Raw genomic sequence first — 72,089 nt, 5'->3', positions numbered from 1 at the left:
TTGAGATCCAATGATAAAACCGACTTTGGCATACAGTAAGAGGAATGCATGCCCCTTATACATTTCATCGCTGTACCCTGCACTGTGACCAGGGAAGCATAAGAGTGAGCTCAGGGGAAATAAAAGGATGGGGGGTAGGGAAGTTTTAGGAGGGGGAAAAAAAATGAGTGTGCATATCTTTAAATACCCAGGGCTGAATCTGACACCGCAGCGTCAGTGAAATCCTGCTCGTTCTTCGGACGGCTGGCAGCAGGTGACACCTGTTCCAGGAAAAACACAGATAGAAAAAAAAACCTTTGCCCAACATTCATGTTCAGTTTTGCAGAGCTGGATTAAATTAAAGGGCAGAGGGGCACCCCTTCTGTATCGACACTGCCAGCCCTTTCCCCTTCAGCATTCAGCATGGCGCCTGCTATAAAGATGGTTTATAGTCCAATGGGTTCCATGGATTGGTTGGCTCATGCATTGTGCAGCGGTGAGATAGCGTGTCCTTATGCCGAGTGTCCTGTGTGACTGTCACTCCACTTCTTTAGATCCATTTCTATGCGCCACCAAGTTTGAATTTACTTACACTATGGGGCAGATTTATTAAGGGTTGAATCGAAAATTCAAAATCCAATTTACATTTTTTTATGGTCAAAATTGTCAAATTCAACTAGGGAGTAATTCAAATTCGATTCGAGTTTTTTTTTTTTTTAAAAAAAAAAAATTCTAGGGATGCACCGAATCCAGGATTCGCTTCGTATGATTCGGATTCGGCCCAATCCTTCTGCTTGGCCAAACCGAATCCGAATCCTAATTTGCATATGCAAATTAGTAACGGGAAGGGAAATTGAGAGGCTTTTTGTCACAAACAAGGAAGTAAAAAATGTTTTCCTCTTCCCAGCCCTAATTTGCATATGCAAATTAGGATTAGGATTCGGTATTCAGCCGAATCTTTTCCTAAGGGTTCGGGGGTTCAGCTGAATCCAAAATAGTGGATTTGGAGCATCCCTAAAAAATTTGAATTCGATTTTTGAGATTTAGCATACTCTGGCCCTTTAAGAATTTGAATTCACTATTCGCCGCATAAAACCTGCTTAATTGATGTTTAAGTCAATGCAAGGCCCGGGCCTTGGGCGGCAAGATTTTAGGGGGGTGGCATGCGGCCCAACCACACCCACATTGGTTCAGAAACACTGGGGATGCACAGGAAATATGAACGTTTTTTTAAATTTCCCGTGCACCAATACCCATTGCTCCTGTCCCAATGACAAAAATGTACCCAAATAAAGGGGAGGAGGGCGACAAACGGCAGTGGGCCTAGGGGTGCCCGTTTTGTAAATCCAGGCCTGAGTCAATGGGAGAGGTCCAGGGATCAATTTGGAGATGTTTGCAGCCTTTCTGACACTCAAGTTTTTAAGGAGAAAAAACTCAAATCGAGTTTGATTGCACTCGATTCGAGTTTTCGTGTCGTTTAAATTCGTCCGAGTTGAAAAAAATCGTTTTTAATAATAATAAATCTCGACTAGTCGAATTTGAATTTATGGAAGTCACATGAATTCGAAATTTGACCCTTTATAAATGTGCCTCCCAGTGTGCTATCTCATGTCTGCATGCAAACAAAATCACATATCCCAATGATTAACAAACATTAGGGTCTTACTGGGCCAACGGGACACCGGGAAAAACCAGGTGGGTCATGGCCCTCAGGGGCCCCCATCAGCCCAGACCTGCTCCCCTATCAGCTGCCCCATCGGTGGCCATCAGTGCATGCACGTCTTTCACGAGTTTGCACGTCTTTCTCGTGTTTGCACATGTGCGGGGACAGGAGTCTGGGGTTGAAAGTGGGTCCCGGTGACTGTTAGGAGGGCCTTTTGCTTTGCAGTCACAGTGGGTCCCCAATACGCCAATCTGACCCTGACAAGCACCTTGGAATCAAAAAGACTACATAAGACAGAATGTTGTCCAATTTTACCCTGTATGATATAGCTTGCTGTTGTGAAGAGAAGGCATGTAACAAATATTACAAGAGCTTTCTGGTTCTGGAGAGTCCCTGTACCTAAAGAGCATACCCTATAATTGATAAGTACTTCCTTCTGGGAATACTGTTTTGTCTAAAGCCAACACTGAGCTTCTGAGGAGAAGACGAATCTGCCTGCAATGGAATCAATGAGCAGCCAGAGAGAACCAGGACCTGGCCACCAATGAGCAGCTACTATTTACCAGTTACATGTAACCAACCTGAATGATTTCTTTAGTTTTTTACTCCTGTTAAAAACTTATTCACTTTTGGGGTTGATTTATAGCTTTATAAGAGAGCCAATGTTTCCCAAGCCTAATGGCAAGATTTTATTCTATATCTGAGGCCAGAACCTAAAAAATATTGTTTGGTTTATAGATCCCGAGGGCAGAAGGGCTAAACACAGTAGCGTCACTAGAGGGGGCGGGCCCTGGTGCGTGACGCGCAGCCGGGCCCTGCCCCCTCCATACGGCCGCATTTGTCAGTGGCGCGTGAGCTGCCGGGGGCCCTTAGGGGGTACGGGCCCTAGCCCGCTTGCGCCCCTGCTCCCCCGGTAGTTCTGCCACTGGCTAAACAGGACCGAGAATCCCACTACTTATTAGGGAAAATATGTGCAATAGATTCATTTCAGTACCAGTAACAAAATATCAGTGCGCCATCAGCCTTAACATAAAGATAAATATTTTCCCACATTGCCATAATTGGTTCTTTAAGCAGTTTTGGTGGTAATGGTACACAAGGCATTCTGATGCTGCCATCCAGCAGAAGAAAGATTTGGACAAAACACAGCAACATTCAAATTGGAACATCAATACTCACTTTCTTCAAGTTAAAAATGCCTTTATAACATTATTCTCCGGGCGTTTCAGCTACGTTTTGGCCACTCCTTGGCCCTTTATCAAGCAATGACCGAAACGTAGCTGCAATGCCCGGAGAATAAGAAATGCCGACAGTACCTGTACTGAGACTAATCCAATAAAGGCATTTTAAATTAAAGAAAAACACAGCAACAGGCATACATAACTTGAAAATGCACAGATATGGCACAGTCACATTCACTTTGGATGAGGAAGAGATTTGTAGCTTATGGGAAGAGGCTAGAAATTCCAATCGCTCACAGTTCCAGTTCTAATGTGCAAAGCCTTTACAATGCATGTGCCAATCAGGAAGGCTAGGGGGTGGCGGCCATTGGTGCCTAGGGCAGTGCTAAAAAATAAGAGGGACCAAATTGGTGGATGAAATATGCAACAGTGTCTTAAACTGGCTTCATCGTTCTTATTGGCATAACCAATACCATGGCCTGTTCTGAAATGAGGTGATTTGGTTAAGAAACAACAACAATGTGTTGTTTTCTGTACAAATAAAAGCTACTGATGAGGGGGTGACATATAAGCACCCCACTTTATCCACGACCCATCTGAATGACTATGTTAGAGAGAACTACATTATGGCAGATGGTAAGAACAGGATTGCATCATGCCCGCTGTCCTGGTCAGGTCTGGACTGAGATTCAAAATAGGCCCTGGAATTTTGGGTAGACAGAGACCCATACAGCCCACACAGCTCCCCCCAGCCCAATAAATAGTAACTGTCTATGTCAACTTACAGCAGCCCCTCTGGCATTTGCCAAAACCCACAGATTGCCAGTCTGGGTCTGGTCCCGGTGCCACAGGTTGTAGAGCACAGCATGAGCATGGACACAAGCGCTTCTTGAAAGAACACTAAGGTGCATCATTTTGTGCCATTACTGGTCTAATATAAATCTGGGGGCCAGCCCCAAGGCCCTTGATGTTTCCTATTGCCACCAATGGGAAGTAACTCCTCCCCAAAAGTGCAGGTAGTTGGCTATAAGTTGAGAATAGTGACGAGCGAAACTTTTCTCCAAATGATGCCCACAAACTCCATTTTGGTGAATTTTCGCCATTTCGCGAATTTTCAGGGAAGCGAAACTTCACCGATTCAGCCATCACTATTTGGGAATGATAACTTCCTTATTCCAATTAAAGTGATACTGAAATGTTTCAGCTCTATATAGGAATGTGGCAGTTTTAACTTATAACCCTTTGTAAGACTATTCTAGATAACTAAAATGAAAATCTTGCCAACCCTCAGACCATCTGCCCCTGTGCCAAACTCTGATATCTCTGCGGCAGTGACGAACACTGTGACTCCAGCAAAAGCCAAAGTTTATTTATGGGGTATGGCTCATCTGTTCTTTTATTCACATTTTAAGTTTCCAAAAACGATACAGTATATACAAGGTACTAGAAGGAGTTGTTTGTTTAGCACAGGCAGACATAGACATGTTAAGCAGATTTGCGAGTAGCAGGTTTACAGAGTTTGAAGTGCAAAGAATCCGACACGTCATTGGCATAGAAAGGGCAGCAGTAATATTTAGCAGTTTGCTACAATAGGTGGCTGGGGCTGTTTCACACTGAGAAGCATTTGACAAAATAAGTCCAGCTGCCTAATCTCATTAATGGTGTCGGGTGTTCTGCATCTTCCCCGTGGTCACTGAGGCACCATCAGCTGAGATCTGCTTTTGTCTGATATCCATGTAACTTGTGCATTTAAACCATAAGCAGATGGCACATGAGACCATTAATAATTGATCAGCTGTCATAGGCACGGCATAGGAAAGCCTTCTATTATGGCATTTTAATGTTTTATGGCTGCTAAAGGGAAACTAAAGGCCCTTTTTCACCCTGCCCTGCATCTAGAACATGACCCCACCTTTTTTTCTCCTTTTTATTGCAATGGCACTCAATGAAAATATCTGCAAGTGCAAGGAGCAGGTTTAGACGCAAGTCCCTTTAATAAAGGGCATCACCATACACAACAAGTGTTGCCATTATTGCATGACTGCAATTAAGGCTGAATTAATAATGAACCCATAGTTCTGCTAAGGGCTATTACACGCGGGCGGTTTTACCTGCGCTCCCCTGCGTTGCGCTTTCTTCCGTTCAGCCGCAGGGGAGCGCAGGAGTAGACGCACTCAATTATTGTAAAGAGACTGTACTCACACAGACGCATATAAGCGGCAAATGCAGGTAGGACGCAGCATGTTGCATTTCACCTGCGTTCAGCACAACCATGCGTCTATGTGAGTACAGCCCCCTTCACAATAATTTAGAGTGTCTACTCTTGCGCTCCCCTGCGGCTGAACGGAAGAAAGTGCAACGCAAGGAAGCACAGATAAAACGGCCGTGTATAAGAGCCCTAAATGTATCAATTTAGAACAGTTAGGGCTCTTACAGATGAGCGTTGTTAGCTGTGCTCCCCTGCATTCCTGTTTCATACATTCAGCCGCAGGGGAGCCCAGGAGTAGACGTGCTGAATTCTTTTCAATGGAGCTGTACTCACACAGACGCATGTAAGCGACGAACGCAGGAAAAATGCAACATGCTGCGTCCCAACCTGCGTTCAGCTTACATGCGTCTGTGTGAGTACAGCTCCATTGAAAAGAATTCAGTGCCTCTACTCCTGCACAGGCCCGGATTTTTAGCGAGGCCACAAAGGCCCGGGCCTAGGGATGGCATGCCGCTCTGCCGCATCCTAAGGAGCACTGGGTACTCCGGTATTTAAGAGAGCAAGAGCGCACAGGAGCCATTGCTAGGTCTGTGCAGCCGGTGCTAGGGCCGCACAGCCACAGTAGGGGGCATGGGCGGGAAGCCTCCACGCTGGCCTAGGGGTGCCACTTGATAAATCCGGCCCTGCTCTTGCTAAAAACGCTTGTCTGTAAGAGCCCTTATAGCGTCAGAGACCCCCCCATACCAGAGCTGTTATATTAGAAAAAAAGGGTCAGATAGAAAATAATTGGAAAAATTACTGTCTGAAACCAACGGAAGTGGAAAACGTGTTTGGAGGGGAACAGCCCCTATATGTATAGTATATACAGTATATATATATATATATATGTCTAGTTGAATCAGTATGCTCAGATTCACAGCAAGGAGAACTCATATGTTGCATGTGTGGCATTGTGAGGGGCTATTCAAAGGCAACACACTGACATAACTAAGTCTGGGGGTGCACACAATGTATAGTGGGAGCATGCAATAAAAACTTGGAACTATATGAATGCAGAAAGCGCTGGATCCTGATTCATTAGTTGGGGGATGGAAGTGAATGGACTTTTTATTTTGGCACATAACTGCTAATGATTTAGTATTTATCTGACCACTCCATACAGAAGGGGAAATAGCAACTGGCCTTCAGGCTATATGTCTCTTACTGTGCTTTTGTTAATGAATGTGTCGCCCTTTATTCCTGTTGCTGGCCCACCTGCTGGCACACTTCCCATTCAGCCCCAGACTGTGTGTCTGCAACAGCTGGACTCTTCCCTGCCCTTGTTCCAACTCACTAGCCTACTTGTGACATCATCTGTTTCCTCTATCGCTGATTGGACAAATCGCTGGCACAGGAACAACAGGTGTGTTGTTAGGTAAAGAGCGGGTGAGGATACAGAGACAGTGTGAGGGACACTCAGCATATGTTACAGCCTTTCAGAGTCTTGGGGAGGGTGTCTGCTGTAACCTAGTTCCAAAGGTCTCACAATCTAATAGAGATGTAACCGCTATTGAAAAAGTCTCATTTATATAGGGTTTCAAATAATAACTGGGACAGAATGACAGAAAGAAATAAGTCATGGACAGATACAAAGAAGTACATGGGTACCGTTGTTTTTTAGTTGGGAAAGTAAAACTGGGCAATGCAAGTTAATGGAATCATATACAGTTCTTGCATCGATCACCACCTCTATATGGACGGTTAACCTTGATGCATGTATGAATGACCTGGCTGGAGATAAGGATATTTCCTTGAAATAAAACCCTTCTGTTTGGACATGAATCTTGAGAGATATTATTCCCCTTGATGGCTATGCAACCCTTCTAATTGCTAGTGCAATCTATACCCAGCATTTCCAGAAACTCCTATTCATACTAAATGGTTGCACTACAGGGGCTCCTTGTGAGGATTTGCTTTCTGCTGTAAGGGCTCTTATACACGGGAGTTTTTTCCTGCGCTCCCCTGCATTGCGCTGTCAGGGCTCAGCAGAACAGCTCCGGGTTGAGCTGACGTCACCACGCGAATCGGCCGGCGTCTCTACACCAGCGCCTGTTGCTGACGGGGGCGCGTGTTCTGATGCGCGCGTTCTAACACCTGCGCACGTTCTGACGCACGCGCACGTTCTGACGCAGGCGCGCGTCCTGATGCAAGCATGCGTCCTGAGGTTAAAAGGACGCTCAGGCCTAGGCTCAATGCGAGGAGATCGTCTCTACTGACACTAAGGGGTAAATTTATCAAAGAGTGAAGTTCCGCCACTAGAGTGAAATTCCGCAGCTCTCAATTAATTTCTATTGGATTTTGAAAGGCATATTTATCAATGGGTGAAAGTGAAAGTTCACCCTTTGATAAATACGCCTATAAAAATCCCATAGTAATGAGTGGAGAGTGGCGGAATTTCACTCTAGTGGCGGAACTTCACTATTAACTTCACTCTTTGATAAATATACCCCTAATCGTTTTGACTTTGATGATTCTTCTGATTACGACTACGGCTTGTTACTGACTATTCTTCTGATTATCCCTGGATTTCTGTGATTGATACTTCTGATTTCGACCTTGGCTTCTCCTGACTACTCTGCTCGTTTATTCCCAAATCGGCTCCAGCTTCCTGATTGTCTCACGTGTATGACCCGGCTTGTTCCTGACTTCGTCTCTTCAATTGCAGATAAGTGCTGAGTCCTTATTCACAAACTGTTATTTCTGCGGGCTCAATCGGCACTCCTGCTATTCCTTATCTGGGACCGTCCTGTACCAACCCTGAGGGCGCAGCTCAGTGGGAAGCGTGGGGGAGGCTTATACATATATATCAGATTCGCCTTCATACCTGCGTTCGGCGCATACATGCATCTGTGTGAGTACAGCCTACTTGACAATAATTGAGTGCATCTACTCCTGTGCTCCCCTGTGGCTGAACAGAAGAAAGCGAAACGCAGGGGAGCGCAGGAAAAACCGCCCATGTGTGAGAGTCCTTATAGAATTGCTACAGGACCCTGCACTCTGTTTAGGAGCATAAGGGATCTTACACACAGGCGTTTTTCTCCCCTGTGTTTAACATGCGTTTAAGTTTTGAGTGCAAATAAACACATTTGCTAATTGATTCCATTCTACTCTGCCTGGCTGTACTCATGAGCGTTTTGAGTTGCGTTTTACTCCATTTGCATTTCAGTGCATTTGTTTAGATGCTCAATGCTGCGTCTTCTTGCGCTTGATGCACATCCATCTATCAATAGAATAGAGGGTTGCGGTTGGAATGGGGAAAAAAACACATCAAAATATGCATTTATTTCTAAATTAAGAATTTTTTTTTTTTCATTAAGCAGCTTTATTTTTTGGGTTTATATCCCCTTTAAAGAAATGTATTAAATGGGCTGTTCAAACTTTTTTCAGTTCAGGTTTTTTTTTTTTTCAGATTGTTCACTGAAAATTAAGACTTTTTTTTTTTCAATTGCTTTCCATTTTTTATATTTTACTGTTTTTCCAAAGTCGAAGTTTCAGTTTGGCAGCTCAGTGATCCAGGAGCAGATTCTGAACTGTTACAATTTGCTCCATTAGTTGATACATTTCTCAGCAGCATCTGTGCAATATCAGCAACTATTCTATCAATTCTAACATCTGCCTGTAATGAAACTCAAGGATTCAGCTCAGCAGGAACAAAGAGAAGAAGAAATGTATGTTTTTATTATTATTAACATGAATTTATATAGCGCCAACATATTGCGTAGCACTGTACATGTATGTATATAACTAAATGCATCGATTTAGTTGCAGAGTCGGTGACCCCCCCACCATAGCTGCTTCAGAAAGGTATAAGAAGATAAAAAATATAACTTCAAGCTTTAATATTAGAAAAATGGTCACACATTGAAAGTAATTGAAAAAAGGTTTTATTTCTGGTGACCTGAAAACAATTAATCAAAGTGTTGGAAGGTGAACAACCCTTTTAATTCTCAGGAAAAAAAATCTTTTTTTTCTTTGTTTTGTTTCATGAAAATGCCAAATTTTACAATAGAGGTGTTTGTGCTGTTGCAGTATGTGCTCTATAGTAAGGGTAGGACCAATATTCTAAATTTGAGTTGCTTCGGTTGTTATAAAATAGCTTTTGATTGCGCCTATATTTTTACTTTAACTATGCAGAAGCCAGAGCAAGTGCTGAATCATGTGCGCATACAAAATGTGCCTTTGAGCTCAGCAATATGTTGTGTGTGTGTGTCAGAATGAGCAGTGGCAGTCAGACTTTTTTGGTTAAAGTGCCCTGAGGAGATTCAAACTTTGTTCAGACTTACTCCTCATTGGTGCATCAGATACATCCAAGATACATCTAGGGGAACAAATACGCAACCCCAAATCTTAAGGTGGCCATACACGGGCCGATTAAACAGACCAAGTCGGCAGCTCATTGGCCCGTGTATGAGGCCCCCCGATGGGCTTCCCCGATCGAGATCTGGCCGAAAGTTGGCCAGATCTCGATCGGTTGGGACTAAAAATCCCGTCGGATCGCAGCCACATCTGTTCGTTGATGCGGCCCCGCGATCCGACGCCCGTTACCATTCGTTAGGGCCCACGATCGGATCAGCCCGATATTGCCCACCTCAAGGTGGGCATATCGGAGAGAGATCCGCTCGTTTGGCGACATCGCCAAACGAGCAGATCTCTCCATGTATGGCCACCTTTAAACTAACTGATCTTGAGTTTTTTAGGGGTATCTGGAAGAGCAAATGGGCTTCATCTTCAAATATCCCCCTAAACAAACTTTGGGCTGAATTCCCCCAGCATCTGCTCCAGGCCCCATAGTTTGGGAACCACAGGATTAAAGGGAACACTGGATAGGGCAGATTATACCCTTCCCTAAAAATTCTTGCTGAAAACTCCATTTGATGTGTTGCTTTCTCCCCTGGGGCCCAAGACTGGAATATATATTGTGCAGGGCACAGCACCTGCAATCATGGCCTCAGGAAATATCAAGCAAGGGCATCCTAAAGCGTTCATCAGAATACAAGCTGTGCCCCTCTAGCTTCAAGAGTTAAGAGTCAAGTCAAGAGTGAGTTTATTGTCATTTCATCTATATACGTTTGTACAGTACACAGTGAAATGAAACAACGTTCCTCTAGGACCATGGTGCTACACAACACAACATAGATGTACCGGACAACAGACAAAAAGTGCAAGTGCAAAAATATGCAACTCCTGCAAGACAGGTAAGCACAGTGCAGGGACAGGACAATACAGGGCACACTCAGCAGATTGCAGGAATCATTGGCAGATCCTCTGAGACCCTCTGAGCAGTCTGGAAGCTAACAGGTAAAATACATGGGGAACTAAAGGAAAAGCATTTTAAGGAAAAAATCTTCAATAAATTGCAAAATTTCTCCCATAAAGTAGAATTTGAGGACATCGATATTTGATATTTGAGTGAAATGACTACTCAGAAAGTACCTTCTCTATATATAATTGTTCATTGTACAGTGCTGTTGGTACTTTATAATAAATACATCATTATAATAATATTGTATTCTCAGATAATTCCTTTTCCAGATTTTGTACAAAACCATGTGATCTTAGAGCATGTGATCATAGATCAGGACCATTCATTTAAGCAGTGTGGGTAGTGCTACATTGCATGCAGTAGGGAATCCTTCAAACATTTACTTTGAGCCTTCATACTTATTTACCCTTTATTATATTAATAGGAGTGAAATTGTCACTAAGACCCATGGTGGGTTCATTTGGTGCTTTGTTTGCAAGACAGTTGCTGGTGGCTATGAGTGTGGCCCCTCTAGCTGCCATTTATTCAGGACAGAAGCAAGTGGAAAAACATTGCAGCTGCTGCAGAACCTCCTGGGAACAGTTGTCAGTTGCTGCTCCTCGCTGAGCTGCTGGTCTAAATGCTGTAATGGAAACAGAAAGTTGGCTGGTGATTGATTCTGGGTAAGTCCTGTATCTTACAAATTGTCCTCTATCAGTGGCTTGTGGCTCTCCTGGTCACTACGTATGTACCAAGGGCTTCATTTAAGGGCCAATATTATGAATTTTCTCTGTGTATGGAAAGTTCCTTCTGCCGTGCCTCTGCTCCCTTACTGACACATTCCTCATACCAGACTGAGGGACCAAGGCCAAGCTCAGTGTCAGGATACAATCACTCTGACATATGAAGATTCCTCTTTAAGCAACTGACTTCGTGCATATTATCATACTCTCATGTATATGCTCATACTCTCCATGTATACTCTCCATGCATACTCTCATATATACTCTCCGTGCATAGTCTCATATATACTCTCTATGCATACTCTCATATTTACTCTCCATGCATACTCTCATGTAAACTCTCCATGCTTACTCGCATGTATACTCTCCATGCATACACTCATGTATATGCTCCATGTATGTGCTCACACTCTCCATGCCTACTCTCCATGCATACTCTCCATACATACTCTCGTGTATACTCTCCATGCATACTCTCATGTACACTCTCCATGCATACTCTCATGTATATGCTCCATGTATACTCTCATACTCTCCATGCCTACTCTCCATGTACACTCTCATACTCTCCATGCCTGTTCTCCATGTATAATCTCCATGTATACTCTCATACACTCTATGCATACTCTCAAATTTACTCTCAATGTGCACTTTCCATGTATACCCTCCTTCAGGTACACTTGTTATTTGCAGAGCAAATGGACAGGCACTCAAATGGAACGATCCTCCACAAAGTTGTATAAATGAAATAAGTTTATCCGGTAGCCATGGCACAGCCATACGCATTTCGTATCAACGCTGATACTTAATCGTAGGCACCTATGATTAAGTATCAGTGTTGATATGAAATGCATAAGGCTGTGCCATGGATATCAAATAAACTTATTTTATTTATACAACTGTGTGGAGGATCATTCCATTTGAGTGCCTGTCCATTTGGCCTATGGTCTGGATCTGCTCCCTTAGCTGAAGGACTTCCTCATACACTGGGTAAGTTCACTGTGACCCTTGCTCTCATTGTTATATATACTTGTTATTTGGTTACTGGATGGGGGAAGCTCCAGGACTTTATAAGTGCAAATTTAATATATAAAATGTAAAACAGCAAACACCATACAATGTTGCCTTCCTATCTTAACTATTGCTTTTAGGTTGCTATATATCTGCCTTTTGGAGCATTTTTTTTTTGACTTAACCAAAAGTGGCTCAATGGTTGTATTTAATGAGCAATGGTGTAAAGGGTTGTCACCCACTGCAGCCAGAAACTGACAAAAGCAGCTCCATTTAACAGTCTGATGGCATCACCAAACATTCTATTATAAGGATAGAATTTACAGGATATTTGTGGCTCCTGTGTATTAGATATTTTACTGTATACATGAGATATGCAACCTAGGGTTGCCACCTTTTCTGGAAAAACAAAAAAATACCTTCCTGAAGACGGCATGAGTGTTGTTGCCGAAACGTTGAATACATTTTTTTTATTTTTTCACTAAATAAGACCTAGGAGTGCGGCTTTTTGTATCTATTACATGCGTTTTTTGACCAGCACCCAGGCTGTTGCCATTGGGTTGAGAGTGCACCTGATTGGGGATTTATATATATATATATATATATATATATATATATATATATATATATATATATATATATATATATATATATATATATATATATCTTTTTTTCCATATTAATAACATAGGGATCAACCATCATTTGGCCACCGGCCAGGTGGCAACCATACCTGTGCCCCTCCAACCAACAGCAAGTTTGGCAACTTTCATTTATGTTTTTTCCCCTGAGATTAGTGCCTTCCTTTGATCCTCATGGAATGACACATCCTTGCAATTCTGTTCCGTCCTTTGGCTCTCAATGGAGGCTGGGAGTTGTAGTATTATGACAGCCAGGTTGTAATTCCCATTCTAAACATTTTAAGATCTTTACAGAGCAAAAGGCTTGCAAGATTTTTCTCCTGCCCCAACAATATATATATAAATATGATGTTTACAATGAACTATCTGCCATGTGAACTGCCTCCACTATCTCCACTGGCAAAGTGCAATCTGTTAGCACTTTATATAAATGTCATCAGGCGCAAGTAGATTTCTTGGCAGCGGCATGTCCTACCTTCCTCTTTCCATTAAGCCTAAAAATGCATGAAATGTGCCTGGTGGAACATAGATTTTGTGCAGCCAAGCAGGAAAGCCAGTGAATGTGTCGGTATATAGAGTGACGGGGGGGGGGGTGGCTAGGGCAGGGGATTGTAGGAGAGAAGAGGAGAGCCCTGCTGATGCAGCACTGCATGTCTGCCATAGGATTGCGGGTGTCAAGTGACAATAGCAGATGGCATTTTATCACACGTGGAAGGGACAGTCGGACACAGGGGGTGGGAAGGAGATTGGTAGCTGTGAGAGAGGAGCTGCTGTGTGTGTCAGAGACCTAGCACACATAGAGACACACATAGAGAGAGAGAGACAGAAAGAGAGGGGATTTATCACCTGATGAGCAAATCTCATGCATTTCTTATCATCTGGGACTGTCTCTCCCCTCTACAGCCCACCAACCCCTTCTCACTGCTCCCCCAGGTCACAAAGGCTCCTTCAACCCAGAAAACCAGTGAGCAGCCAGTGACGCCTCTGAACCTGCAGTGAAAGCCTCTTGCCAGCATCACTCACACTCACAGAACCACAAACATAAGGAACACAGCAGGAAAAATAATTGTACCAAAGCAAGAGAGTCCCAACCTATCAAGCCAGGGGCGTTAGAGGCCGTTTTTTTAAGGCCCAGTCTATACCTGCTCAAGTCAGATATTTATTTTTTATATTTGACTTTTTTTTTTACTTTCCATCCTTGGATATCTTTTTTTCTGCAGTGCATTTTTTTTTACAAAACAGGAACCATTACGTCCGTCACTGTGCCTCTCCCTCAGTCCTTTGGGACCTCGGGAATTCCACCATCAAAGATGACCCTGCTGGCCTCAGAGCGCTCGATGCTCATCAGGAGCAAGTTCCGCTCAGGTAAGAATCACCTTTATTCTTCAACTCTAGCTAAATGCAATTGGGCAGTCTCTGTTGCTCCTGGCTTCCTATTGTTAGGCTACTACCGCCCGAACTAAGATACATCCTTCTGCTCACTCAGCTCGGCCTCTGAATGTCATTTTGCAAATGGATGAAAGCTTTTTTTGTTGAATATTGGTGTAGTGATTGTAGCACTAAATGGGAAAAGTGAGTGCAGCAAATGGAACACCCCCATTCACTACTTGAAAATGGCTCTGTATTATTTTCCCTATATATATTAAAGACTCGGAAGCCTCATTTATGAGCACAGCGAATTTTGCAAATATAATTTAACTGCAACGCAGCATTGTTTTCTCCCTAAATTCTAGTGTAATAGTGGCAGGTTATGCAGTACACACACAATGGATTTGGTAAAGCTCTACAAGTTGCAGTAAACGGTATTTCACGGGTTCACAGCGTGCAGAGCTACTATAATGGTATTAGTGTCCAATGGGGCTAATGATTAGTGATGAGCAAGTTTATCCACTATGGATTAGCAGCAAAATTCTGAAATTCGCCATGTGCACATTTTTATGTGAAACTGTGGTGAAAATTCACTGCTGAAAAATTTGGTGAGAAAAACCACCCATAAGAAAAAAATGCCCATTGACTTTAATGCATTAGGAGCAACAAAAATTGTTATGGCGTAAAAATGACCACTGACTTTAATGCGTTTTGCAAAATATTCTGCATTTCATTATTTTTTTTTTGTAGTTTTGCAAAGTTTTCGGCCAAGCAAAACGGGACAGAGTTGCTCACATCGCTACTATTGATGCAACCCACTTAAGGAACACTGAATTATCACTGGCAGTAGTGCTAGGGATCCCTCTTATTCATATGTGCCCTTGCAGGCTATTCATCAGAACAGGCAGGACAGGCACATTGCTGCAAGTAAGTAGGAGCATATAAGGGCACAAGTCCTTATTGTGAATAGCATCAATGTCCAAATCAGTTTTGCATCCAATTTGCTGCTCACAAATGAGGTTTCATGTGCTGCTTATGGGTTGGGGGATAAGGGCAGAGGTCCCAAAACTGTACGGCTGGTAACCCCACGTTGGCAGACCCAATGCAGTGGCGGGGGGGGGGAGGTGGAAATAATTAGATACAGTTTTGTGTGCATGTTTATTTTCTGCTGCAGCAATTGTTGGGGAACTATAGTAACAATATTGGATGAATTTCCACTAAAGGGGGATCAATACGTTTTGTGATGTACTGACAAGACCCTCAAAATCCTCCATAGCATTTCTGCATGGTAGCACCCACAAATCAGAGATACAAGGCTGCTTATAGCTCAGGGCAATACAGGGCAGAGAGGACATTTGGCACATTATACCCCACACAGGGACAAGCAAATGTCTTTAATAAAAGTACAAATTCCATGTCATTACCCGGTGTGGTTCTTCAGCTGTTGTTTAATTACAGCTCCCAGCAGCCCCTTGGAATCAGAAGCTGTCAGGCAGTGCTGGGAGTTGTACATCAACAACAGCTGGAAAGTTGCAGAGTGGATCGTCCCCCCTATTTATGGACCATCCCCCCTATTTATGGACCATCCCCCTCAAGTCAGGTGAACAAGGCTTCCTGGATTGAGTTGCCCATAATTTTTCTTACTGAACCCATGCAAAGGTTAATCAAATCATATCAATTATCAACCAAAACATGTCAACCCAAAAAAAAACAACATTTTTTTACCCAATAAAAGAAAAAATAATTCCAACATTGCAATATATATTCATTACAGATGTTCTATGTTTTATAAGTTATTTGTATTGCTATTGAAAGCAGCGTCTGTCTGTCCCTTTCTATTCTCTGCCCTGATGGCTTTGGCTTTTAAAACAATGTAACAGACAGATTAACAGACCTGTTTAAAAAGTAACAACCAGTTAAGCAAATGCTTCTTTCTATAGCAATTACATTTACAAATAGCTTTGAAACACTAACAATTTTTAACAAATTCATATTGGAAAGTTGCTTGTAATTGTGTTTGCTTTTATTAGGCGAAAAATTCTTTTTGGGGTTGACATGTCCTTTAACCTTTAGGGTCAGTCCACACGAGCAGATTGGGGGAGATTAGTCGCCCCATCGGCAAATTGCCTCGATTTGTTGCTGGGGCGACTAATCTCCCCGAATCTGCTTGTATGGACTGACCCTAAGGACATGTGTATTGGTAGCCTGTTGAATGGCATGGTAATCCAAATAATGAATAAATTCAGTGGTCAGGTTTTGATTTGGGTTTCTGTTAGTGTTTATTAGTCTTCTTTTTTTTTTAATCTCTTAAAAAAAAACAATACATTTTTTTGGTCACAGTTAATATTATTTATATAATATATTTATATAATATAATATTTTTATTTTGTTCATATCTAAGTATGCAAATTAGGTTTTGGATTGGTTATGTCCTGGGTTGATTTATTTGTAGAGAAGCTGGCCAAATACAAAACAAAATTATGATACGGTACATTCTAAAGCCAACTTTATATTGCAGCAGGTAAAACATTGTAGGCAATTTTGCATTAAATAATGTGTTTAACCCATTTGCAATTTGCACTGATGTCAATTGCAACAAATTTTCAGTTGCTTTGGAAAGGTGATGAGCACCTCACGTGCCGTCACCTGTTCTGGACAGGCATTGTCCTGTTCTGCATAATTGTAGCAATTGGACACGCACTCCGATATCCAATGGATATGGATTTGGTGAAAAGGGGATTCTTAAGGGTAGCATTAAGCATACGGCTATTCTGCATAACCTCTCTGTGAGTGCAAGTGGAGTCATGCCATACCCCTTCATACCCATGAATTGATAATTTCTCTGCTGTAGTGTATTCCCAAAAAAGCCCCTATCCTGTTAGATTGTATTTAAGGCTACTACATCTGTGATGTAAACACAGTGGCAGAGTATGTATCAGGTCTGGCCATTTTATAACAACCAATCAGCAGGTAGCATTTATTGACCACCTGCTTGAAAACCATTGCCATTTGATTGGTTGCTGTTTGTTACATAATTACATTTCATGTCAACCTTAACTACAAATATTCTCATTAGACAGAGCAACAAGAAAGGGAATAATGAAATAATCACATACCAACCATGGCAAATAGCCAGAACTTGAACTGAATGACTATAAAAGGAGTGTGTGAGTCATCCATCAGTTATACTGGCTTATTAGTCAATCATGGATACAAGGGAACCCTAGCATTAACATCATCAGTCTTGACCTACTTGAAATTCCAGTATTCTACACACGTAACTGACTTGCGTCCAGTGAATTGGACCCTAATGCCAAATGCTGATGCAATTGGCTGGAAGTGACTTTATCCACTCACAGGGTTCTGCAAGTTCAGCAAGTGGAATTGGGCAATGAAGTTTCAAGATGCAGCTCTAGTTGCATTGGTCTGCTCCCAGCCTCTACACTAACCAGTCCCATATACTGTACAGAGACCCCTGCAAATGAGCAAAACACTTTGCCAAGTTTCAGAAGTTCTTAATTGATCTCCATCTAAAAACTCTCAATATGTAGCAAAATGCTTCCAAATGAAGCCAGAAACCAGGGAAATAAAGGAAAAAAAGGTCTTCTTCTAATTGTACACCATTGGGGAAGAAGGAAAAGATGCTGCCTGAGAGCAAAGGAACAAGGATCAGAGACAAGGAGAAAGTGTTCATAAGTAAACGGAAATCAGAGTAACACATTCAGGGGGTTATTTATTAAAGTCTGATTTTTTTCGGTCAGACTTTAAAAGGTTGAAAAAAAAACTAAAATTTCATGATTTCCTAAACCCTGATGGTGTTAAAAGTCAGAATAAAAAAGTACTCCAACTCAGACCTACTGAGTTCATGTATTAACATGTATTTATATAGCGCCAACATATTGCGTAGCACTCTATGTAGAAGGCAGATGACTCGTTGATATCCTGTTCTGCAATGAGTTTCATTCAATAATTTTGTGGTTTTCGGGCGTCAGATCTGGAAAAGTTGCAGTTTTGGTGACAAATATGAAAAATTTCTACAATTCGGATTTTTTTCATCATTTTGTTGATTTTTTTTCCCGCACAAGAAATTTTCGGAAAAATTGAAAGTCAGTGTGGATTTGGTCAGAGCAGTTTTCAGAAAATAGTAAGAACTTTTCTGATTTTGATTAGTGATGGGCGAATTTGCGGCGTTTCGCTTCGCCGAAAAATTCGCGAATTTCGAAATCTCGTTTTTGACGCCGGCGCCCGTTTTTGACGCTGGCGCCCCGTTTTTTCAAAAATTTTCGCGGGCGTTTCGCGAATTTATTCGCTGGCGGCGAAACGCGCAAATTCGCCGCAAATTCGCGCCTGGACAATAAATTCGCCCATCAATAATTTTGATAAATAACCCCCAAAATGTAGGTAATAACAGAGGATTTAGCTCCAAAGTTGCGGATAACTGCAAAGTTGGAGTAAAAAGGCCTAACCTTCTAGTCAGATGGTAACCAGAATATCTGAAATAGAACAACAAAAATCCCTCAGAAAAGGATTTTGAAAGTTTCAGTAGTAAAATAAGTGCAAAACAGTAAAATTACAAATGAAGCAAAAGTCCCACTGGATGATTAAATATTCAGTTAAGTGATGGGCGAATCTGTCACGTTTCGCCTAAAAATTTGCGAGACTGAAAAAATTTGCGAAACTCTGAAAAATTCGCAAAATGCATTGAAGCTTTAATATTATTTCGAGGCGCGACAATTTTGACGTGAGCGAACATTTTTATACGCGCGACTCTTTTGTCCAAATGCATTAAAGTCAATGGGCGTCCGGATAATTTTGATGTGTGACAATTTTGGCAGTTTTGTAGTCGGCTAAATCCGGAAATTCACCGATAATCCATGCCTGTCGAATACATTCGCAATAATTCCGCTGAATCAAATTGCAAGCTCCCATCTCTAGCGAGCACTTCATTGTAAATGCATTTCTAAAAAGAGGGGCATGCCAATGGACTGAGAACTAGGCTTTTAACGCTTTTAAATAACAAATGCTACTGTGTCAGCTCTTTTGGATCTTGGTGTAAGGCACGTGGGCAATAATGCAAGGTTTGCAGTCCCTACAGCTGACTGTGGAATACTGTGTCAATATGTGTCGTTCATTTATAGAGGCCGTTGTTGGTAGCTAATGTGGCTTCTAGGCTGGCAGCATTTCTGGCATAGATATCAGTTTGTCTGAAGCCTTTCCCATCCTATATTTATGCAGTGCTATAAAGCTTACTAGTCTGTCTAAAATAATGTGCAAAACTTGAGGACCTCTGTTGCTTGTTGAAGCCTGGCCACAAGTGACATAACCGAGAGCATGAAGCACAGTGGATTCTTTCTTATTTTCAAAATGCAGCAGAGGACATTAACTTGCTGTATTTTGACTTGGGACTGGTACAGGAGACCGATATAAACCTTGAAATTGCTAGTACAGGTATGGAACCTGAGGTTTTCGGGATAAGGGATATTTCCGTAATTTAAATCTACATACTACAAACAAAATCATTTTAAAACATTCAATAAACCCAAAAGGCTGCCTTTGCTTCCAATTAGGATTAATGAAATAAGGATTAGGAATAATGAAGTCATAGTAAAAAGCAGTGTCGGATTGGGACACCAGGGGCCCACCCAAAAACCTTAGACCAGGGGCCCACCCAAAAACCTTAGACCAGGGGCCACTCTCAGTACTAATATTCTTCATCTCCTCAATCAACCTCTATTCTCCTAGTTTGTTTCTTTATATACTATAATCTAGTATTCCATCTATTTAGCCTCTTTGTTCTCATATAATAGGGAATGTGCATGAAATAGGCCAAAAGTTTAGCAGCATGAGGGCCCACTGACACTTTGGCCCACCGGGAGTTTTCCTGGTATCCCGGTGGGCCAGTCCAACTCTGGTAAAAAGGTACTGTTTTATTATTACAGAGAAAAAGGAAATAATTGTAAAAAATTGGAATTTTATTAAAATGGAGTTTATGGGAGAGAGATGGCCTTCTCCTAATTCTGAGCTTTCTGGATAACAGGTTTCCAGATAATGGATCCTATACCTGTAGCACATGAACCATTTATGATAAATACAGGACAATACCAATGTAGGTACATTTTTAAGGCACATGTCTATGCAGGCTGTGAACATATATATATGGGGTTGCATCACTAGTGTAACTAGATGTTACTGGTCCCCACAGCAAATAATTTTTTAGGCTCCTAAAATGTCTAGAGTTTGACCTGTTTTACCAATATTTATTGAAGTTTTATATGAATTAGGGCATCATGGGGCCCCTTTACATCCTGCCCCCCCCCAGCAGCCACAGGGTCTGCTTCCTCTGTAGTTACACCCCTAGGTTGCATCTCCTTTTAGGAGTTATTCCATTTTGTCTGGTTGTATTGACAAACCTCACTGCCCCCACTAACTTATTATAAGGAGATTGTACACCATCAAAGGACTGTGGAAGGTGATGCACCAGGTTATGGCCAGTCAACCTGAACCAGCAGCAGCTTTGGCAAGACTTAAATTGCAAACACTTTGAATACATGGGTTTCTTCACACGTTCAGAACACACAAAGGAAACTTCATTGGCTGCTGAGAAAACTGATCTGTGTGTTCATGGAAGGGACCTTAGATTGTAAGCTCCAGTGGGGCAGGAGCTCATGATGAACAATCATTGTAATTTCAGTTGAGTCCAATCTGACACTGATTATGTGAGACCAAATTGGAGAGTGTTTAAGTTGCCATCCTACATAGTAACATGTATTTACAGATGTGCAGGTTATCAAAAATAAATGTGTGTGTCTGTATGTTGTAAAATACTTATTGTACTTATATGAACTTATTGTAACATTAGTTTTAAAGTAGATTTTTCTTGTCCAGTAAGTTTTTCTAGATAAGAGAGGGCCACTATCAATGCATGAAGGCTGGGTCCCCTATCTAAGGGGGACAAATGCTGCATAAATCAGGGATGTCCAAACTGCATCCTTTTAGCTGTTGTTATAGACTCCAAGATCCCCCTACAGCCAAAGCAATGTTGGATGCTGCATTCAAAAGCTAAAGGGCTGCAGGTTGGAATTCTCTGATGCATACACTATAATAATAATTAAAAATATAGTATGCTAGTACAGGTAGGGGATCCATTATCCATAAACCTGTTATCCAGAAAGCTCAGAATTACGGAATTGCTGTCTCTCCCATAGACTCCATTTTATCCAAATAATCCACATTTTTAAAAATGATTTCCTTTTTCTCTGTAATAATAAAACAGTACCTCGTACTTGATTCCAACTAAGATATAGGGGCTGATTTATCAAAGGTCGAACGGTAAGAGTTTTTTTTTTACCTCGAATGAACTCAAATTACCTCGAAACTCGAATGTTATTTTATTTAAGAAAAAACTCGAACATCTAAAATTCTAATGAATGTTACCAACCCAAAAACTCGAATCGAATTCAAACACAGTTCGAAACGTGTTTTTCTCCGAAAAAACCTCGAATGTCATTAACTTCTTCAAATACCTGTAGGTCAGCGGACCTCGGCCATTGACTTCTACATGAACTTGCCAGGTTTTAGATGCCGACCTAACGAATTCGAGTTACTTCCAGAGTAGGGGGGATGATAAATCTTGCATTCGAATTCGAATTTCGAATTTGAGTTGGTGGTTTTAAACCCGAAATTGTGAGTTTTGAACAAAAAAACCAACTCGAAAATTTCAAATTTACCCTTCGAACCTTAGTAAATCTGCCCCATAATGAATCATTATTGGAAGCAAAACCAGCCTATTGGGTTTATTTAGTGTTTACATGATTTTCCATGAAGATCCAAATTACTGAAAGATCCATTATCTGGAAAGCCCCAGGGCCCAAACATTCTAGATAACAGGTCCCATACATTTATATGTCTTTTCCTTCCTACCTGTCTAATGGAGTGGAGATCCCAAGGCGAATATTTGTCCTTTCCTTCCCTAAAATCAGCCCTGGATGGAGTTATGTGCAACGATTGGGAGCACAGGGCACAGAGTTACATTTTCCATCCAGCTGTCTGCATTCTCTGTCTGTTTTACATTCATTGGAACAGTTGCTCCTCATTTACTTTCTACACCAGGTTCCTGCAGCAGGTCATTGTTAGAAAGGAGCAGGCTGGTCATACAGACATTAAGGGAAGAGACACAAGTGGAGATTCGGGGAGATTTAGTGGCTTAGCGACACATCACCTTTTCTTAAGGCGACTAATCTCCCCGAACTGCCTTATCGCCAGCTAGAATCTAAATCACTGGCTGGATGGCACTTGGAACGCTTCTTTTTCCGAAGTCGCCCGAAGTTGCTTCACGAGGAAACTTCAGGCGACTTCGGAAAACGAAGTGCTCCGAGTGCCATCCCACTGGTGATTTCGATTCTAGCCGGCTGGAAGGCAGTTTGGGGAGATTAGTCGCCTGAAGAAGATGCGATTTCTCGATGGGCGACTAATCTCCCCGAATCTCCACGTGTGTCTCCGCCCTAAAGCACGTTGTATAAATACTGGGAGCTGAATTTTATCTTTGTCGTTTTATTCATCACAATCACAACATCGCCACTATTTTCCTTTATCTATGCCAGGGTGCCCCAAACATTAACAACGTCTTTATATCAGTAAAGTTATTGCATTAGGGGCTACTACCTAAGCGCTACACAACCATGAGGACTGTAGATTCATTGTATAACACTGAGAGAAAATAGAGCTGCATTTAGAAACAATATCCTGTCTGAAGCCACTGTTAAAATTAGTGATGGGTGAATTTGGGCCGAAAAATTCCCGAAACGGCGCCGGCGTCTCGTTTTCGACGCAAATTTATTCACCGGCAGAGAATCGTTGGAATTCTTGCCTGACGAATAAATTCGCCCATCACTATTAAAAATCGAACACAAGTACAGAGAAGTGAAATTGAATAGAATTGTGTGTGTGCAAGGTGGCCACTAACTCAAGATCTACCTTATGGGAACCCCTGTCCTATCAGTTTCTCCTGCTAATGGAAAGTCAGAAATACTGTATCTACTTTCAGAGAGGTAAAAATAGTCAAAAGCAGATGGCTTGTGTGTTTGTGCACATTCTCACAAAAGATATTACAGGCTACTAAATCCATTCACTCATCATATCCTGCTTTATCCTCACTATTTCTTTCATCTCCACCCTGATCGGAGTGCTGCTTCCTACCAACCCAGAGCCAAATTGTTTCCAGTAAAGCAAATAAATTGTACCACAACAGTTCAATGCTTTATTCATCGCAATGGGCAGTGTGAGAAACAAATTAGGTGTTTTTGATGAAAGTTATCCATAATATAAGTGAGTTAGTAGGTCATTAGAATAGTTATCTTCATAACTCAATCTTTCCATCTCCTGCTTTGGTTCATATCATCTTATGCAATTCTTCTTTTAATTCAAGTGAATGATTTCAAATATTAGTTCATTTCTGCACCTTATCTGATCTGAAAATGTTCTCCTAGTCACCCCCGTATAATAATAGTAATCATACTTCATTTTCTAATCCAATTACTGGTAAAAGATCGCATTAATCCAATTTAAATTCTGTAGAACATCAGTGGGCATTGTTTATAGTTTGGGTGTAAAGTGGTTGGTTTTAGATATGAGTTATCCACCAGTATCTGAAGCCCAAGGTAAGTGATAATAAGTAGCAGATAGTGATGGGCGAATTTGTCCTGTTTCGCCGAAACGCAAATTTTGACACCCGCGTCAATTTTGACGCCAACATTAACGTCAGTGGACGTCCAAATAATGTTTATGCGCAACGTTTTTGATGCAAGCAAATTTTCCGCAAATTTTTTGACCCCGGGCGAATTTTTGGCCAGTTTTGTAAATTTATTCGCCGGCTGCGAAACTCGGAAACTCAGCGCAAAGTCTCGCCTGCTGAATTTATTCGCCCATCACTAGTAACAGAGTTAAAGGCAGAGGATGGGAAAGTTTTCTCCTCCTGTTTTGCCAAAATATCTTACTGCAGAACCCCCCGATGTTGCTTCCCTGATTTTTGCATTTTCCCAGAGTTAATGACAGTTTTTCATGGCCCCACAATGGTGGTCCCCTGCAGTGTCAGACACCACAGGGTCTCCCACATACCCCTGGAGCCCCCCATCTCAGTTAGGGAGTCCTGGAGCTGTAACCCTTCAACCTAATCTCATGCATTATTTTCCCATGCAGGAGGGGGAAAGGGATAGGGTTTGGGTCAGTAGGTATTTCCTGGTGTCCCGCCGGCCCAGTCCAACCCTGGTCCCCTGACAAACGTAAAATCAGGATTCTACTGTTTGCAGAAATGGAAGTAGAAAACTTTCGTCTGCCAGAATTCTTTCTTATAAATTCCTTCAAGCTCGGTTTAAAGGGGTGGTTCACCTTTAAGGTAACTTTTAGTATGTTATAGAATGGCCAATTCTAAGCAATTTGTCATTTGGTCTTCTTTGTTTATCTTCTATAGTTTGGTAATTATTTGCCTTTTTCTTTCCAGCTTTCAAATGGGAGTCGCTGACCCCATCTAAAAAACAAACGCCTTGTAAAGCTACAAATGTATTGTTATTTGCTACTTTTTATTTATCATCTTTCTAGTAAGGTTCTATCCTATTCATATTCCAGTCTCTTATTCAAATCAATGAATGGTCGCTAGGGTAATTTGGACCCTAGTTACCAGATTGCTTAAAAATGCAAATTAAAGAGCTGCTGAATAAAAAGCCAAATAATGAAAAAACCTTAAATAATAAAAAATGAAAACCAATTGCAAATTGTCTCAGAATATCACCCTCTACATCATACGAAAAGTTAACTCAAAGGTGAACCACCCCTGTAAGGGGCATATAACTTAATAGGAGGGCCATTTGAAGGTATAAGGCCAGCCTAATAAGATTATGGAATCTCTACCAAAATAAAAATAGCAAGGTAACCATTAAACTTAAACCATGAACTACATTATAGAAACTGGAGCAGGAGGGAATTAACTTAATACATTCTAAACAATATGGAATCTGTCACTCATCTAGTGTGTAAATACTAAAGAATGAAGGATATTCTATACACATTGTTAGTGGATTACAAGGTATTTCCCTATGCAGTAAAACAGAGCCTGCATTTAAAGAGAACAGGTACAGGATCCATTATCCGGAAACTCATTATACAGAAAGCTCTTAATGACATAAGCTCCTATAAACTACTTTTTTTTCCAGAATAATTAAAAATAAATTTTTTCCCCCTCTTTAATAGGGATGTAGCGAACTGTTCTGCTGCGAACTAGTTCGCGCGAACTTCGACCGTTCGCGTCCGCCGAATGTTCGCGAACGTTTGGGAACATTCGCATTTTGAGTTCGCGTTCGATTCGAATACAAGTCGTTCGACCATTCGAATTCCTTCGACCGCTAAAAATCGAACGATTTCCATTCGTTCGAACGATTGTAAGCATTCGATCGAATGAAAAGCATTCGATCGAATGGCTTCGATCGTTCGATTCGAATGAAAATCCTTCGATCGAATGATTAAAATCCATCGATCGTCCGAATCTAATGATTTTAGCGGGTGTTCGAAGTTCGCGAACTGTCCGCGAACGTTCGCATTTTTTGCCGGTGTTCGCGAACGGCGTTCGCGAACACCAAACGGCAGTTCGCTACATCCCTACTCTTTAATAATAAAACAGTACATTGTACTTGATCCAAATTGAGATCATTATTGGATTCACAACCAGCCTACTGGGTTTATTTAATGTTTAAATGATTTAAAGGTCGACTTAAAGGAACTGCAACACCAAAAAATGAAAGTGTTTTAAAGCAATGAAAATATTAATCTTAAACTGAGATCACTGTGTGCAATCATTAATAAATGTCAAACTATGACCTGTAAACATTTGCTTACATTGCCTATATTCCCTGTAATGCATTTATTTATATAATCTCAAATTAACTTTCTGAGCAAAAAAAATAAAGTCATGAAAATATCATGTACTGTTGCCCTGCACTGGTAAAACTGATGTGTTTGCTTCAGAAACACTACTATAGTTCATATAAACAAGCTGCTGTGGAGCAATGGCGGAAATCAAAAAAAGACTATATGGCACAGGTTAAATAGTGGATAACAGATAACACCATTATGTTCTATAGAGCTTATCTGCTGTGTTACATGAGCCTTTTCTCCTTTGAATGACTGCCCCCATTGCTACACAGCAGCTTATTTATATAAACAATAGTAGTGTTTCTAAAGCAAACACAGCAGTTTTACCAGTGCAGGGCAACACTGCATTATATTTTCATTACTTTAAACCACTTTAATTTTTTGATGTTAGGGGCAGATTTATCAAGGGTTGAATTTCAAAGTAGAAAAAACTTCAAATTCGACCATCGAATAGAATCCTCCGACATTCGAATTCGAAATCGGAGGATTTTATACATCGGACGATCGTACTCCGAATCGAACCATTTTATCGTAAGATTTTCCCTAAAAATCCTTAGACTTCAAAAAACTTAGCAAAACACACAGGAGGTCCCCCATAGGCTAAACAGCAATTCGGCAGGTTTAAGTTGGCGAAGTATTGAAGTCAAAGTTTTTTTAAAGAGACAGTACTTTGATTATCGAATGGTCGAATAGTCGAACGATTTTTACTTCGAATCAAAGTAAATTCGAAGTCATAGTTTCCTATTCGATGATCGAAGTATCCAAAAAATTACTTAGAATTTCAATTTTTTTTACTTCGAAAATTCCCTTGAATTCACTTCGACCCTTGATAAATCTGCCCCTTAAGGTGGCCATAGACACACAGATCGAGGATTCGTACGATTTTCGGATTGTGTGTGGCTTGTCCCGACATCTTTCGTCCGGCAGAGATCGGTCGTTTGGTCGATCGGTCAGGTTTGATTTTGACCCGACCGATCCCGCCGGAGCTCATGGCACATCGTAATCTGATCGTTCGCCCATACGGCCAAACAATCAGATTACCCCCGATATAGCCATGCCTGTTAATGGTATATCGGGGAAAGATCCGCTCGTTTGGCAACATCGCCAAACGAGTGGATCTTTGCATCTATGGCCACCTTTACTGTTCCTTTAAAGTATGAAGTTCCAATTAACGAGCATTCTGGATAACGGATTCCATACCTGCACTTCTGAAGTCTTTTGTCATTTACTTTAAAGTTATAAACATTGAATTTGGGGAGCTCAATAATCGGGATTTTACCACGAGTAATGATGGTAATTCTGTGCCAGTATGACATGAAAGCATTGGAGCTGGGTAACCATTCTGGTCAATAAACAGGCCTGCCTAATCATTCTTGGGGATCTGTTTCATTGCAACAGATTTATTTGAAAGGCGTGTTCTGCACATTTTAGATTTATATTTTGGATTTAGGCCCCAAGCCTCTTTTTGACAGATGAGATTAAAAACTCCACTGATGTTTTTGAATTCCCAGACTTTGTCAGCATTACTGTGTGTCTGTTTGGAAACAGAATCCTAATGCCAACGCTAGCCTTCTGTTGTTTTGTGGGTGTCAAAACAAATGTCTTCGCCTTAAACTCACCAACTGCTGCTCAACATTTGGACACCCTTTAAAGCAAATGTCCACTTTAATCCAAATGGGATGAAACTCATAGCACAGCAGGCCGTGTGCATGGGACATAAATAAGGGGCCAGATCATGGAATTTGGGAGATTAATAAAAGGAAAGAATGCAGGGTCTCCATGTGACTAAAGCAGGGTTCTTTCTGGGTCACGGCAGGAGCATTTTAAGTTAAGATGTTAACTTTCAGACGACCAGCTGTTAGAATACGTAGAATATTTCAAGAGGAGATTTAACATACACTAGGATTGTCTCATTGCGTGATAATTCCAGGCATTGTTTCATAATACACATATAGAATATTTACTTTTGTATTTTATATTTGTACAAATAAAATAAGGAGGACAGAGCCGTGCAATTATGCAGCAATGAAGCTGATGAGACTGTTCTACTGCAATGTATGGGAAATGCCCCTGTTGTGGTGTGGCTTGGCCTATCTATTGGCACCACTGCCTACAGACCAGGGATGGGCAAATTCAGCTACATAATAAATAGGAATCACTCACTGGGGCTTATTTATAAACGTCGCGCAGGGCAGATTGGTTCGCACAGTGAATATATTTGCCCTGCGCATGATTACGGTTATAAAGCTGAATAAGAGTGTGCAAACAAAATTGCAAATTTTTTCCCGCAATGCACATGTATATAAGAGCTTTTTAAATATGTCAAAAATGGCGTTTGAATTACGTCACAACTTTGGTGACGGAGAAAACATTCGCAAAACAGTTTCACAAATTGCGTTAATGTCAATGCTATTTTCGCGCACAAAAACCTTGCACAGTGGGTCCACTCACGTTTACACACATCTCATTTGCGAAAAATGTATTCCCATGCGAATTCGCAAAAAACTGAAAGAATGTGCAGAACAACCATTTGTGATTGAATATGCGCTGCACAAACTTTATAAATTACCCCCACTGACTGATAAGTTGCATTCTTAGATTCTAAATAAAGGATAGACAATATTCAATTTCTTGAAAAAAAAAAAAAAGAAACAATGAGCAACATTCTCAGATCAGATTCTCAGAGATGCTCACGGAACTTAACCTGGTGTTTTTCTTGTCAACATTAGGCCTTGGGATTAATGGGCACTCACAGTTTTATGGAGTTTTCCAGATAAAAATATTAATTCTACTTGCTTTTCCTTAAATTCTTTTTAAAGCTACTGACCCTTTAATAATCTATGTTTTTTTTCTAAATTTTATGACTTTTTTAGTTACTCCCTATTTTTTTCACCTTATGTTCCTGAGTCTGCTTTCCCTTTTATCCCTTTGGTTTAGGCAAGGCTCTCCTTAAAGGGCATGTAAAGGCGAAAAAATAAAATCCCATTTTTACTTTCTTCAATCAAAAAGAAACCTATCTCCAATATACATTAATTAAAAAAATGTGTACAGTTTTTATAAGAAACCTGACTGTATGCAGTGAAATTCTTCCTTCATTTACTGCTGTGGATAGGAATTGTCAGACAGTCCCTAACTGCTGAGCAGAGAAACAATCATACTTATGAACAGCAGGGGGAGCCCCCGCCTTACTTCCCAGCCATGCAGAACTCAAGCAGCTTTGTTTATGACGATCCCTAAGCAGCCCAGACCACACTGAGCATGTGCACAGTCTTAGTCTTGCAAAGATGTTTAAGTTACAAGATGGTGACACCTGTAGCCAACTTTGAAAGCATAAATCATTTGTTTGATTAGGCTTGTGGTGCAGTAAGTTCATGTTTATATTTAGTATACAAAATACAGCATTTCTAGCCTTATTCTATTTTAGACTTTACATGCCCTTTAAGGGGAGGCTGGGGGTGATGTTTCTTTTGGAAACGTACTTACAAACATTACAGCTGATGCATTAGTTCACCTTCATGTCATCGTAAAAGGAAGAGAGGGACTTGGGGGCCCCAAATTTAGGCACTTTAATGGCTGAGGCACAACAGCAATATTACATTAGTGTACTCAGCAGCAGAAATATTGTGCACTAAAAAATACTGTATCTGCCCCAAGGCACTTAGCCACCATAGATAAAAGGTGGCTCTCAAGATGATGAACTATTCACAAAGTGCCCCTTTATTTTCAAGTGATGCCTCTCAATTTTAAATTCACTTGACCTTTAACGCTTTCTCCTTTCACTGAAACCGAATATCCTCCTTAAATAAAGCTGACGTTATGAACTCTTCCCAGGAACCTTCCTTCAGCAGCTGCATATTTTCTATCATTTCTTAAAGATGCAAAATATTCTGCAAGAATCTGAAATAGAGTGCAGCCACAAAACCGTATAACTGTATGTAATGCAGACGGTTATTTATATATATCTTAGGGATAAACTGAATCCACTATTTTGGATTCGGCCGAAACCCCCAATCTTTCACGAAAGATTTGGCCAAATACTGAGCCGAATCCGGATCCTAATTTGCATATGCAAATTAGAGGTGGGAAAGGGAAAACATTTTACTTTTGACAAAAAGTCACGCAATTTCCCTCCCTGCCCCTAATTTGCATATGCAAATCGGGTTTTGGTTCGGCCGGGCAGAAGGATTTGGTACTGCCCGGCCGAATCAGAATCCTGCTGAAAAAGGCCGAATCCTGGCCGAATTCCGAACCAAATCCTGCCCGAATCCCGGACCGAATCATGTGCATCCCTAATATATATATATATAGTTGGGAACATACTATATTTGCAGGTCATTGAGCATTTTAGTTATGGTATTACTAACACAGAGCCCCATCTGATTGGTCAGTAGTTACCCAAACAGTTGAATGAGGTCACCATCCAATGCATCTATTCAGCTCATGATCACACATCCCTACCAATCAGTGATCTAACAAATGACTTCACCAACATATACAATGTTAATCTGCATGATTCCTAACAGATTTAGATTGGAATTCAGGTTGTTGGACCCATACAAGTCAGGAGATACTGTATGGTTAAACCATGTGACTTTATTTGCGTGTGTGTTCCCAGCCTTGGAGGAACTCTTATACAGGTATGGCACCTGTTATCCAGAATGCTCGGGACCTGGGGTTTTCCCAGATAAGGGATCTTTCTGTAATTTGGATCTTCATACCTTAAGTCCACTAGAAAACCATGTAAATAAAATTAAATAAACCCCATAGGCTGGTTTTGCTTCCAATAAGGATTAATTATATCTTATTTGGGATCAAGTATAAGCTACTGTTTTATTATTACAGATACAAAGGAAATCATTTTTAAAAATTTGGATTACTTGGATAAAATGGAGTCTATGGCAGACAGCCATTCCTTAATTCAAACTTTCTGGATAACGGATCCCATACCTGTAGAAGCCAGGGAAAACTCTGAAAAGCATCCTATTGTATATTTTCTTTTCTTAATACTATGTTTCAGCTGGAGCAATTGTAAAATGAACCTGTCATTTGACTTCTTTCATGTCTGATAATGTTAAGGCTAGTTCTATCCGGCTGGCAGAAATGAGGACGACTTTGACGTGATACATGCCAGTGTGCCTTGCTTCATATTTCAGCCAACGTTACATATTAGGCAGTGCCCAGTAAGACATGGCTCCTAATTAAGGCAGTACTTAGGTAATTACCATATTGTGGAAGGGCATTTATATGTGTAACAGCATCAAAACAACAACAACAAGCTCTGGCCATTTCCATTGAATAGCACGTTCTGTAAGCATCACCAATTCGGAAAGTAGAAACTCAGTTACACACAGTTGCTATTATCCCAGCGTTCCCAAACTGCCTGCAGAGATCTCCAAAAACCTGGTGTGTCCAGGGGTGCTGAAATATAGGATTAAGCTCAGTTGGCAGAACTGAAGGAAGGATCAAGTCATGGAATTCTGTACTGTAACTGAACTCTGGGAGAGAGGGTGTCAATGCTCTCATGCCTGCATTAATAGGCAGTGCTCTGCGCAAGTATCAGTCTGTGTTGAATTACTGACCGGTGCAAAGCTTCCGCATCCTGACTTTTTTGTGAAATATATACAGGTATGAGACCTGTTATCCAGAATACTCGGGACCAGGGGTTTTCCGGATAATGGATCTTTCCATAATTTGGATCTTCATACCTTAAGTCTAATAGAAAATTGCGTAAACATTAGGGGGCCCATTCACTAAATTTGAGTGAAGGAATAGAAGAAAAAATACTTCGAATTTCGAATGTTTTTTTTGCCTACTTCGACCATCGAATTGGCTACTTCGACCTTCGACTACGACTTTGACTACGACTTCGACTTCGAAATGAATGATTTGAACTAAAAATCGTTCGACTATTCGACCATTCGATAGTCGAAGTACTGTCTCTTTAAAAAAAACTTCGACCACCTACTTCACCACCTAAAACCTACCGAACATCAATGTCCCCATAGGCTTCCTAACAAATTTCTGATCGAAGGAAAATCGTTCGATCGTTGGATTAAAATCCTTAGATCGTTCGATCGAAGGAAACACGGTAAATCCTTCAACTTCGATAAAAAAAGTGTTTTTTTGGCTACTTCGACCATCAAATGGGCTACTTCGACCTTCGACTACGACTTTGAATCGAACGATTCGAACTAAAAATCGTTCGACTATTCGACCATTCGATAGTTGAAGTACTGTCTTTTTAAGAAAAAACTTCGGCCCCCTAGTTCGCCACCTAAAAGTTACCGAAGTCAATGTCAGCCTATGGGGAAAGTCCCCATAGGCTTGGCTATCTTTTTTTGGTCGAAGGATAATCCTTCGATCGATGGATTAAAATCCTTCGAATCGTTCGATCGAACTATTTGCGCAAAATCCTTCGACTTCGATAGTCGAAGTCGAAGGATTTTAATTCCCCAGTCGAATATCGAGGATTAATTAACCCTCGATATTCGACCCTTAATACATCTGCCCCTAAATAAACCCAATAGCCTGGTGTTGCTTCCAATAAGGATTAATTATATCTTAGTTGGGATCAAGTACAAGTTGCTCTTTACAGAGAAAAAGGAAATCATTTTTTAAATTTTGAATTATTTGGATAAAATGGAGTCTATGGGAGATGGCTTTTCTGTAATTCAGAGTTTTCTGGATAGTGGGTTTCCAGATAACAGTTCCCATACCTGTATATATATACAGAGTATATCAGGAACAGACTATCCGTACTGGATGGGTTTCTGTGAGTCAATTTCCAGAGGGCCTTTAACAGGAGAGATGATTTATTATATGCAGGTGCAGAGGATTCAATTGCAGGTCCCTTGAGAAGTACTGTAGAAAATGCAGTAAGGCAGCAGGATAAGATTGCGTTGGGACACCCTGTGATTCTGCTGGGTGCATTCAGCACTGGGATTCTGTAATTGGCAAGGGTGCTGCTGCTATATATTAATGCCCCAAAACTTGCCTTACTTGTCACTTCTTTATCATCACTTATTTATCATCACTAGTGATGGGCGAATCTGTGCCGATCACGAAAAATTTGCGAAACGCATTGAAGTCAATAGGTGTCGAATAATTTAAACGCACGTCAATTTTTATGTGCTCGACTATTCTGAGGCGCATCAATTTGATGCTGCAGATTTTTTCATGCGGCAGATTTTTCGCTGGCGAATTGTCGCCGAAGTTTTGCGAATGACTTCGCTTGTGGCGAAATGCAGAAATTTGCCGCAAATTAGCGTCTGTCAAATTTATTCACTAATCATCACTTATTTATCTAGTATGTAGATGTATGGGCCTTGTAGGTATTATATACAGAATTATATATAAATGCTAGAATTTGGATGTGGAGAAAGTAGAATGTCATGTGAAACAAACAGTTAAACTATTACTGTATGTCCCTCCTGGGGGGGATGTAATAAAAGTCATAAAGAGCAAAACCATTTACACAAATAAGAAAAAAAAAATCGCAATTTCACAATTTCATATTCTTCCTTAAACTATTATTGCATTGCGAGTTTTAATTGCCCACTTTTAAGAAGTCCTTGAAGGAGCTGTAATCATTTGTAGCAAACAACGACTTATTCAGTAAGAAGTTTTATTAGATTCACTGCACATTGGCGCAAATTATAAAATTCGCAAACCTTCTTCCACTGTTGGAAGAGGTCGCTAAGTAGTTTCTGGGTTCGCAAATGGGAAATAGTTCTCGCAAAATCATAACTTTTTGCATTGTGAATATTTTTTCTGTTACCGACTTTTAGTACATTCCCCCGTACATGTTCTCGTAGCACCTGCCGAGCAATAGCAGTGAGAGTTGACACCTAAGGTAATGTACATCTTAAAATAGTACTGCGGTTCCAATTTCGACAGTCGCAAAAGTATTACAAGAATTACAGAGTAATGAAATAACCTACACGTTTAAGGACAGTACTGGGGGTCATTTATGAACACTGGGCAAATTTGCCCATGGGCAGTAACCAATCAACTTGTTTCATTCATTGTTTTACCTGCCGCAGGCTGAAAAAAAGCCAATCACTAATTGGTTGCTATGGGATGCTGCCCACAGGCAAATTTGCCTAGTGTTGATAAATCAGTCCCAGTATCTCATCATTGGGATTTCTCTAGTCTTTTGGAAAAGAACCCATTAAATGGAAAATTTAGTTGGAATTAGTGAAGTGATGCTTGAATTTGACCCTTTTCTCTTTGCCAAAAAATTCACAAAATGGCAAAAAAAATTCACCAAATGCATTAAAGCCAATTAACGTTTTTTCACACAACGTTTTTCAAACCACGCAACATTTTTCAAACAACGGTCGGACTGTACCAGTGGCACAAAGAGAAAAAACAGAGTGGGCCCCAACCCGTACCCACTCCCTGTGCCTCACCCTGATCTCCCCTCCTGACTAGGGTTGCCTAGTCGGTAAAACACCTGCCAAGGCCGGGGCCGGTATTACAAATTTACCGGCAATGTAGCTGCCGGTAAATTTGTAATACCCTTCAAAAAGACCCCTCGGCCTGCCTCAGTAAACTTAGCTTTGCTGACTTTGTCCCCCGTCTGAAAATCTCGGTACCTTAGCCACACCCCTTTTGCATCACGGCCCGCCCCGTTTGACGTCACTGTCCGCCCCTTTTTGTTCCCGTCCCCACCGGCCAGTAAAACATTTGGGAAAAGGTGGCAACCCTACTCCTGACCCTGCCTGCCGCATGTCTTGCAGGAAGAAAGTTTGCGCTTGGGGTAGGGGGCTATCGGAGGGGGGTAGCCCCTGGAGCAGGGGACCGTTGGAGGGGGTTGAGCCTGGGGTGGGGGGTTGTGTGAAGGCCCCTGACACGGCCACCCAGAGGGCACCCGACCCCCAGTCTGAAACTGTTTGAAACTGTGCAACATTTTTTTTTACTATACATAAGAGTCTATGGGCATTTTTTTTGCATCGAAATGCTGTGAAATATATCGTTCATCCTTAGTTAGAACTCCTTTACTGAATTAGCCCCCATACCAATAACACAAAGGATATTCCATGGGTTTATACCCCTTTCTATAAAGATCTCATGCTTTCTTATGTTCTCAATTTTCTTCCTATCACCTTTATGTTATATCCCATATTTGGCTTCCAGAAATGAGTTCCCTCCTGAACTCTACTTATTCCCTTACAATATATACACATTTCGATCAATAGATTGCTAAGCATCTTTTTTTTTAAAAAAAACCTCATCTCTAAGATGACTTCTTCAGTTGTCTATCAGTCTTTGTCTATCAGTTTTTTTTTAAAAAAAAAATAATTTTCTTAAGGAAATAGAAGTCCTAGCAATGAAATACTATATGGTTTGTGGCTGGTTCATTCTGTGCATTTCTATGTAACCACATTAGAAGTTCTTGGGACAGCAACTAACCTGAACCCAATAAAAGCATGGGAACATTCACAATGAACCTATTACAGTAGGCACAACGAGCAATATGTGGCTGTATGAAATATATCTGTTCATATATCTGACTTGTTGCTCATACCCTGCTTTTGGTTGGTGGTATTCTGTACCAACCCACTGGCCCTGCTGTCTGATATCATCTCTGGAAAGACAGTTGCAAGTTAGGCTTGTCAATCAGGAAGAGGCACCTGTGCTATCAGATCTGCTTAAACCCTGACTTGGCCGCAACTGAACACTGCACAATTACCTCACTGGAGGTTTTTTTTATGGAGCTTTTTTTCCTCTCCTCGGGATTAGCCAGGATTCCCCTTGCATACCAGGGCAGATATAAAATTTCATATTTTTTTAATATTGATTGGAGATTGGCCAGTTGATGGACATGTGTGTAGAACAGTACAAGGCTTCATCATATTGACTGTCATGCACAACACAGCACAGCTAAACACATGTAGAAACACAGGGTAGCCTGACACTTGCCTCCCTCACGTTTTTTTCTAATATATCTAAATGATCTGCTTGCTAAAGTGAATGTTTATTGGGCCAGACATTTTCCATATATTCTAATAGATGTGTAAATTAAGGACCATGGACAGTCCCGAACTGTGGATTCTGGCAAATACCAGAGGGGCTGCTGTAAAATGCCATAAACAGTTTCTTTTTATTGCACCTGTGGAAGGGCCTCTGAGCTTGACCATGGGTCATAATGTCATATTATTGGTGTGGAGCTCCTTTCCTACCGATCTTCCCACGATGTTCCATTAGCTAAATTCTAGTCTCCAATAATCTCTGCAGATCAGCTGCTACATTCCTAGGTTCTTAAGCACAGGTTCCACCCAACTGCATGCCATTGTTTTTGCTTTATAGCCATGTATCCATTCATTTTTTTAAAGGAGACATTATACCCTTTGAAATTAGAATTGTGCTTAGAAAAGTAGTGTTTCGGGACAATTTATTGAAAATTACTGCAGAAACCGTAACAATACCTTCCTTCTATTCCACTTCCGGCTCACTGAATTTTTTTGCAGCCGATTTTCATGGAAAAATTTGCAGATATCAAAATTCATAAATTCATTGTGAATCCATGCTGTGCAAAAAAAATTCGTTCATGACTATTATGGACAATAGAAACACCACACCTTCCTCTATACCTGCTAATGGATAATAGCAGCCTCCCTTTCTTGGACTCACCCACTGTCTTCTCACTAACTGACCCTGCCTGTCCTCAATATTGACTTGGCTTGTATATGGGACCAATGTGCTGCTGGTGGTCTAAGCTTTTTATTTGTGTTTATTGGGTCTTTTTGCAGTAAAAGTAAAACACACAGCATAACTTGATCTCAATATACAAAATCTGTTGCTGCACTGATGGCTGCAAAGATTTTTCTACTGATGAGTCACCAACATTGATGTACATTCAGTTTAAGGGGGCCCTGTAATGAGACTATAAAATAATGAATTGTAGATTTTAAAAAATGGCAACTTGTTCAGTTACTTTGCATTTTGCGCATACGCCCTTATATGTTGTAGTAGGGAATTGTAGTTTTGCTACCACTTGAGGGACTACATTTCTAAGTCATTTGCCTAGAATAGAACAATAAGGCATATTCAGCAGTACCATTTGTTGACAAAAAGTGTGAAGAACAACTGTTTCCATTCCCTGTAGTTTATTGGAGTGCACCAGGGCTGCACCCCCCCCCCGACCACTCCAGTACAGTGCATCATAGGGTGTAGCCCAAAACCTCAAGGTTCATTCTTACTTGTAAGTGAGAGCTTAAATCTTTATAGACTTCAGTAGATGGGAGTCAGATTGTGTTGCAGCACATGGGAAGCTTGCACAAACAAGTGTGGTATGAATTACTGGCTCGGCTCTCAGACCTAGTGGGGTAATTAACTGGCATAATAAATCTTTTCCCACCCCTTCTTCTTCACATTTCAATTGATCATAAATGTACTATTAACAAAAAACCCATGTGCCAAAAGAGGCTTCCTGCATTTCTTAGATTATACTAGAGCTAATGCTATCTATCTATCTATCTATCTATCTATCTATCTATATATATATATGAATTTATGTATATATACAGGTATGGGACCTGTTATCCAGAATGCTCGGGACCTGGGGTTTTTCCAGATAACAGATATTTCCGTAATTTGGGTCATCATGCCTTAAGTCTACTAGAAATTAATTTAAACATTAAATAAACCCAATAGGCTGGTTTTGCTTACAATTAGGATTAATTATATCTTAGTTGGGATCAAGTACAAGCTACTGTTTTATTATTACAGAGAAAAAGGAAATCATTTTTAAAAATTTGGATTATTTGGATAAAATGGAGTCTATGGGAGCCAGCCATTACGTAATTCAAAGGTTTCTGGATATTGAGTTTCCGGATAAGGGATCCTATACCTGTGTGTGTGTGTGTATATATATATATATATATATATATATATATATATATATATATATATATATAGAGTTCAAAGTGGACCAGCACACCACTTGATAAAGGCCCTAATGTGGGCCGAAACGTTGGACACTAAAGTGATGTTGGAATAAACCTTTTTTTGATTGAAAATTTGGTGTGCTGGTCCACTTTGAACTCTATATACTACGATTGACCAAGCACCCACCCTCGACAACCAGGAAGGAGTGCAGGTACTTTATGAATATTTATATATATATATATATATATAGGTAATGTGGGGTGACGGCACACCAAACAAAAGCAGCAACACGTTTCTAGAAGAAAAATAGGAGGTTTATTGGACTGAACCAACGTTTCAGTTCCTCACAGGAACTTTCATCAGGGAGTGAAAAGCTTAGTGCACAGTGAGACGCTTAAATTGTGAATAAGGCGCCAAAATTGGTTGCTAAGCAACCCTAGTAACAGTGTAAACAAGCAGTGATCGTGACACCTAGACGTGAAGCACAATAATTTTGTTTTTATTGTGCTTCACGTCTAGGTGTCACGATCACTGCTTAGCAACCAATTTTGGCGCCTTATTCACAATTTAAGCGTCTCACTGTGCACTAAGCTTTTCACTCCCTGATGAAAGTTCCTGTGAGTAACTGAAACGTTGGTTCAGTCCAATAAACCTCCTATTTTTCTTCTAGAAACGTGTTGCTGCTTTTGTTTGGTGTGCCGTCACCCCACATTACCTATTGAAGCCTTTTTTCGACTGGCACCCGATCTGTAATTACTGCTGGGGGTGTGCGTTCCGTATCTCGCTCTATATATATATATATATATATGCCATTTATTGTATTTTTTCTTTTGTGCTTGCAGTAAATTATTTTATCATGCTTACGGTATCGTATTTTTATAAACCAGTAGCATAATTAGAAGTTAATGAACACTTCCGATTTTTTTAATTCTATATATTGACTAGGGATGCACCGAATCCACTATTTTGGATTCGGCCGAACCCCCGAATCCTTCGCGAAAGATTCGGCCGAATACCGAACCGCATCCTAATTTGCATATGCAACAACAAACATTTTTTACTTCCTTGTTTTGCGACAAAAAGTCACGCAATTTCCCTCCCCGCCACTAATTTGCATATGCAGAAGGATTCGGCCGAATCCGAATCCTGCAGAAAAAGCCAGAACCCTGGCCGAATCCTGTACCGAATCCTGGATTTGGTGCATCCCTAATATTGACACATGATTAATTACCCGACCGGATCTTATATACACCTGGACCTTAAACAACTACTCCTGTCTCTATTGTCAATCTCCTGGTAAGCATATGGGAATGATCTATCCACAGGGGGTTTGCCCGGCCTGCATAGAGAATTTCAAATACATGAATCCTTCAAACCTTTTACCTGCACTGGGAAATGTCCCAGCCTGAATCCATTTAATGATGCTTATTATGTACTTTCTTTAATGGTGTATCTCAGCAACCATGTCCATTGTACTGAACACAGCTATGGAACATGTCTTCCAGAATGTTCAGGACCTGGGGTTTTCTGGATAACAGATCACCACCTGTTTATTTATTAATTCTACTAGATAATCATTTAAACATTAAATAAACCCAATAGGATTGTTTTGCCTCCACCAAGGATTAATTTTATCTTAGTTTGGATCAAATACATGGTACTGTTTTATTATTACAGAGAAAAGGGTAATCATTTTTTTTTTGGATCTTTTTGGATAACAGGTTTCCTGATAACAGGTCCCATATCTGTTTCTGCAAAATGTTGCCATAATGCATGAAGAAAAGCCTCTCCATCTGCACTTCAGATGCATACATTAAGCTGGGGAAATATTTTATATTGGTACTTGTGAACATGCTGCACTCACTCACATTACTCAGCATAGTAGACTGCACTATTTTACTGTGATTCTTCTAATTCAATGCTTACAGAAAACCCAATGTGTAGTGCCTAAGGTTTGAGTAGGGCTGTAGGGCTGCACGGTGGTTTTGCCATGGGGGCCTGACCATAGTGTGTGTGATTGGGACCTTAGATTGCAAACTCCACTGGGGCAAGGACTAATGAACAATCACTTTTTATATAAAGTGCTGCATACAAATGTCAGTGTTATATATATATATATATATATATATATATATATATATATATATATATATATATATATATATATATATATATATATATATATATGACAGATAATAATACTGTTTTTTGTTTTTAATTGCTCTGTGTTTTGGAGGGGAGTGATGAGAAAGGGAGTGTGTTGTCAGATATGCCCTCTCAGATTACTGAAATAAATAGAACTAGCCGTCATTTAAAATCATTCAGCTGCCCAGCACAAACATCAGCCAGGAACAACTGCTCGAAGCATGAAACCGCCCCCGAAATAGAACATGAGCCACTGTTAGTATGTCCCCTCCTGCCTCCCATGTCATCCCAGACCTATAGAAAAATGCTACAGCGAAACCCAACGAGGCAGTGGTGGCAAAGGAACTTTAAAAGAACATCTGGGTTGTTACTTGTGGTATATCCATTGGCAGCAAAAATGGTCTCACTGCATTTGGGAATAAGGTTTCAAAGGCCACACTTGCACCCCAAGGGGGTTAAAGTACAGGTTTCCCTTGTATTGGTAAAGCCTTATATTGCCTGAACCACTTTACTTTGAATTAGGGATGCAACGAATCCAGGATTAGGTTTGAGATTCGGCCTTTTTCAGCAAGATTCAGATTCAGGCGAATCCTTGTGTCTGGCCGAACCAAATCGGAATTTGCATATGCAAATTAGGGACGGGAAGGAAAATGACTTGACTTTTCATCACAAAATAAGGAATTAAAAAAAAAATGTCCCACTTTTTCTCCTTCCTGCCACTAATTTGCATATTCAAATTAGGATTCGGATTCGGGGATTCGGTGCATCCCTACTTTGAGTGATATCAAGAAGAATATTTAGTGGAACTATATACATAAAACACAGGTTCTATCTTCACTGGATGGTAAAAAAAAACATTGTGAAATTATTTTAATTTTTTACATAAAGTGATTTGTCTTTGTAAAATGCTCAGCTGCACAGTGGAGGGGTGTTTCCAAAATCTTATATTTATTGTATAGGAAAAAAATTCTCTAGACAGAACCTTTCTTTCTTTGGAGACCTTTGGGGCCCACTTGACAAACAGCATCATATTAATTTTGGTTATTATTACTGCTGAATATCACAGAAAATGGCCCATTTACCAAACAGTAAAAAACAACAGCAAGTCTCCCCCAGGTATCTGTACTTGACACATGCCTATGGCACTAGCCAAGTCCACACTTCAAAGCTGCCTGTCTGAATCATGGTCCGCCATATCAAAATTTTGTCCCTGATGTCCCTCCATAAACGTTATTGTTTCTTCTCCCCTACGTCACCTGCCCGGCATCCTGACTATATAGAAGTTGGCAACCCTAAGTATAAGTAGCAGTGGGAGTAATGAGGGGCAAATACATTTGGCAGGTGCAAATTTGCAGCAAATTTCCACTTTTCTCTGCCAGCGAATAAATTCGAAACTGTGGCAGAATAGTCACAAAATTATTTGGACATCCATTGACTTGAATGCATTTGGACAAAATAGGTGCACATATAAAAATTTACGCGGGCGTCAAAATTAATGCGCGCCCACTGACTTCAATACATTTCGCGAATATTTGCCGTTTTGCGAATTTCGTGGCAAATTCGCAAATTTTCCAGGGAAGCGAAAAGGGACAAATTTGCCAATCACTAAGTGGGAGTAATGGCAGTACTACTGTGGTTGGCAGACTTGAAGAATGTAGAAGAAAAGTTAATTTATAGCATCAGCAACGACAGCTGAAAGATTTACATTAAAGGGCATGTAAAAACTAAAATGGAATAAGGTTAGAAATGCTGTATTTGGTATACTAGATATAAACATGAACTTACTGCACCACAAGTCTAATCAAACAAATAATTTATGCTTTCAAAGTTGGCTACAGGGGGTCACCATCTTGTAACTTTGTTAAACATCTTTGCAAGACTAAGACTGTGCACATGCTCAGTGTGGTCTGGGCTGCTTAGGGATCATCATAAACAAAACTGCTTGAGTTCTGCATGGCTGGGAAGTAAGGCGGGGGCTCCCCCTGCTGTTCATAAGTATGATTGTTTCCCTGCTCAGCAGTTAGGCACCGTCTGACAATTCCTATCCACAGCAGTAAATGAAGGGAGAATTTCACTGGATACAGTCAGGTTTCTTATAAAAACGGTACACATTTTTTAATTAAAGTATATTGGAGATAGTTTTCTTTTTCATTAAAGAAAGTAAAAATGTGATTTTATTTATTTGCCTTTAATAGGGCAGAAAAGGCTATATTGCTACATTTCCATGTGCATTATGGGGGTTATTTACTAAACTCCAAATGCGAAAATCATGAAAAAATTTTGATTTTTTTTTTAATAAACTCTGACTTTTAAAAAAATCACAAATTTTTCGGAATGTATTAAACCAGAGGGTGGGAAAAGTCTGAATCTGAAAATCCGGCATCTCAGACCTGTTGAGGTTGCATATAAGTCAATGGGAGAAGTCCCAATGATCTTTTGATGTGCGCTGGGTTTTTGGCAATAGCCCGAAGTTTTTCGGCAAAATTCTGAGTTTTCGAGTGAAAAATCCGAAAAAAATGTGAAAATCTGATTTTTGCGATTTTTTTCCGCAAACAAAATTTTCAGGAAAGTGTTTTAATAAATAAGCCCAAAAAACCTGTGCGGATTTGGTCAGAGTTTTTTTCAGAAAATATTGAGATAAATTCGGACTTTGATAAATAACTCACTTGTGTCATTTATTTCCTGTAATGTTATCTATCAGTGGGGGAATACATTCACTGTTCACCAAAGTATTTGCTCCAAACTTAGAGTCGTTCTATTTATTCAAACTGCAATTCTCTTTCCAGTGCTTCAGCTGAGAATGCAGCATCGGCGATCTCAAGAACAAATGTCTGAGCGCAACCTGATCCCATGTAAGTTATTATTATTAGTTGCAGTCTTTAGGAACACATTATACATTGCCCATCTGGTGAGCTGCTAATCCAAAGATTTTTAAATATGTGTTTTTATTGGAGACTGATTATAAAAATTAGATCCTTAAAGGTCATTTTGAAAATGAAAATCAATAGAATGGGGCACATGTATAGTAAGAATAGTTCATATTAATGTCACATGTTGCCTTTTTATGCCTTCATTCCCCCATCCTAGGGATTGAATGTGGGGGTTCTAGATAAAGACCAGGTGGAACCTGGAATGGGAGTATGGTTTGTTGTCACCTAACAAAACCATTGCACTTCTATTTTATTTGCATATTTGCAGTCAATGAAAGTCTTATTTTAGCATCTCTAGAGGGTATAGAGAGTGTGGGTCTCAGAATACCATAACATTATAAGAAGGTGTTAATGTTTCTTGATCGAAGGTACAGTATATGTATCTTTAATTATTTTGTTTATTTTAATCTTGATCAGCCATAGATACCTGTTACTTAACCTTGGTCTCCAAATGTTGGGATACAACAATAATTCTTCAACCTTTAATGAAGCATTTAAGCAAGTTGTGAACATGTGAAGGCCTAAAGTTAAGAAACAGGACCATAGACAGAAAGAAAGATAGACAAGCATAAACAGTACCCCCCAAAGAAAATTAAATAAGGTTTATTTGATTATTGCAGCCCCAGTGGTCAATAAAAAACCTGCACCTTTCCCAGAACAAAATGGAAATTTGGGACAAAACAAAGTAAGTATGTCACATTATCTATAGATAATTTAATTGAGTCTTATTATTTCTATACACTTTCTCATTTCTTGGCAACTGGGCAGTGACCCATAGCAACCAGCCGTCATTAGCCATATTCAGAAAGCTTTGTTCATATCTCCTGTTTTTCAACCACTATAGCTAAGATTTAATTGGGCTGCTATGAGTAAACTGTCGTCAGGGCCAGATTTACATAATGGGCTCCCCCTAGTCCCGCTGCCATTCGTCGCCCCCATCCCCTCCTGTTTATTCAAACAAATTTACATCATCTGGACCAGAGTAATGGGGATTGGTACAAGGGTAATTTTAAAAACTATTGTATCTCCTGTGCATCCCCAGAGTGTTTCTGAATCAATGTGGGATGTGCTTGGGCAGCATTCCGCCCCTAAAATTCAGCTGCCCTAGGCCCAGGCCTTGGTGGCCTTTCCAAAAATCCGGCCCTGACTATCCTTGTGCAATGTGATACTTATATTACATAACACGTATCAATAACTATTTTATTCAAATTTTAGTTGCATTCTGAATCAATTACAGACCATAACTTTAATGGACTATAGTGGGGTCCCTAAAGTCCAGCCCGATTTTAGTTTTATTCCAATTTCATTAAATGCATCCTGCACTTGGCTCATCTTATAACCTACATCTTTTACTATCAGGAATATAAAGATATTGGAGCAATGAATTCACAGAATTGTTTCTTTATCTTTCATAGACTGAAGACTTCATGAGAATCAAGGGCCAGAACAAGCTCCACAACAAGCTCCACAAAGTGGCAGCTTCGAAGATGCATTTTCCTGAAGGTTGGATATCTTTTTGTCTCTCTTGGGTGGTTGGTGTGTTGCAGAGGAAATTAGTTCAGAGATTCACCCACCTTACATTCCATCTAAAATATATTTTGGCACCTCTTCACTTTCCAGTAATTGCAATTAGGAATAGCTACTAGTAGTCATCTAATTTATTATGGTCAAAGCAAGGTTTAGATACAGGGCTACCTTATGCAAGTGTGCTCCAGCACCATGTGTTTCATGCCCATACATGGGCAAAGCCTACAAACTAATGCATGCAACACTAATATAAATGGGTGCAAGTACACAATGAATGGCAATTTGCAATCATGCACCATTTTAGAAGTTAGTAATACACCTAAGCAATTGCATACTTGCAATTTAACAAATTTACTACTTTTCGTTGTATTTAGATGCACTAGTTGAGTCTGATGAACTTAAAGAGAAAAAAGCTCGCTTGGCTGAAGATCTGAATGAAAGGATCCTTCATCGACCTGGACCTTTAGAACTAGTGAAGAAGAATATACTTCCACTAGCTACTGGCATTAAGGAAGGAATGAAGGGTGAGATAGCAGTGCTAATAAATATAGCTTGAGATGGACATCTAGACTAAGGGGCAGATTTATTAAGGGTCGAATTTCCAGTCATGGGAGTTATTTAAAAATCCCATGAACTCCCATGAACTTGAAATCCGACCACCTGCATTTTATTAAAAAAATCAAATGTTTTGAACTTGGGTGCATAGGGTCGACCCTGAAACTCGAATAGAATTGGAAATGAATTTGAATAGAATTTGAATCGAATTTGAAACAAAATAGTTTCGAGTTACCTCTTGAATTCTTGAATGTCAGGAAGGCTGCAAACAACTCCAAATTTATCCCAGGACATCCTCAAAAAAAACAAAAAAACAGCAATTCTGCCAGTTTAAGATGGTGAATAGTTGAATTTGAGTTCTTAAAAGGCCAGTTTATGATACATTTTGAAAATCAAATAAGAATTTTTTTGAAAAACTCGAATTGAATTTTAGCAATTCCCTAGTTGAATTTGACATGAAAAAGTCAAAAATTCAAAGTTCAAAATTTGAATTCAAAAATTAGAATTTTCACTTTGAACCTTGATAATCTGCCCTAAATGTACATTTAACTGAATATCTTTCTAGAGGCAAGCGTTATTGGCATAGACTAATAGAATGATTTGGAAATAGTTCTCCTTTAGAGAGAGAGAGAGAGAGAGAGAGAGAGAGAGAGAGAGAGAGAGAGAGAGAGAGAGAGAGAGAGAGAGAGAGAGAGAGAGAGAATTCATTTTATTAATTAAAACAAGAACTGTAAAAAAAATTTAACAACATTTCCCATGCTTAATATTGCTAATTGTATAGAATATAGATATATTAAATAGATATAATATAGGATAATGCTTTGAATGGTGCTGCACATTTTCAGGGTCTCATAGCATTATTAAATGCATTATTAAATAGGACATATTTTGAGAATAGGTTTGGACTGGCCTGACAGAGTACCAGAAACTCTCCATAGTTGTCCCAGGCCTAGTGGGCCCCAGTCTGGGAAACTTAGCACCATCCCTTTTTTATTGCCACCATAAGCCCATATACCATTTTGTTTCTACTGAATATGCTTTAAAGTGAATGCAATGTTAAAACTGAAATAAGTTCATTCTAGATTACATTATATACTGTACTAATATATTATACGTGAGTACATACCTTAGCTGAAGAATCCATAATCTACTGTATCTCTGTAGACCAGATCCAGAGCTCACCATCCTCCGATGCATTCTCATTTGAGGACGACATCAGCAGCTCCTCCTCATCTTCTACTTCTTCATCACCTCGCTTTGCACCTTCCCCTGGTCTTTCAGTGAACCTCTCCCCAACATCTACCAACACTGTGTTCCAGGTACAGTATGGCCAATTCATGATGGATTCTTGTCATTCAACAATTAAATGTGAAAAGTTCCTCATCATGATACATGATGCATAGGCAATATTACTAATGGATACTCATTTTACATATGTCCCAGATAATATAAATCCAGCTTGGGTAGTAGTCATTACCAGATCTCCTTAGAATCTCAATTAAAATAAAGGGCACTGACACACAACTTGAAAATGTATATGTCTATATGTTGAGAATGTGGGTAATGTTGAACTCATTAACCGGAGGCATAACCATAGCAAAATATAGACTCTGGCATAATGATGAGTGGGGTATCAGCTTTACATTAAACCTGTTAAATGTATAGAGTGAGTTTCATACAGAGGCCCAGCCATATGAACTCTTTCATTTGATACCTTCCTAGTGCATTTGGCTGTGTGTCAGAATCAAGTCCCTCCAGTAACTTTTAGTTTCTTTTTCAAAAAATAACATTCATAATCTGGTAATAACAACTGATAATAATAATAACTATACCTCCATAATAATGCAATAATAATATAAATAACATTCATAGAAATAGCATAGAAATAAACTCATACTATTGTTACATTCATAATAATAACACATATCAATAACATTCATAACAATGTACTGTACAACCACAATACTGAGGAAAGGTTGGAGCACTGCATATACCCCTAGTAAGTTTTCCCTTTAGAGCAGGATACTCAATAAAAAAAACATACACAGGAGGTTCATTTAAAATTAATAGAATTAAAAGATGCCCCATTTTACCCATTCAATTGATAAAAAATTTAATTTGGGATTCCTTTCAGGAGCTGTTGTGTGTATATATATATATATATATATATATATATATATATATATATATATATAGATCTTTATTTATTTATTTAGTGCTACATGTATAAAAGGACTGTGCAATTTATTATTGAAAATATACATATACAAAAGCTTTGTGCAAAGGCCCTAATACCCATTTACTTTTTCTACCATTCTCACTTCCCTAATTAAAATTCAACCACACTTGGGCTCATTATCAACACTGGGTACATTTGCCCATGGGCAGTTACCTATAGCAACCAATCAATGATTCACTTTTTAAAGCCAGCTGCAAGTAGAACGATGAAAGCAGCAATTTGATTGGTTGCCACGAGTTACTGCCTATGGGCAAATTTGCCCAGTGCTGATAAATGACCCTCACTGTTCCCGTTTAAAATTAATTATATATTAATAATAATATTGTATGTGCTAGTTTTTCATATGAAGTATTTGTATTACCTGCTATTATCAGCAATCAGGAGTGATTCCAAACTCAGAATTTATATTGTACTATTCCAGCTGGATCTTCCCCAAATAATTGAGGTCAACCAGCCAAATGTGAGAAAAGTAACGGAGGCTGAGACTTTGGCAACCAGTAGGCCAGCCACCCATAACCCCATCCAGACTTCATCTGTTGTGCCTAAGGTAACTGCTCTTCTACTTTTGTTAATATTATGACTGCAAGATTAAACAGCTTCCATGTAAATAAAAGCTTTGTGGTGCTTAGCTAATTTGTGCTACTCAATCTAATGGGGGAAGCTAAATTGATTACAAAATGTTGAGTGGTAGTAATGACCTTGGTCCCCCTCCCCAAGATTTTTATTCCCAGGATTTTCAATATTGAAAAACAGTTTTTTATATTTTGCAATTTTTTTAATGGATCATAAAAATGGCTTGCTCTGTAACATTAAACGAATCTTAAACAGTTGCTTAAAATGGTTTTGTTGTTAATTGCTTGCCCACTTTTAGGTCACGGTTAAGTCTTCTGATGTGGGAAAGATCCAAAGGCCAAAAAAGCCAAAAGATACCAAGCCAAAGGTAAAGAAGTTAAAGTATCACCAATACATTCCACCAGATCAGAAGGCTGAGAAGGCGCCTGCCGCAATGGATGCGGCGTATTCCCGATTGCTGCAACAGCAACAGATCTTCTTGCAACTGCAAATCCTCAATCAACAGCAAAACCCAACTTTCTGTGTCCAAACTGTTCACCCCTTAACCACAAGGTATTTCCTCATCCTGGGTACTTTATTGAGAACTACACACAACCTTTCATGTGAACGCCATCTAGAAGTAACCAATCTGTCCTTTTCCATTCTTTACAGCATCCCACCAGATCAAGTGATTAGTTTTACAGGAGCACCACCACCCAGTGCCCCCGCAATTAATCTCTCACCGTCACCAGGTACAGCGGCTGTAACAGCTGCCCCTACTTCAACGGTGTCATCCCCTCTCAAACCAGAGCTGCTACCGGCAAACATTGATGACCTTACAGTGAGTATATAAAAACAAATCTAAGAGCTTTAAAGTATACCGCTGCTTACGTTGATGCATAAGTCAAACTTTTGGAAGTAAGAGTTAGAACTGATTGTCGAAGAAAGTGTGACAAAGGACAAATACACTCAGAATAGGGTATATCAACGCAGCCTCAAAAGCAAAATGCTAATAATATTGATACACACAAAATACACCATACACTCAAGTTGGTGCCAAAAAATCTTTTTTGTAATTAGCTTTTAAATTTGGAATTTGGAAAGGGACAGACTGTTATGAATAGTTATATTTATTTTAAACTCTTTCCTTGGCATTTACAAATAAAAAACTCTTTGAGAATGTACAATTCGAGACCTTGTTCTGTTGGTTCATGCAAACTGAATAGCAATGGCGGTTTTATGTCAACAGGTATCAGAACTCCGTCAGCATTTACGCAAACGAGGGCTTCCAGTCTCAGGCACAAAACCAGCCTTATTGGAAAGACTAAGGCCCTATCAAATCCCCCGTGCAAAGACCATTCCAGCCCCAATACAAAGTGCAGGTTTGATGACACCTATCATTGAACTATCAGCCTTTCCAAAACCTTCAGCATGTGAAAGCCTTTCTCCCACTCTTTGTACCTTTCGAACGGTGCCATCTCCGCCCACTGGTGAGGTCCCTCAGGAGCCGTCAGAGACATCCTGTAGCATGCCAGAGAGCGCTGAAATCCCTGCAACTGTACAGGATAAGGACACACCTATGCAAGATATTGATGATGACCACGTTCTTATGGAAAAGCAGAAGGTAATTGAGAACTTAACTTGGAAATTAAAGCAGGAACAAAAGCAGGCCGATGACCTTAGAGTTGAACTGGAAATGCACAAGCGTTTAAAAAATAGACACAAGAATGAAAAGTTAATATCCAGAGTACACATTAAACAAGAGGTTGATACAACTTCTCCAACGTCCTGCTGTGCAAAAGCACAGGCTGAAGAGACAAAGTTTTTATATGCTATCAGCAATGACAGAACACAACTGAAACCACTGGTCCAGGATCCACAAATTAATGCAAATCTAAATTACATGGTAAGAAAAGAACAAATAGAAAATGTGCATGTTAGTCTCAGACAGCTAGAAGTAACTTTACTAGACCTTCTAAAATGGTTCGTCGGATTTCAGATATTAGTCAGAGTTAGAATTTTCACCTACCAAAATGTTATAACTTTTCCACTTTTCCAAATATAATCATATAGCAAAAATCAATCATTCAAATTTTATAAGTAGCTAATATGGTGCCTCAACAGACAGACATACCCTCTGAAGAAGTGGGTAGCCGGCCATCCCCTCCATTCTCATAATGCAGAGATCAGTAGAGGGTACAATGCTTTAGTGAGGACAACTGCAGCTGTAAGTGCCCAGTTCCTAAGTCATGCATGTGCATATCATTAATCTTTAGCAACCAATTAGTGTTGTCACCTAGCCAGTATTTGACAGACCAAGCTGATAAATCACCAGCTTGGTCTGGGGTCAGAAATTACAAATTTCAAACATACTTTGAATTTCTCCCTTAGCTGACCTCCTCTGCTGCTTGATAACCTTATAAGTGTTCAGTAACTGCACTCATCATAAACCTGTCTCTGCTCTGCCCGTTTGCTTACCCCTACCCAACACATTTTATCAACCTGATGTCACTGCTGTTCCCTCACCGGCTTCAAAAATGGTGGAAACCCTAAAGCCAAATAATTTCATGCTAACAAGTGAATGAAAACAACCAGGGTATGCACAATATTCCATATTGTTCAGTATGCCTGTACCATTATTATAGTTTTAAACAGCAACCCTCCATATACAATAAATACGGTCAGAAGAAGCTAAACATACAGCCAAACTCTCTGACATTTACTTGACTACTTATTTACTACAATATACTCTGCTCCAATGTCTCAAAGTTTAGAAATCTCCCAAGTACATATCATACCTATAGAGCATTTTTATCTTCACTCTCAGATTAGCACTGTTCACATTCACCATTCATTATAGAATTCTATAACAAGGAGTAGTTAGACTGGAGGTATCAGGAGATATTAGAAAAGAGCTACTGCCAAGAACATTTGGGAGAGAAAGTCTTGGCTGTACTTGTCAACACTCTCAACATTTCTACAGGTATGTAAGGAGAGAAAGGACTTAAACAATTTCATATTATTATTAGTGTTTAATTGAAGATGTAAAGTATGAATATAATTTATAAGTAGCTTGTTGTGTAGTTAGCCATGCTGTGCATTAAAAACTTTTAGCTTCTGCTTGCATTTTAATTCAAAGAAATATTGATCCAGTTAAACTTTCTTCGCTTCTTAGTTTCAAAAACATTTTTCTTTCTTCTTAGGTTTTCTGCCCCCCTTCTTGTGACTTGATAGGACAAGATTTTGAGCTCCCCATGCAGATTACAGCAAGCCCAGAAAGCCCAGTTCAGAAGCCACGCTCCTTTGAAGAGGAGTTACAGGAAGCCATCCAGAAGGCCCAGGTATGGAGAACACAGATGCAGTGAAATATTAATATCCCCATGATATGAATCCTAGGCACAGATTCAGAATTTTCATGAACTGTTTCTCCACAGATGGCCCTCTGTGAGTCCATTGAGGACATACTGGAAGAGGACGAGCATCTCATGTGCACTGGTAAAGATATTGGCCTTATATAGAATAGCTATGATCTAGAGTGGATATTGTATCCATTGCTACACAACTCTTATTTTTTCCCATACAACATAAAAAAACTAGAATTAAACACAAAAATAATAAAGTGTTACATTTATTCCCCCTGCATTGCTGGGGTTGTAACAGAGAGACTTTTATATTTAAAACTTCTTTTGAATGAGAATCAAAGACCTTCAGCTGTAAAACCAAACTTTGAATCCTAGAATATTGGATCCATGTTGTAAACATTGCCCTTGTATTATTTAGACATTTGTGTACATACCACAGCATACGTTGTGTGTAGACACACATGGAACTTTCAATTTCTTTAGCTTCTGCGCTCAAGAGCAAAACTACAAAGATGAAATTCATCTGTTATCCTTGGGGTTTCAGGCCTATCTTGATGCTAGAAAACCCCAGCAGAAAAGCCTATAGTAGTTGAAATACTTGAGTATAATATATTATTCTCATGTTTTTAATGATGGGGACCTTATTAAACAGTTTTTATTCCCATTTAGTTCATGGCAGTGAAGATTCTGAGAATATATTAGAGCACAATTGTTATAATTTGTCCATTTACATTTTGTATTTTTTTTTTATTTCAGACGAATTAATGCACATCGATCCAATTCCTAACATGATGGAGCACCACTGTTCAGCAGCCCTTGCACCTCAACATGTAAATTTTTCAAAGCCACTTTACTGCTGCAATGATGCACCTCTAGCGGCTTCAGTGATTGCCTCCTCGGGCATTCTTGAATTTCCTGTTTCCGGGCACTATGACCTTCTCTCTGGTCAGGATAATCTTTCTGTTATATTTGCTCCTGATCAGATTGAGATACCTTCTTCACCAGAGCATCAAGAACACGATTCGTCACCTTCCCCTTCATCTACATCTTCATCCTCTGCTCCCTTTGACCCAGCAGATTGGCTGGAAGCTTTGACCTCAGGATCAACTTCCAACTTTGGACCTGGCAGTCCTTTTGGTTCAAGTATATTCTCTACTGACATTTTTGACTCTCCAGATTTAAGTATTAACAGAATGATTGATTTAATGGTGGAGCAGTGGTAACAAACTGAGGACAAAGGAAACACATCCAAACGTATCACCCCAATGAAATAACCAGCAGGAAAGGAAGATAATCTTTCTTTCTGAGAAAAGCTTTTGCTAGCTGGGGATAAGAAAAAGGTGCAATATGCTGCTGAATCCCAGAACACACCATAGGTTGGATTGTGAAGGAGATGGTCACAGATGCTGCACTGCCTTGGCTCTGATACAGAATATAGTTTGTTGAGAGTGGATTCTCTTAATAAATGTACTTTCTTATCAAAGGAAGTATGTCTTGGAAAAGAATCTGTGCCATCAGGAAAAGTGCCTTATCTCTTCTTGTTATGCACTATATACAAACAAAATGGAACACAGTGAAGGATATCTTTTTAATTTGGATTCATGCAAGATAAACCTACCCCCTCCTGGTATATGGAACCCAGTTGTATCCAAAGACTTGAATTCGGTATGCACGTTTAGCAAACTGTCTATAAGATATAAATATGTTGATTGGACATTAAAATCCTTCTTAAAGATGTTTATTCAGATTCTCAATGTCATCGTTCCTCTGCCATCAACACCATATTGATGGTAGTTCACCACACTTGGCTCTATTGCCCTATTGGGGGAATGTATTAAAAGCCATAAATGTAAATTTGCACAAATAAGAACAATTCCCATTTTCCATTAGTTAGTGCACTGCAAATATTACTTGCTTATAGTGCATTTTTATGATGTGCGGGAGGGTTCACAATTTGTTCACATGAAAAAATATTCACATTACATATAAAAAAATTTATTACATTCCCCCATATATGCCTTAGTAACCCCATATATTCTGAATGGCAAAGGAAGCTGAAAAGATATTGTGGTCAAATTCAGTTAATTCTGTATCAGACATGGCCAGAGCTGTCTTTGGGGGGTGCACAAAGGGGTGATGCCTCTGTTTCTGGGGCAGTAGATGGTATGCCCCATTTCTTATAAGGAGCTACAATTATAAGATAGCATACTGAATAAGCCAAGAGCTGAAGGTTATTTGCCCAGCATGTTATCTACACTAAGGGCAGCCCTAGCCATGACTTCAAGGCACTATTTATATGTAAAATGCATACCACTGGTGTTAATATTGTTATGCAGATATACAAAGCAAACCTTTTTAAAATACTTGGTGAACCCTGCTTCAAAATGGGGCAGGTGCACTATTTATTGCAGCTATATAATTTATTTAACGATGGTTCTATACCGTGGTTTGGTAAAGACCACTCCCCTGGGTTATAGATAGGATTATATCCCTAGACAAATTCTTTCTGTGAAATAGTATGACACTATAGTTACCATGCACATTCCGGCTGCAAACTAGAAAGACAAACAAAACACCTCAATATTAAATGGATTTTCTTAATGTCTGCACCTTAAGACTTACTTATCTTCCAAGCAAGGTCTCAAAGAGAGGATCTCTTCCTGTTTTGGCAACCGATGTGCTAAATCGAATTTGGCTGATCCTATTGTCTGCCGGGGGGACCATATCAACATGGAATGCAAACTCCCCGATGGGATATTCATACCTGCCCATGAGATATCTTCCCGATTTTGGCTAGATATCGATGAAACAAGCTGGAGGCCCCTATATACAGGAACATCAGACAGCTTGGTCTGAGGCTCCGAAGGGCTTATGGCCACCTTAAGACACAGCTATTATTTTTACTGATGCACTATATGAGGCTGAGTTATTTTTTATTAATAATAAATCTGGAGTTTAAGGTCTCCAAGTGGAAAAGTGAAAACTCACCACATAAAGGAAGAGGCCCAGGTGCACCGCCCTGAGCCCTCAGCAGCGGACAAGCCGAAAAAACCTTTTGAGCAGGCTCTCAGTGAAGGCAAACTTCCACCCGGCAGGTGAATTCAAAGTGAAGAGAGTTTAATAAACTCTCTTCACTTTGAATTCATCTGCCTGGTGGAAGTTTGCCTTCATTGAGTGCCTGCTCCAATGGTTTTTTTCCAGTTCTTTTTTTAGCTAGTCCATAACATCATACATAAAGATTATACTTTTAGAACAACATTTCTAAAAAAAAAAATGTCTCTGTAATACAAAAAATACATTGAGCTATGCTACCACATTCTAACATTTGGGGAAAAAATACCAAATTGGTCATGTTAAAAATGATAGATGTTTTATTTGGCAAAGCAAGGGGGATATCCATTTCTGATAAATTTGTCCTGAGAATATTATTGTTTGATTTAACGAAAGCAACTAGAAGTTAAAGAAAAACAGCAAATCTGAATAAGGTTATTGGTGCAGAGAAACCCATACTGAATTATATGTTACGTCATAAACACTGAAAATAAATGCCACTATTCAATTGATATAGTTCCTGTTCATGATTATTCTATCCTGTTCTATATGTTAACTCTGGTAGAAATTTTGGCACCGGTTTTGATCAGTTTTGTTAAATAAATTGTTTATCGCCTAACAAAACCAGATCTTAAGCCCTCTACATTCGCAGCTCGATACCTAGCCATTCGCAGAAGCGGGTTCTATGTAGTTTCTTTGTAATTTATAGAGCCATGTATGAAGTCTACAACAACACAGTCTTATAATTTAGAAATGTGAAAATAGGGTTGCCACCTTTCCCCGCTGGGAGTTCCGGGCAGGGAGCAGGCCAATGGTGTCACAGGGCGGGGCAATGGCATTGTGGGCGGGACAGCGACATTGAAAACTGGGGTGTCCGGGTCAAATCGAACAAGTGGCAACCCTACTTTGAAAAACCTAATCCATTTTTAGCCACCGGTATGTTTATATAGTAGTATAGTATTGTAACTTCTGTTGCAAGATTGCATGCAAAAATCCAAACTATTGAATTTTTTTGGATTAACATTTTTCCCCAGACATTTGAGGGCCATGGAACATTCATTTTAGGGTGGGCTCATGTGCAGGACATTATAGGATCTCTTTTGTCTTGGACACAAAAAGTGGCCAATTCAAGCATTTGTACCAACATCTCTAATAAACACGTCCCTATGACTTTAACGTACCCGCCCTATTCAAATTGATCTAAGCGTAAGAGGACAAACGAAGTTTCGCAGGCAGAATTGATCGCTAGCGTAATTTCACTTTGAAATGCTTGCGCTGCTGAAATAAGTAATGCTAGCAAATACTCGTCTGGTGTGAAGTATTTGAAGCGGTCGCTGGGAACAATTTGACCTTTAATGAATCTGCCCCGATGTCTTTAAGCATTATTGGAGAAAAGGTTGGGAAGATGAATAGAGAAGGAAATTTAGCACTAGCGATTCAGAGTTCCAAGGCTAACTTTGTGCGTGGAGAGAGAGGGGAGAGAGACTTATTATCATACCCTTGTGGCTCAAGGCTGCAGAGGCCTGTTTTATAAACACGGAGAGTAATGTTTTAAAATCCATTTCACAAAAGGCATTAGTTCCCGTGACTTTAGTATATCAACAGCTGGCAAATGTGCTTCCCTTCACCTGATCTATCTGTCATTTGTTGATAGAAAGAGTACAACTTACTCCTATTTCATAGTGTACATTAGCTTTAACAACCTGTGCCTCTGTGTATTCGCTGCTGACAGAGAATGAAGAAAGGAGAACAGGCAATATATTCCAGTTATTCTATCCTACATTAAAAATACTCTGCTTATACCTACCTTCCAGGTATATTTATATATTAAAGCTGCTTTGTTAAAAAAAAATTCAATTTGCATCTGGGGCAGGTATCTAATTCTATTGGATTGATACTCCCTGTAGTTGACACATATGGATTTAGTCTTATTGTGTGCATCGAACATTCCTGATCTGCATAGCTAAGAAAATATGAAATACGTGGCATCAATATTCACTATAGACAGGAACAGGACAGGGCAATTTCTTAATAACCACTAGATGGTGATATCATACCTCCCGACATTTTGGAAATAAAAAGAGGGACAAAAAAGTTGCTGCTCTAATTTTGTGACCACACCCCCTAATTACCATGTTCATTTTACAAAATTTGGCAGGATATGAAAGTTTGAACATATTTCTGTGTTTTTTTTCCAGTTTTGCTAATGTAAGGTAAATTGCCCTTTAAGCTGTGAGTCTAACTTCTCCCAAGGGACCTGTTATCTTATATTGTTGCAATTATTTATTTGCTTATCTGAAATTGTTACAAAAGTTTCCAAGTGCACCTGGTGGCTGTTCTAGGCTCTCTGCCAAAAGCCAATTAAGTTAGAAACTTTGTTTCTTTTTCTGGCTGTTCAGTGCAGAGAAAAACGGGACTTTCCAGTACAAACGAGGGACTGCAGGTTGAGCTGTCAAAAGAGGGATTGTCCCTCTAAAAATGGGACAGTTGGGATTTATGTGATATTCTGTAGAGAGTTATTTATAAAGACTCTGTTTGAATATCTGGGACATATGATCACCCCCTTTTTCTATAAAGAAAAAAGAATAGGGGGGCTGTGTTTGCACATGAATCAAGCATTAAAATAACGACTGATCCACCTGTTGCTCCAACATATAACATTGCAAATATTCATAACAAACTATATGGGGCTGATTCACTATGGGTCGAATATCGAGGGTTAATTAACCCTCGATATTCGACTAGGAATTGAAATCCTTCGACTTCGAATATCGAGTCGAAAGTCGAAGGATTTAGCGCAGAAAATTCGATCGAACGATCGAAGGATTATTCCTTCGATCGAACGATTATTCCTTCGATCGAACGATTAAATCCTTCGAATCGAACGATTCGAAGGATTTTAATCCAACGATCGAAGGAATATCCTTCGATCAAAAAAACTTAGGCAAGCCTATGGGGACCTTCCCCATAGGCTAACATTGACTTCGGTAGCTTTTATCTGCCGAACTAGGGGGTCGAAGTTTTTTTTAAAGAGACAGTACTTCGACTATCGAATGGTCGAATAGTCGAACGATTTTTAATTTGAATCCTTCGATTCGAAGTCGTAGTCGTAGTCGAAGGTCGAAGTAGCCCAATCGATGGTCGAAGTAGCCCAAAAAAACCTTCGAAATTCTAAGTTTTTTTACTTCGAATCCTTCACTCGAATTTAGTGAATCAGCCCCTATGTGTGAGTGTGTGTGGATGCAGACAGACTCTTCCCATAAGGGCAGAGACACATGGTCAGACTCGGGGAGACTTCGGGTGACTTTGGAAAACGAAGCGTTCCGACTGCCATCCCGTCGTCGATTTACATTCTAGCCGGCAGGAAGGGGAAGGCAGTGAAGAAGAGGAGATTTGTCATCTAGCAACTAATTTCCCCGAATCTGACCGAATGTCTCTGCCCTAATGAGTTACTTTGTATAGCTCTTTCCATTTTAATAAAAAAAAAAAAGATATTTATTATCTTTAGTTTATTCCAGTCCAATGGGATCATTTGTTTGCACCTTGAGTGCCTTTAAAAGTGTCACCGATATGTTGGTGTGTTGCACAGATATGCAACAGAATGCAAACATCATTATCAAGGCAATCAGTGGTGGAGACTCATGTCCTTGTTAAGGGACAGGCTGGCTTAACTCGTACAGAACAGACAAGCTTTGTTGTCAGCACTGGTTTGATTTTAGCTTAATAAGCTATCAGGATTGTCTGGAACAAAGGGAAATCTCTATTAAGACACAGAGCTGCTAATCAAAGCTCTGACGGTCATTCTACACTCACCAGATCCCTCATGTCACCTCTTAAGCAGTGCTTCATTTATTATGGAACAAGCTACTGTGCTAATTTTGTTATATTGGGGCCAGTAAAATTCCCCTATAGCCCTCATTCAGAACTCGTCTCACTTTCTACATTCGGTATTTTAAATGTGAACATACTGAACATACTGTATTTACAGTTGGTGTAAATTAGCATAACAGTAACAACAAAAAACCTAAATGTCTCAAAGTAAAGAAAATATAATGTACGGTTGTGTGCCGCCCTGGTGAAATTGGTGTGTTTGCTTCAGGAACTCTACTATAGTTTATATAAACAAACTGCTGTGTGGCCATGGGGGCAGCCATTCAAAGCTGAAATAAAGGAGAAAAGGCACAGGATAAACAGCAGATAACAGATAAGCTCTGTAGTATACAATGGGATTCTTCAGAACATATCTGTTATCTACTGTGTTCTCAGTGCTTGAATGGCTGCCCCCATGGCTACACAGCAGCTTGTTTATATAAACTATTATAGTCTTTCTGAAGCAAACACACCAGTTTTACCAGGGCAACACTACATTATATTGTTATATTGTTATTAATATTAAACACTTTGGTGTTACTGTTCTTTTAATGAAGTCAATTGGACAAATATAAGCAGCAGATAATATATGTGTAAAACAACTGCTTGAGCAACTTTCACTTCCTGCTTCCTGGGAAGAGAGTTCCTCTGTAGTTTGGTTCAGTCACTGCCACACCCTTTATTGAAAATCTCATGGGATGGCAGTACATCAGTACAGGTAAGGGATCCGTTATCCGCAAAACCATTATCCAGAAAGCTCTGAATTAGTCACATAGACTCAATTTTATCCAAATAATCCAATTTTTTTTTAAAAAAATTACTTTTTCTCTGTAATAATAAAACAGTACCTCCCCTTGAGCCAAAATAAGATATAATTAATCCTTATTGGAAGCAAAACCAGCTTATTGGGTTTATTTAATTTTTACATGATTTTCTACTAAACTCAAGGTATGAAGATCCAAATTACATAAAGATGTAAACCCCAGAGCATTCTGTATAGCAGGTCCCATACCTGTAGTAGGATGCTGCGCCTGGAGGTTTTCTGCGGGAAACCCCCTTTTCTTTTCACAACACCCATTTTAGGAACCCAGAATTGTTGTGTCCAAAGTCTAAAGAAAGACAACGAGGCCAGGGAATGGACTTCATGTTAGTTTGTAATGTAAAAAGAGGGGTCTTGCAGCCTCCCATTGTTGCGTCTTGTTACCAGGACATCAGTGTTGTCTTAGGGCAGTGATCCCCAACCAGTAGCTCGTGAGCAACATTTTGCTCTCCAATCCCTTGGATGTTGCTCCAAGTGGCCTCAAAGCAGGTGCTTACTTTTGAATTCCAGGCTTGGAGGCAAGTTTTGGTTGTATAAAAACCAGATGTACTGCCGAACAGAGCCTCAATGTAGGTACAATCCACATAGGGGCTACCAAATGGCCAATCACAGCACTTATTTGGCAGCCCAAAAACATTTCTCATACATGTGTTACTCCCCAACTCTTTTTAATTCTGAATGTTGCTTACGGGTTCAAAAATCTTGGGGATCCCTGTCTTAGGGTTTCCACTTTTGGGAGTAGAGAGGTGCAGTGGAGGATGGTTGAGTCCAGGTGTTGCACTATTGCTTGTGTATCTAAAATCCCAATGGGTCACGTAAGTGTAAAAATGTTGTTGGCACGGAACTCTACAGAATCACCCTTCTTCTTCTTTTACTAGGAACATTACCCCATATTCCCAACAACGAGACCTTCAACTGAAATGAGAATGCAGAGACTGTGTCCAAAATCAGGAATGTATCCTTATGCCACCTTGTGGGCAAAACGCAATAAGCAAATACTAGATTTAGTGATGTGATGTGTCTAAAATTGTTAAAATGTTGTGGTTTCAATGTAGATCTAAAATTATATACAGTTCTTGTACCATTGAACCACATTTCTGCAAAAAAAAAAAACACACATTTGAAAAAATATATTTTCTGTGAAGGAATTAAAAAATGAATAAATAAATGAACCACATTATCCAGGTCAAAAGCCAATTTCTCTTTCTTATTTAAGTTTCAAAAAGGAAGCGAAGGAGAACGGTGCTCCTGTGAGTATATCAACTGACAGACAAGCAGATGCCTTACCCTGAATTCAAGTGTAACCATATTTTTACAAGACAACATTTTTTTGTGTTCCAAAAATAATAGAATTAAAAACCGGTACAAATAAAACAATGATAATAGCAGAATTTAATCACAGAGGAAATTGACAACCCTAAAAATACTGCTTCCCCAGTTACTGAAGCTCTATTTAAGCTCCATTTTTTTAAGGCACTGTCTTAGGGCAGAGACACACATGGAGATTCGTGGAGATTTAGGTCACCCAGTCTTCGAGTGACTAATCTCCCTGAACTGCCTTCCCGTCTGCTAGCATCTAAATCACCGGTGGGATGGCAGAGCGCTTCGTTTTCTGAAGTCACCCGATGTTGCCTCACAAGGTAACTTGGGATGACTTTGGAAAATTAAACGATCCGAGTGCCATCTTGTCAGGGGCGATCCTGCGCAATTGCGCTCTCTGCACTAGATGAGCCGAAGTTGAAAAATGGAAATTCGTCTCTTAAAATTACCAGGAGCAGCATTTTTGCCGCCACTGGCAACCAGGGGGGCACTGTCGATTAGTCGAATCTCCACGTGTGTCTCTGTCACAAGCGTCCAACGGCGCGTCTCTCCTCTTTGGCGCCAAAGCCAAGATAGCGGCACCCATAGCTACCACGTGGACGCTGGCACCAAATTAAAAATAAAAGAACGCCCAGGACACCGGTTCCATGCCCGATTATAGGTCCTGATTCCTAAGTGTATCTGGGTGCGTTTATTATTACTATTTTGATTATTGGACTTTGACCTCTGCTTCAGTGCCGGGCCAATGCGGGCAGGCGCCCTAGGCAGCCTGGCCTGGCAAAGCACCTAATACGCGAGTGCACAAAAAAAAACTTGCGCGCATGCACGAAAAAACGAGTGCACATGCGTGAAAAAAACAAAAGTGAGCATGCGCAAAACAAAGATACGCACGTCGGCCAGAGCAGGGACCGGACTAGGGGATAGGAGAGGCAGAGAAGGTGCGTGCCTGGCGCCCCTCCAGCTTTGCGCCCTAGGCACGTGCCTACTCTGCCTACCCCTATTTCCGGCCCTGCTCTGCTTTGATTCTGATTCTGACCCTTTGCTGCCTGCCTTGTGAACCTTCGCCTGTTTCCTGACCAAGTCTTCTGTTTAACCCTTTGGCTACTGGAATGGACTTTTGGCCCTGTGTTTCCTCCTTGGTCCGGACTTCTCCAGCTGGGAGCCATTAGGCTCCCTGACAGTTTCTGCCCTTAACAAGATACAGACCCAGACAAGTGTGTGTGAAGCGACAAACTGATATGTTATTGTAGTTGCTACCATGGCTAATACTTTGGGAAAATGACTGTCTCTCTAATTGATTCCTGCTGTCTAATTGAAACCTTTGGTTTGAAAGGTCATGTTCTAAAGAGAAAATTACATTTTTAATTATAAGCTGCTAAATTGCCTTTCACAACACTTTTGAGTTAAAACTTTCAGACAGCCCTGGGATGCAACTGCATGCTTTGCGCCTTACACCAGTGCAGTAAGCCGTAGCAACTATTCTGCAGTTAACAAATATATTAATTATAATATCATTTAAATGTTTGCTTTTATTATAGATATATACTTATATTATTATATTATTGTTCTACAGGGATTATCTGTAAAGTTTGTTACTCTCCATCTTGAGAGAATCTGGCCAAAACATCTATTAATTACCACGGGGCAGGGTGTTTGTGGCGAGCAAAGGTGGCCACACTTGACTGATTTGTCAGCCTACCTTCTCATTTACAGGCTCTGTACAGTTGCCTACTTAAATAATCAACACATGATTGGGGTTTATTTAGACATAAACCTTGCAGGAAAGACATTCCACCCAGTGGAGTAACTAAAGCGTGGCACTAAGTGATGGGCGAATTTAGTTGGCAGGCGCAAATTCGCGGCAAATTTGTGCATTTTGCATCGAAACAATTTTGACGCTGGTGACGGTTGCAACGCCTGCGTAAAGTTTTTTCGGGTTCAAAATCGCGTTTGGTGGATTTTTTGAAATTCCCGAACTTTGGGATGAAATGGGACAAATTCGCCCATCACTATGCGCCAGGCCTCCCTGCAAAAAAGTCTTCTGAGCCCCAGCACACTCCAATTGCCACTTCCTGCCTCCGCCCTGTTCCCACCCAGACTCCATCCACTCACATCCAGACTCCGCCCACTATGCACCCAGTGCCGACACGCTCTGCTTCCCAGCTGCAGGTAAGAGAATGACTGGGGAAGGTTCTTGTTGGCTATAGTGGAAGCAGACTACTGATTCCATTGGCCAGGGACTTCACTGGGTTATTTATGTATCCCCCAGCTGTCAATTCTGCATTGCCCCAACTTTAGACTGAGGGATAGACATTTTGGATAATCCCTACCTCTATGAAATCAGGTAAATATCTGCTTGTTTCACAACCTTGGTGGTACAAGAAACCCGCAGGGCAACATCACAGCACCTTTCCTTTTTCAGATTTTCCTTTTCCTTGCTGTAGATAGTTGGCTAAACTGACCAGGAGGTGGCACTGTTGTTTACAAATACATTATATGAGTTGCTTAAAGGGGACATATAGCATACATTTTCACAATGCTTTAAACCATTTCAAATAATGTAAAATAGAAGAGAGTGTTTTTATTTCAATACCTTTTGCATCAAAAAACGCCTGTATTAGCTTGAAAACTGTTCTCAGCCCTCCCCATTTGAAACTTCCTGTCTCAGACTCTTCAGTATCTGAACTGCAGCCAACGGCTCTTTCTGTATAAGCTATAGAGCAACAGCCAATGAGGGAGGAGTGGGCGTGTCCTTCCCTGCAGACTTCTGTAAACCCTTACTGCTGGTTTTCCCTTCCCTGCTCCTTTCTCTCCCTCTCTGTCCTATTTATGTAACCCCCTCTCTGCCCTGTTTGTTTTCCTCCCCCTCCCTTCACTGCTTGTTCCTTTCTCTTGCTCTGCAATAATTGTGGAAAAGAAAGAAAAGCAAATTTCTGTATAAAAAATACATAATCTGCTGCTAAAAGTATTTTATTCTTTTCTGGGGGCAATGAGCAGTATGAGCAGTTAGTGTAAGTACCATAGTCATTTTCTACCCAGTATTATGTTGTATACAACCAGCAATCAACTTCTTTTTGGGGTTTCCTTTGTAACTCTCTGCATCTGTTATTATATGTTATACAATTCCATCAGCTGCATTTATTCCCTTGCAACTCCCTGCACCTCATTATAAATTGTTCCATAACAGCTGCATTTCTCCTTGCAACTCCCTGCACCTGATCATAAATTATCCCAGAACAGCTACATTTATTCCCTTGCAACTCCCTGCACCTCCCTATAAATTGTTCCATAACAGCTGTATTTCCTCTTGCACCTCCCTATAAATTGTTCCATAACAGCTGCATTTCCCCTTGCAACTCCCTGCACCTGATCAAAAATGATCCCAGAACAGCTGCGATTATTCCCTTGCAACTCCCTGCACCTCCCTATAAATTGTTCCATAATAGGTGTATTTCCTCTTGCAACTCCCTGCACCTCCCTATAAATTGTTCCATAACAGCTGCATTTCCCCTTTGCAACTCCCTACACCTGATCAAAAATGATCCCAGAACAGCTGCGATTATTCCCTTGCAACTCCCTGCACCTCCCTATAAATTGTTCCATAACAGCTGTATTTCCTCTTGCAACTCCCTGCATTTCCCCTTGCAACTCCCTGCATCTGATAAAAAATTATCCCAGAGCAGCTGTATTTATTCCCTTGCAACTCCCTGAACCTCCCTATAAATTGTTCCATAACAGCTGCACTTCCCCTTGCAACTCCATGCACCTCCCTATAAATTGTTCCATAACATCTGCATTTCCCCTTGCAACTCCCTGCACCTCCCTATAAATTGTTCCATAACAGCTGCACTTCCCCTTGCAACTCCCTGCACCTCCCTATAAATTGATACACAACAGCTGCATTTCCCCTTGCAACTCCCTGCACCTGATCATAACTTGTTACACAACAGCTGCATTTCCCTTGCAACTCCCTGCACCTGATCATAAACTGTTCCACAACAGCTGTATTTCCTCTTATAACTCCCTGCACCTGATCATAAACTGCTCCACAAGAGCTGCATTTTACCTTGCAACTCCATGCACCTGGTCATAAATTGTTCCAGAACAGCTGCATTTTACCTTCCAACTCCCTGCACCTGGTCATAAATTGTTCCAGAACAGCTGCATTTCCCCTTGCAACTCCCTGCACCTGGTCATAAACTGCTCCACAACAGCTGCATTCCCCTTGCAACTCCCTGCACCTGGTCATAAATTGTTTCAGAAAAGTTGCATTTCCCCTTGCAACTCCCTGCACCTGGTCATAAACTGTTCCACAACAGCTGCATTCTCCTTGCAACTCCCTGCACCTGGTCATAAATTGTTCCAAAACAGCTGCATTTAACCTTGCAACTCCCTGCACCTGGTCATAAATTGTTCCTAAACAGCTGCATTTTACCTTGCAACTCCCTGCACCTGGTCATAAATTGTTCCTAAACAGCTAGATTTTACCTTGCAACTCCCTGCACCTGGTCATAAATTGTTCCAGAACAGCTGCATTTCCCCTTGCAACTCCCTGCACCTAATCATAAATTTTTCCAGAATAGCTGCATTTCCCCTTGCAACTCTCTGCACCTGATCATAAATTGTTCCAGAATAGCTGCATTTCCCCTTGCAACTCCCTGCACCTGGTCATAAATTGTTCCAGAACAGCTGCATTTCCCCTTGCAACTCCCTGCACCTGGTCATAAACTGTTCCACAACAGCTGCATTCTCCTTGCAACTCCCTGCACCTGGTCATAAATTGTTCCAGAACAGCTGCATTTAACCTTGCAACTCCCTGCACCTGGTCATTAATTGTTCCTAAACAGCTGCATTTTACCTTGCAACTCCCTGCACCTGGTCATAAATTGTTCCTAAACAGCTAGATTTTACCTTGCAACTCCCTGCACCTGATCATAAATTGTTCCAGAATAGCTGCATTTCCCCTTGCAACTCCCTGCACCTAATCATAAATTGTTCCAGAATAGCTGCATTTCCCCTTGCAACTCTCTGCACCTGATCATAAATTGTTCCAGAATAGCTGCATTTCCCCTTGCAACTCCCTGCACCTGGTCATAAATTGTTCCAGAATAGCTGCATTTCCCCTTGCAACTCCCTGCACCTGGTCATAAATTGTTCCAGAATAGCTGCATTTCCCCTTGCAACTCCCTGCACCTGATCATAAATTGTTCCAGAATAGCTGCATTTCCCCTTGCAACTCCCTGCACCTGGTCATAAATTGTTCCAGAACAGCTGCATTTCCCCTTGCAACTCCCTGCACCTGGTCATAAACTGTTCCACAACAGCTGCATTCTCCTTGCAACTCCCTGCACCTGGTCATAAATTGTTCCAGAACAGCTGCATTTAACCTTGCAACTCCCTGCACCTGGTCATAAATTGTTCCTAAACAGCTGCATTTTACCTTGCAACTCCCTGCACCTGGTCATAAATTGTTCCTAAACAGCTAGATTTTACCTTGCAACTCCCTGCACCTGATCATAAATTGTTCCAGAATAGCTGCATTTCCCCTTGCAACTCCCTGCACCTAATCATAAATTGTTCCAGAATAGCTGCATTTCCCCTTGCAACTCTCTGCACCTGATCATAAATTGTTCCAGAATAGCTGCATTTCCCCTTGCAACTCCCTGCACCTGGTCATAAATTGTTCCAGAATAGCTGCATTTCCCCTTGCAACTCCCTGCACCTGGTCATAAATTGTTCCAGAATAGCTGCATTTCCCCTTGCAACTCCCTGCACCTGGTCATAAATTGTTCCAGAACAGCTGAATTTACTCCCTTGCAACTCCCTGCACCTGATCATATATGAATATGAAGGAAAACAAAGCTACAGCTGCTGTTCTGCAATATCATAACAGTGAATACTAATGGGCACTGTTTGTATAAGTTTTATAATGTAATAGAGGCAGGGAGTTGCACAGTGTATAACAATATATTATGGACTATAGATTATGTCCAGGGACATGTGTGACTGATGTTGTACTTTAAATAAAAAGAAAAATAAAAGAAAATACTATTATATTACTATTACAGTTTGTATTAACCTTCACATATATTGATTAATGATGAGCATTTCAGGGATGCTGTTATAAGTGAATGATCAGGCAGCAGCATAACACAGTTATGTGCAGGCTGGACACACAGGACAGAGGGTGGGAGGGGAGGGGTTTGGCTGCTACAGCTCAGGAGTTCAGCTTGTCACTCTGTGCTGTGACCACTTCCTGTGAGAGAATGAACAGACACTCCCACTCTTCATTTCAGCCTAGCTTCTGACCTGAGAGGTTCTCTCTGCAGCTCTGATATAATGACAGTTCTAGGAGGTAAAATGCTTTCAAAACGTTTTTCTTTCTGCATCATTGCATGTTTTGAGGAAGGATGTGCAATATATCTGAATATGAAGGTTATATGAAATGTCCCCTTTAAAAATGGTTAATAGCTTGAGAACAGAAACAAAATAAATGAAAATTGAAAAGGGTTTAGACGTGTGTTGTGAGAAATGTTACATTTATTTGTTTAATGGTTACTGTACATATTATTTAAGAATAATGATGAAAATAATAACATTATAGTCTTTTCCAGCTAAGTAAAAATCTATCTATCTATCTATCTATCTATCTATCTATCTATCTATCTATCATCTATCTATCTATCTATCTATCTATCATCTATCTATCGCTCTAACATCTACTTTTCTTTCTTTCTTTCTTTCTTTCTTTCTTTCTTTCTTTCTTTCTTTCTTTCTTTCTTTCTTTCTTTCTTTCTATCATCAATCAGTCAATCAATCTATCTATCTATCTATCTATCTATCTATCTATCTATCTATCTATCTATCTTTCTTTCTTTCTTTCTATCATTAATCATTCTATCTATCTATCTATCTATCTATCTATCTATCTATCTTTCTTTCTTTCTTTCTTTCATTCTATCTATCATCATTCTATCTAACTATCTTTCTTTCTATCTATCATCAATCATTTTATCAGTCTGTCTATCTATCTATCTATCTATCTATCTATCTATCTATCTATCTATCTATCTATCTATCTATTATCTATCTATCTATCTATCTTTCTATCATCAATAGTGATGGGCGAATTTATTCGCCAGGCGCGTATTTGCGGCGAATTTGCGTGATTCGCCGCCAGCGAATAAATTCGCAAAACGCCCTCGAAAATTCACCCGAAAAAATTCGCCGGCGTCAAAAAAATTTGCGCCACGAAAATTCGCCCGAAAAAAATCGCTGGTGTCAAAAACGAGACGCTGGCGCCGTTTCGCGACATTCACAAATTTTTCGCCGAAGCGAAATGGCGCAAATTCGCCCATCACTATTCATTAATCAATCTATCTATCTGTCTGTGAGACACAATTGTTTTTTGACATCTTTTATACTCTTATATAACTAGTGTATTCAGGCATACATTTCTTAACAATAGTGTCACGTTAATGTAAACGCAATATAAAAAAAACGAAATACTATGTTTACTTAAAAATGACATTTACTTACTGTATACAGTATCTGGCCCATTAGCGCCACAGCTGTTTCCCTTCTAGACTATTGTTAATCAGAGCTCTACTCTGAGGTTCTACGTTGCTTTGTGCCATTTAACTGAATAGGATGTTAATTGAGACTATTAACTATCATTTCACCAGAGAAGTATTCCCCCATTAATTCTTACACTTGCCTGAATCCTTAATGCAGGGCCATTTTTATTTAGCCCTGGGCTTTTCTTTAGCTGAGAAACTGAATAGATCTGAACTTTTCAACTCGTTGATATTCGGCACATTGCTCCACACACCAACGTTTATTGTTTAAAGGCCCCTCTTTGGTACTGTGCTCTTTATTGATAGTGTATTACAGAACTAAAAGCAATTCCATAATTAACAGAAAAGGTGCACTGATAAATACAAACCTCAGTAGATCTTTTTCATTACGTATTCAAAGAATAAAATCCTTTCACTGGTATTGAACGAATTATTGGCAGACGGAGGAGAAATCAGAATCATGCACATGCCAGCATTAAAGCTGTAAGTTAGATGCAGGGAAACATTGGCTTCTCATTATAAATTGGGCCGTTTGTCTTTGTATGCAGACGCAATTCATTTCCCACCTACAGAGTAGGATTTTATGTTGGCCACATAAATTTAGGATGGGGGATGGATGGAGGACTTACAATAAAAGATACACATGCAAAACAGAATCAGTGAATTTTATTAAGGAGATACTATTATCATTTATTATGCTAGTTGTTACCTACTGCTAAAAAGTGCAAGAACAGCTATACCAGTGCTATAAAATTAATGGGAAACAACAGCAAAGTATTTTAGGGCCATTAAACCTTCTAAATCATGTGGGAATTGATATGTTCTCAGGGATATACATATATATTGAGTATCGTTTATACAGGGCACTTAATACTGCTGGACATGACAGGGACACAGGCCACAAAATCATTCCACCAAACTTTGTAAACTCACTTTATGTACAGTTGTCCTCACACAGGCCAATAAAAGCAGCCCATCTAGACTAATTCATCAGCTTATTGGTCCATATATGGGGCCTTCTTGACAACCTGCCTGACCGATATTGGCCAAAAATCGGCCAGATTTCTATCACACATGAGGAAAAATACATTGGGTGAGGACTGAATGCAAATGTTGATTTGGTCTTCTCTAGGCCCCGATTATAATCAATTGTTGGCCATGGACACGCGATCATCCCAAATTGTCTCAGTGCATGCGAGGAGAAATTGTTAAAATTCCTGTCATTTGATGGAAATTAGCAAATTTAACAGTGAATACCCAAACTGCATTCATTGTCCTCTTCAGCTCAATCTCTTGCCAGTAGGAAAGCACTAGGGTTTTGACCAATCACTGCTATTGGCTAGATATCTATCAGGTTGGTTAGCAGCAGATTGATTTACTTCTCCTTAGGCCTCAATTGGGATCTGATTGTTGGCTCTGACTCACTTTATTGCTTGACCCTCAGACACATGAATAGATGAGTTCTAATACATTAAGGGGCCTATTTATTAAAACTCAGCATTTTCTAGCCAAGTTTTAAAGGGTAAAAAACTTGAATTTTTGGAGATTTATAATACCCCAAAGCTGCTAACAATTTGACTCTGAAAATACTCCAGCTAAAACCTGTCCAAATCATGTAAAACTCAATGGCAGATGGTCCCTTTAACCATTGGAACATGTATTCTGCCTCCATGGTTCTCGAAATTTCAGTCTTTTAGCGCTGGTTCTTGTTCGATAATCTAAAAATTCGAGTTTTTCAGGCGACAACTTGAAAAAGTGGTACAATTTGAGGGTCGAAACGAAAAAGTCGAAAGATTCGAATTGATGCTCAATTTTGCTGCAACTTTTTTCCATCCCGATTTTTTTGAGAAAAAGTATTGGTAAATTAAGGAAGTTTGGGTTTGGGAGTTTGATTTATAAAGTGGGTAAACTACCCCCTATGTACCAGCATGAAATCTGTTGCAGTACTAAAGGAATTATTAGTTTGTATAATTTATAGAATCCATAACACTTTAGTGAATGGGCAAATGAGTCCTAAAGAAACTATAAACTTTGTGTTTATTGTAATATACTTATATATAGTGATGTGCGATTAAATTCGGCAGGCATGGTTTCGCCGCAAATTTCCACATTTCACCGCCTGCGAATGTTTTTGCGAAACTGTGTTGAAAATACAAAATCTGGCGTGACAAAAAAATCGCGCGCATAAAAATTGGTGTGCATAAATTATTTGGTCGCCCATTTACTTTAATGCATTTGGACAACATAGTTACGCTTATAAAAATTGACGCTCGCGTCAAAAATTGTCATTCGTCAAAATTATTATGACGAGCATTGACTTCAATTCGTTTGTCGCCCAACTCTGCTTATGTCATCTATGGCCTGTCTTAACTGGCGACTCCTGGATGCCCACTGTATTTTTGTGCCTGACAATTGTGAGAAGGAGGCTATGTTTTTTAAGTTGGACAATAATAGGCTGCAACTTAATGATACCATTGCCCATAATGCCGCACTTGATAAATCCAAGCCTACACAATCTCCTGCATAGTGGAACTTGCTGGTGCTATATAAATAAATAAATGATGATGGTGCTGATGAAAAAAAAACAGCCTTTCTTCAGTTTTCTCCCTTTTTAAGTCAAGTGATCCAGCCTTGCCTTGGAGATAGCAGCACAATTTTGGGTACTTATATGTGTATGATGTGTATGGCCATGCTGTCTTGAATTATTTACTCTTTGTGCTGGAAGAAGAAGTGCTGCAGAAAGACACAATGTTGGTGGAGAGTCACAAAAGGTCTATAGTGATTCTCACGGACCATTCATGCAAGGCATACAAAATTGATATTTTTACTCCCAGAGGTGTAGACAAAGAATAAAGTGATAGCTGCATTTGCTAGTTTTATCTCACAATGAATGGAATTTTGTGTGCCGCTTTCCGTGGCGAATCAAGGCAGAATGCAATAAGGGGGAGCATCACAATTAAGCAGGACACAAACTGTGAAGCTAAGAAGCCCAGTTCCGTTTCCTTGTATGCATGCTAGGGCTTGGGAAATACATTAAGAATGTACTATTTGTATTCAGATTGTTAATAAAAAAACTGTGCTTGTTAGATCTTGCAATCTTTATATTTGCCCTCTACTGTTTTCCTCCTTGTCATGGCAGAGAAATATATTCAGAAACCATTTCTTTATTTTAAACCATAGTTCAAATAAAATATTTTGTTTTTAAAAATATATGTGCTTGCACATAATAATTTACTAATAAAACATGGACCCAGGCAATGGGCATTGTTGATCTTGGAGATCTTTCCCCTATTAAAGCTACAGTGGGTAGGATTGGTCAGTGAGGTCAAAGCTTTGTTCATAGACCAAATCAAACCACCAAATGCTCTCACAGTGCTGAATTCAAATTTTTGCAGTTTTGCAAGTTTTTGTTCACTTTCCTGAATTTTTTCGGCAGGGCTGTCATCACTAATAATTGGTCAAAGAGCTAGGGTGCTGCACAAAAACAGCGGCTAATGAAAGGACTGCCTGTGTGCTCCTACCATCCTTTTGTGATCTAATCCACAGATCTTTTCCAAAGAATTGTAGAAACTGTTGAGAACCTTTCTGTCTAGCTACTACCCTAGTATAATGGAACAAATACATAGTTGAAACATTAACAGTCATTAATTGTCAGTGGGATATTTTTATAGAGTCCTTCTGCACCCACAGGAGGAGAGGGCCCCTCACTAATCTTTAGGTCCTATAAAAAAACTTGGACTCTTCATTCTGGCTCACCCTCAACACCCCTACAGCTGCCAATCTATCTAGCCAGGAAAATGGTGGCTACTCCACCTCTTCCTTTTTCCTAACTAGTTCCCAGCTGAAGCAAGTCAAGCCAGATATTTTAAAAGCTTGCCCCAACCCGGGGTCATGGTAGATCTGACATGGCCCAGGTTCAGGTACGGGATCCCTGATATGCAGAATTGTCCATTTGCCCATTTTACTTCAAATTTCAAGAATTCTATCCTTTTTCTTTGTAATAATAACAGTTAATGATGGGCAAATTTGTCCCGCAAAATGGTGAAAAATCAGCAAAACGCAAAATTTTATGTCCGTGTCAATTTTGACGCCATCATTAAAGTCAATGGGTTTATTAATTTATTCGCCCATCATTAATAACAGTACCTTCTACTTGATGGCTAACTATTCTGCATAAATTCATATTGATGGCAAAACAATCCTATTGGGTTTATTTAATGTCTAAATGGTCTTTAGTAGACTTAAGGTGTGGTG

General features: G+C 40.0%; 1 protein-coding gene across 3 annotated transcripts; it reads left to right on the top strand.

The window, feature by feature from the left end:
- Positions 1–13,340: 13,340 nt before the first annotated feature.
- myos.S (myoskeletin S homeolog) lies at positions 13,341–54,760 on the top strand. 3 transcript variants are annotated; one of them, XM_018228086.2, is made up of 13 exons: positions 13,341–14,073; positions 42,819–42,884; positions 43,583–43,647; positions 44,378–44,465; positions 44,864–45,013; positions 46,209–46,363; positions 47,705–47,830; positions 48,155–48,408; positions 48,508–48,676; positions 49,085–49,741; positions 51,039–51,176; positions 51,270–51,330; positions 51,954–54,760. In XM_018228086.2, exons 1-13 carry the CDS (start codon positions 14,019–14,021, stop codon positions 52,418–52,420), a joined length of 2,451 nt encoding a protein of 816 aa, XP_018083575.1. In that variant the 5' UTR covers positions 13,341–14,018; the 3' UTR covers positions 52,421–54,760. The 3 variants fall into 3 exon arrangements, with proteins under 3 accessions (XP_018083575.1, XP_018083576.1, XP_041427494.1); XM_018228087.2 differs by having other exon boundaries at positions 13,342–14,073; positions 49,085–49,459; XM_041571560.1 differs by lacking the exon at positions 13,341–14,073 and adding an exon at positions 14,912–15,003.
- Positions 54,761–72,089: the final 17,329 nt, after the last annotated feature.

Source organism: Xenopus laevis, chromosome 7S, assembly GCF_017654675.1.
Source record: "Xenopus laevis strain J_2021 chromosome 7S, Xenopus_laevis_v10.1, whole genome shotgun sequence".
NCBI lineage: Eukaryota > Metazoa > Chordata > Amphibia > Anura > Pipidae > Xenopus > Xenopus laevis.
This window is presented reverse-complemented; position numbering and strand designations above follow the sequence as displayed.

What these genes read in the sequence shown, in the direction of transcription:
- myos.S (XM_018228086.2), top strand. Translation starts at nt 14,019, where the DNA reads ATGACCCTGCTGGCCTCAGAGCGCTCGATGCTCATCAGGAGCAAGTTC. An exon ending in GAAATTTGGGACAAAACAAA is followed by an intron (nt 43,648 to 44,377) that starts GTAAGTATGTCA and finishes TATCTTTCATAG; the next exon opens with ACTGAAGACTTCATGAGAAT. An exon ending in CTTCATCTGTTGTGCCTAAG is followed by an intron (nt 47,831 to 48,154) that starts GTAACTGCTCTT and finishes GCCCACTTTTAG; the next exon opens with GTCACGGTTAAGTCTTCTGA.